The sequence below is a fragment of the Notolepis coatsorum genome (assembly GCF_963971535.1).
Source record: "Notolepis coatsorum genome assembly, contig: SCAFFOLD_315, whole genome shotgun sequence".
Classification (NCBI taxonomy): domain Eukaryota; kingdom Metazoa; phylum Chordata; class Actinopteri; order Aulopiformes; family Paralepididae; genus Notolepis; species Notolepis coatsorum.
This window is the reverse complement of record NW_028173412.1, coordinates 115093-187181: the sequence shown is the minus strand read 5'-3', so window position 1 is coordinate 187181 and position 72089 is coordinate 115093. Positions and strand designations below refer to the sequence as shown.

The window sequence follows — 72089 nt, the reverse complement described above, 5'->3', positions numbered from 1 at the left end:
GGCTCAAACAAGGGACTAAACACGTTTCGCAATTATGCCACAACAATGTGGAACGCCCTACCCAAAGCTGTAAAGGAATGTGAATCACAACCCACATTCAAAACCGCTCTTAAAAGAGCACCTACGGGAGGCTGCAATTCGAAACTGGCCACCGTAAATGCCCAAAACCCCCACCACCTCCTAATAGACAGTCTCCTCCCCACCGCATGTATATATTCCCTCCCCGCCGTATGTATATTTCTCTCCCACCCACCCACCCCCTCCTAATGTACAGTCCCCTCCCCATCATATATACTCTGTCAGGATCTAGGGGTAACAGTACTGTATATTTGAATACCGTTTATGTCACAAATGTATCAGTACTAAATACCTATATGTCCCTATGCCATAAATGTCATGTATGTTGTGTATGTCATAAATGTCTATATGAATTGAAAATGGGGGACCCTGATGGAAACAAGACAAGCGTCTTTCTCAGGTCTGCATCCCCTTAACAATTGTATGTATTGAGCCGTACTGTATTGTACCCATTCTGCAATCTGTTAAATAAAGTTTTCATTCATTCATTCATTCATTCATATATGTCCTGATGAATAGAAAATGGGGGACCCTGATGTAAACAAGACGAAAGTCTTTCTGAATGAATGAATGAATGAAAACTTTATTTAACAGATTGCAGAATGGGTACAATACAGTACGGCTCAATACATACAATTGTTAAGGGGATGCAGACCTGAGAAAGACGTTTGTCTTGTTTCCATCAGGGTCCCCCATTTTCAATTCATATAGAAGTTCTCTGGTCTGCATCCCCTTAACAATTGTGTGTATTGAGCTGTACTGTATTGTACCCATTCTGCAATCTGTTAAATAAAGTTTTCATTCATTCATTCATTCAAACTTTATCCGACTTGCTTTCACGCAAACCAGTGTAGCACGTCACTATTCTGCTGACGTCATTCATTCATCTAAGCCAATGGGAGGTCACATTGTTATACCAGGAGTCATACCAGGCACACAGACCAATGAGAGACGTCGATATTCCCCACTGAACTAAACCAGGAAGTAGAAAACGTTCATTCTTATCGGCAAACTTCGTCATTATATGCCAAACCAGTTCGATTTTTTAAAATCTGCTTTCACAGTTACATTCACACCTCTCACCCAACCTTAGGTCATGTCATTAATCCTTACGTAAACCACTTCCCCGCACGTAAATTGAATCTAACGTCACACGTTAAGCCCAAACTGAAGATTTTGGCCATCCCGTTTTAAACAGCGTAAATATGACATTTCTCTTCGTTTTTAAAGCAATCAATTCATTTTCGCCAACTCCTACACATCATAGCTAGTATCGCTCCGTTTTTAATAACAATCCGACCGTCGCAACATATACTAAACACATAATATTCGCTGACGTCCACGGTTTTCCACGTGTGAGCTCGCATACTTTTACACTGCCAGTGCAGTAGGTGGCGGTATGTGTATTTTCGAGCTCAGCAGAAGAATAGACGGCTTCCCGTAGTCACACACTTCAAAGCCCCAGTGAGTGACGTACATCAAACGTCTCGACCCCGGCCCGGCCAGCCAGTCTTTCTCTGCTCTTCGAACAGAAAAGACCGGTACTTCATACCTAAAGTGATTCTATACTATTCCTACAACGGATTACGCATTTTCGTTATTTTTCATTCGAAAACTATATACACAGACCGCAGATTTCAGTTCCAGCTGACTCCGAAACAGGTTTGTGATGCAGAATACACGATGGAATTACAATTACAGTCACTGTGTGTTTGCATTGTGGCTAAGCTCGCTAGTAGCTACTACCGCATTAGTTTAACGTTAGTTAATACATTGACATGCTTAGTCTAGTGGTGAGAGCTATGTTTGTATCACAACTACAACGGACTACTAATTTAGTGTACAAGCATGCCTTAGTGTACAAGCCAAGACTTTCGATGTATTAGCGAACGTTAGAATCATGCTATGCTACGCTACACACTGCATGCTAACGTCAATGGAACTTGCCATTATAACAGTATAGCAGTTAGCTCACGCTACTTAGCCAGCACATATCGGGAGCTATCAGTGGTTAGATAACATTAGAGACAACGCTGTGTGTATTAAACAAAGGTGAATAGATGACTGGGCCATTTTGTTTAATGCTTAAGTTGAAAGAGGAGCTTTGAGCTAACGGGGTTTGATAGCTAACACTAGCTCATGTTATCCAGTGGCATGTGGCAGTGCCAATCAGTAATGCTAGCAGAATGAATGGATGTAAACCGGTTGTAATTTCATTAGACAGACCAGTGCGGGCATTTAATAACATGCAATGGGCTAACGTTACGTCTGCATCCCCTTAACAATTGTCTGTATTGAGCTGTACTGTATTGTACCCATTCTGCAATCTGTTAAATATTGATTGGTTGTTATTAACAGATTGCAGAATGGGTACAATACAGTACAGCTCAATACACACAATTGTTAAGGGGATGCAGACCAGAGAGAGACTTTCGTCTTGTTTACATCAGGGTCCCCCATTTTCAATTCATCATAACATATATGACACACATGACATACAGATAGACAATACTGCTACATCTATACATTTATGACATACCAGATTTACAAATACAGTAGCCTATTGAAGACCAGACACTCTGTATCAGTGATGGCTGTCATAATGTAGAGCTATTTAACACTTATTTTAACAAAGAAATATCACGTACAGCACCTTTAACATGCCTCCCGTTGAAACGTATAGGCTACTTGTACATAGTGTATGGTGAAAGATATAATTTGCATGGTTTAAAATGTTTGACTGCTGCATCTGACTTCACATGGAATCTTGCCCTCAGTGTTGTTTTCTTTTCGCTGAAACAATAGTGTATAATGTGATACTAATTCTGGTTGCTGGTGCAATATCTGGGCCTCTGAGCCATATTGACACCATGTAACTAGGGGGAAATGTGGGGTTAAACACAATGGTTTTTAGATGGAGGCGTAGATATGTGTGTGTGTGTGTATGTATGCATATATATATGCATATGCATATGTGTATGTATGTGTATATATATATATATATATATATATTATATAATAGAAATACAGGACCCACTCGAGGCTTCTCAACTGACCACTGGCTAATCTCAACAGAACAAATACACCGACGAAGACTACGCCAGAGGACCAATCCAGGAGCTCCGGTCCATCTTCATAGAACGTAATAGCACTAGCGATTTACTAAATAGAATTTAACTTAATAGGTTCAAAACAAATATGGCGTCTCCCCCTCCCCCCCCTCCCCCCCCGAAAGTACCTGCCCACCCAAAATGGAGTGAGGAGGAGTTTAACTTGATTAAAACGATACAGTTGCTCCTAATAGCGGACTACCAGAGTCTCCAATTTGAAAAGCCCATCACTAGGGCCCTCGCGTCTCGCTTAGTGCATATTAGAAAATTGGCTAAAAAGGAGAAGAAACAGACCGAACTCACAAGGAGACTGTCCGATGACAGGAACTCCAACTGGCAGAGAGATACCCTGGACCACTTGAAAAGGGAGTATCGGTTCCGCCGCGCTAGAACCGTCACGGCCCTTAAGGCCTTTACCACGCTTAGCGTAGCCTTTTGGAAGGTGGCCCTGGGCAAAGCCATAAGCTGGTCCACTCACCGCACCAAACATATGACTCCAGAGGCCTTTAGGGTCTTTGAACAACAGGTTCTACAAATTAGATTAGACCACGAGCCGGAACAGACGCAGGCAGCAACATCGTCCTCAGGTGACGAACCCAGACCTGCCCCTGAGACGGAAATGACGTGTACACCCCAACCATCTGCAGAGACAATTGGGTGCGGTAACACGCTTAAACGTAGACGCTCACCTACCACAAATCAGAACCAAAACCGGGGGAACCAACCCCAGAATGTTGACAGTGACCCTAATACGGCCAGAACGGAGAGAGTTTTGCCTATTAATCAGGCCTCACTCGTTGGCCACGTAGACCTCGATATGAGCACTCGTAGGGGCGCCGTCTACGCTCACGCAGCCCATGGGGGAACCGTGGCCACAACCACGACATCCTCGGCACACATAGATGCCGGTGACGAGGGGACATCAGGAACCACGGGCCACGCCATGGTACCGTACGAGCCTGACCCCACCTCGATATTCGACCTTACTCTACACGAGACATCCGACTTTAATTTTATATTCGAGGCGCCTCGTATGGACGCACCCCTTTCCCCAGAGCTCTCGCTGGGCCTTAGACGGACCCGTGAAACCCCAGGACGCAACCCGTCCCCGGGACCCGGACCCACCCATAACCTAGGACCTACCGCGCACTCAACCCCTATAGAATCCGAAACCGAAACACCGCCACCCGAAACCACGCCACAGTTACCCTGGTACGAACGACATGAATGCCATGGGGTTAAAGAGAACTGGAGACTAAACATACATAGGAATATAGTCATCATGGGGGACTCTAACTTAAGGTTGTTACCCCCCATCCATAATAACTTAATACAGGTAGATAGCTACCCGGGTGCCAGAATCCATCACGCGATTCAAATACTTGAGCACCTTGAGACGTCTCCTAGTGTTAAGGCAGTACTTCTGTCGTTCGGTATCAACGATAAGCAAACCTGCAACGGGCATTTGGCAGCCAGGAACGTAAAAAGACTGAATGCAGTGGCCAAAAGGGCATTCCCGGAGGCACTCGTATACATGGCGTGCATAAACGCCTCCTACCGCCTAAGAGACTCTATGCTAGTCAACATTAATAGCTTAAATGAAGCCATACGCGAAAACATACTTCACATCCCGTTACTGGGACTGAGGTTATTCCAAACACAGCGTGACCACATCCACTGGACCCTGCAAACAGGGATCCACATGTGGGCACTGTGGGAAAGTATACTAGAGCGACACATGTAAAAATTTCCCCCGAAAAAAACACACCGCGCAGGGACCGGACTACTCGGGGGCCCCCCCCCCCCCCCCAAAAGACCCTGTTCGTCACGTTTAAATAAATAGATTTATCAATAGAGCTGTAAAACAAACAAAATATGTTCCAGAGTCAAAATTAGTACGATTATAACCTCCCTTCTTTCTCTTATAAAAGTACAGGTTATCATCAGCATTAATAGGACAGGGACTATTTTAATCGCAAAATAGTGCGGGTAAGTATTTTGGGTAAGTATCTACAGAGCACCCTTCAGGTAGGTTATGTAGCCTAGGACTTAAGAAGTGGCGAACCACTACCGGACACACCGCAGAACTTAGGGACCCTGAAAAGGTGCTCAAAAAAGAAAAAAATATAAAAAAAAGAATATATATATATAGAAAAAGGAGGAGGAAGGATGTATATATATATACATATATATGTGTGTGTATATACATAATTTTTTCTCTATTAAAAAAATGTTTTAAAAAAACTCTTCTAAAAAATAAAAACAAAAACAGAGACCCCTACCCTTTTAACGGTACCGGTCAAGATAGGGTGTAACCCCTCCTACCCCCTGAAGGGACGGGCAATCACCAATAATATTAATTTTTAAAAATAAAACATAGACTAAGTTCCAGAGGACCATGAAACCTTCTTACAAGGCATGATCTTATGGAACATATTCAGGGGGGGCAAGGTTAAACGATTAAAGGTAGTGGATATGATGTTACTCCATTTTAGGACGGAAATGAACCAAATACTTTGGGGAAATCCCTCTTGGAGATACTGACCACACCCGTTTCCTTTTCCCTTGCCTCCCTGGAACTCTATTTGACCCCTGACACTTCGCTTACCCCGGGTTACATTGGGGAACTCTTTTGTTTACCTCATAACCTGGACCCTAACATAGACGCTGACCATAATTAGCCACTGATGAACTCCGAAGCCTAGTCTAGAGACCCCAAATAATTCATAAAACCCTTATACTTACCGTTGACCAGGGCCTTAACCTAGGCACCAACCTGATCCGACTACTAGGGACGGACAATTTTGAACCCTTAGACCCCCAAAAAAGGCTCTTGAGACCCTGACTGGGCCTCAATACCTTGATCCTGACTTAAGCTCTAACCCTAGCTAACTAATAAATCAATCAATTAATCAATCAATCAATGGTTCATTTAACCTATCAATCAATCTGTTAATCAATCAACCACACCCAAACAACGAATCAATCAATCAATCGACGACTAAACTACTCATTCAATCAACCAATTAATTGTCATATCAAAATTAATCTAGGAACCTTCTGGAGTAACCCTGTTCCACTACCACATAACAGTTGATCAGCCCTCTCAAGTACCAGACAATGGGGGGTTGACCTTTCACTGTCGTGAGACGATGGTTGATCTCTAGCTGCCCTGCTACAGGTGTCGAACCTTCCGTTACCACACTCCAAGTGATTGATATGCGACTGGGGGGTGGGGTACAACATGACTGTTTGAAAGCCATGGTGTAACTCATTTCCATACATTAGGGAGGGAGACTTTCCACTACCACACTGTTGACAGACAACATGTAGTTGGTTTACTGGGAAATAGCAGGGTCCACTTAACTGTAATAGGTATGATGAGTGGACCTTTGAATTATACTGTTACCAAAGGGCCCAATGCGATATAGTGTGTCTTGAAACAACACAAGGTGACCTGGTAGGATTTGAGGTCATACCCACACCACCGCTCTGCAAAGGGGCAACCCCCTCACTGCTACTGACAGTGGTTGGAATTTTGTTTTATGACCAAACTACAGGATCAATAAGATCCATAATGGTAAATATTCATAATGATAAAGGAGAGTGAGTATGGCTACAATGGTTCTAATGACAGTGTGATGTAGTATCAGACTGACTGCAGTGTTAGTAGTGAAAAATAAATAAAAAAATTATTAATGAGAACAATGTTTTAACATTGTTTATACAGATGGTACTGGAGCGATAACCCCTCTCTCTTCTGGTACCCACCGTCATCCGACATCCAGAACCAATACGTCAAGCACACAAGCACATGCCATGGGAGAGGACTCTCTCCAAAGTAACATCAATGTAACATCAATGTACACAAGCATATGCCATGGGAGAAGACCTTCTCCAAAGTAACATCAATGTACACAAGCATATGCCATGGGTTAAGACCTCCTCCAAAGTAATAGTGGTATGAGGCCTCCTGGGCCATCAATAAACTGGTCTGACCTTTCTTTAACCTCTCTACAGAGGATATACCCTTTACTAGCACATAACGTAGTGAGAAGGCCCCTGCACGACCACAGGGAGGGAGGGGAGGATTTACACAGTGTATTAGGGGACATCATATTGGGATAAACTAATTTAATACAAATGAGCTGGGGCTACCTCACTGTGGAGGTCAGACCTCTGATACCATGGGTCAGGGGATTTTACCTCTTAAAAGGGAAAAACCTTGTTAGACATGACCTGACAACAAATAACCTAAACACTAGGACCTGGCCAACGAGGATGATGTAGGAACGTTATACTTTTTCATTCATAGATTCTTCCAAAAATACCTTCTAGAAATTAAGTGTGTTTTTGATTGTTTTCTGTTTTATTCCCGGTAAAGGCTGTAATCTTCACTCGCACACCGTGCGAGTAATTGATTTTTTCCGGTTCGCACACACATATTTCTAGGGGCATATGCGAGCAATATGGTCGCACTGTAGAGCCCTGTTAATACTTGAATACGTTTTGAAATAAAAACCGCTACTTTTATACAACAGTCAACAAAATATTGATTTATGACCAGATGTCATTTCGGGACCGGTCCCGTCGGGTGCAAGAGGTTAATTGACCTGTAGTTCACACAGCACAAAGATTATATAATCCTGTGACATGATTGGAGGACATATACAAGCTTATATTATAGTCTACATAACTAAAATAATGTGTGCTAAACTATTTACAGTTTTGGTCTACGTGAGATTATGTGCAAAATAAATCTGGATTGTTTTTCAGTAAAGCGCTCCTTTAACTTTCTGGTCTGTGTGAATATTTGAAACCCCATCTGATTTGTTCATTATCTATCGCAAAATTTAGTGAGAAGAACAGCATGCCACGCAAGGGGAAGAGGTCTCAGGCTGCAAAACGACACTGCACTAAGGTCGTGGAGGTAAGTGACAGCAAGGTATGTAGTCCACCTTTCCCATGCACAGCTCAGCAGGAAGTTCCGGCTGCAAAACGACGCTGCACTAACGTCGTGGAGGTAAGTGACAGCAAGCTATGTAGTCTACCTGTGGTTTGCACAGCTCAGCAGGAAGTACAGTGTGAGGTTCAACAGGTCTTAGAGGTTTTGGAAAAGGACACTGTGCAGCAGGAAGCACGCATCCCACCACCGCCTGTGATCTCCGTGCAGGCGTCCTATAGTCAAGCTGATGACCGATATGACGGTGAGTTCCGGAATCAACAGTGTGCCTGTATGGCACTGACTTTTCTAGCATACGTGAATGAACACCAGAATGAGGGCTGTGACTTGAAGGAGGCTGATCTTAATAAAATACTAGATAAGGGACACAGTGTGTACAAAAAAACCCTCAAAGCGCTGAGGGATCAAGGTCGTGCCCGTGGCCTCTACCATTTACACATGGAAGAAACGCCACTCGCCATCGAGACTGAGCACCATGCGTACAGTGTGCATAGATCCACTGTGCAAATGGGATATATGAAAGACCAGGGAAGGTCTGGCATAGAGGACTGGTTTTTGAATCTTCACACAAGACTTCAGTGTCTGTCTGCAGATGTGAGCCATGCTCTGCTCACTATATCACCATACACCATTGCCGTGTTTAGAGACCAGTCTGGGAGGTATGGATTGTTTGACTCTCATAGCAGAAATGCTGACGGGCTATCTGAGCCTAATGGAAAGGCTGTAATGATGACATTCACACAGTTGGATGATCTGTTCGACAAGATTTACACGCTGAATTTCTCGCTGCACAACTATACTGACATGTTTGACAGTATGCAGTTTGACTTCATGCAAGTGACATTTGTACCTACAAAGACTCCGTCAGACCATTTGCCTCAAGTGCCACAAGTGCAACCGGATCTGCATGACAAAAGGCCTGTGACGGTGACTGTCGGAGCCAAAACTGAATTTGGACTCCCAATCAGCACAGTCAATGCACCATCCACAAATGTAACGGAAGAGGCTCCACAGATGTCTAGTAAATTAAACAAAAGACAGCGACAAAGAGCAATTAGGAATCAAAGAAAAAGCTCACAACTGTCTGAAGCGGATCTGCATGACAAAAGGCCTGTGACGGTGACTGTTGGAGCCAAAACTGAATTTGGACTCCCAATCAGCACACGGTGTGTGCTGTCAGTCAATGCACCATCCACAAATGTAACGGAAGAGGCTCCACAGATGTCTAATAAATTAAGCAAAAGACAGCGACAAAGAGCAATTAGGAATCAAAAAAAAAGCTCACAACTGTCTGAAGCTCCCAAAAAGAAAATATCTCGGAGGCAGAGATATGAAACAGATAAAGAGTTCAGGAAGAGGAAGCAGCAAACCATAATCGAGAAGTACCGAAATAATGAAAAATATAGGCAGAAGCAGAAGCAGACAATGAAGCAGGTGCAGGAGCAGAATTACAAGACTGATCAACAATTTCGGCAGAAGAAGAAGCAGGTGCAGGAGCAGAAGTACAAGCATGATCAACAATTTCGGCAGAAGCAGAAGCAGGTGATGAAGCAGGTGCAGGAGCAGAAGTACAAGCATGATCAACAATTTCGGCAGAAGCAGAAGCAGGTGATGGTGCAAAGGTACAAGCATGATCAACAATTTCGGCAGAAGCAGAAGCAGGTGATGGTGCAAAGGTACAAGCATGATCAACAATTTCGGCAGAAGCAGAAGCAGGTGATGGTGCAAAGGTACCAGTTTGATGCCATTTACAGGGCCAATAGGAAGCGATATTTTCGCATGAGATACAGAACAGATTTGCATTTCAGAATGGCCCATAATCTGCGCTGTTCATTGAAAATAAGAGGCAAATACAAAAAAGTCCAAAGATTCCAGCTTTTAAACAAAATCGATGAAGGAAATTGGCTACTTCAGATGGCAATGGCCACTTTCCAGGAGCACATTAAAGCGGGGCCAACTTTTATATGTACAGTGTGTCACCGTGCTCTTTTCCCCAATCAGGTGAAGGTTTGCCGGCGAACTAATTACAAGAACAATCCACATGTGGTTACTGCCTGTTTGACAGGAAAATTTGTTCATGTGTGTGGTGGTCAGTGTGGAGGCCCTGAGCAATGCACTGTGCCTGAGGAAAGGAGAGTTGAGTGGATTTGTCCGACGTGTGATTTGCATTTAAAGAGAGGAAGACCTTCGTCCATAGCTGTGGCAAACAAAATGGAGTTGGCACCCATTCCCCCAGAGCTCTGCAATTTGAATGTGCTGGAAAGACAACTTTTGGCCAAAGTTCTGCCCTTTGCCAAGATTGTCACACTTCCAAAAGGTCAACAGAAAGCTGTACATGGAGCTGTAGTGTGCGTGCCATCTGAGGTGGAAACCACAGTCAACACCCTACCGAGACTGCCCAGCTCATCCCACTTGTATAGAGTGAAGCTGAAGCGACGTCTTATTTACAAAGGCTATCAGAACTTTCACACGGTCAATATGAGACATGTAGTTGCAGGCCTGTCCAAATTGATTGAGGCACACCCAGACTATAGAGAGGTGTCGATCAGAGATGATGCTGACATGTTTACAGAAATTATTGAAGACCTGCTACAAGACCCACCCACTGATGCACCAATAAATCGACCAGACACGGAGTTTGACAGCTGTGATGACTCGGAAATGCTTGAGATGCAAGCAGACACAGAGTTTGACAGCTGTGATCTGCCAGAAATGCAGTGTGAGGTTCAACAGGTCTTAGAGGTTTTGGAAAAGGACACTGTGCAGCAGGAAGCACGCATCCCACCACCGCCTGTGATCTCCGTGCAGGCGTCCTATAGCCAAGCTGATGACCGATATGACGGTGAGTTCCGGAATAAACAGTGTGCCTGTATGGCACTGAGTTTTCTAGCATACGCGAATGAACACCAGAATGAGGGCTGTGACTTGAAGGAGGCTGATCTTAATAAAATACTAGATAAGGGACACAGTGTGTACAAAAAAACCCTCAAAGCGCTGAGGGATCAAGGTCGTGCCCGTGGCCTCTACCATTTACACATGGAAGAAACGCCACTCGCCATCGAGACTGAGCACCATGCGTACAGTGTGCATAGATCCACTGTGCAAATGGGATATATGAAAGACCAGGGAAGGTCTGGCATAGAGGACTGGTTTTTGAATCTTCACACAAGACTTCAGTGTCTGTCTGCAGATGTGAGCCATGCTCTGCTCACTATATCACCATACACCATTGCCGTGTTTAGAGACCAGTCTGGGAGGTATGGATTGTTTGACTCTCATAGCAGAAATGCTGACGGGCTATCTGAGCCTAATGGAAAGGCTGTAATGATGACATTCACACAGTTGGATGATCTGTTCGACAAGATTTACACGCTGAATTTCTCGCTGCACAACTATACTGACACGTTTGACAGTATGCAGTTTGACTTCATGCAAGTGACATTTGAATCAGACATGGAGTTTGACAGCTGTGATGACTCGGAAATGCTTGAGATGCAAGCAGACACGGAGTTTGACAGCTGTGATGAGCCAGAAATGATGGAGATACAAGACTGTGTTGAAAAGCAGCAACCACCCAATGCAGAGAATGAGAAAGAGGCACTCAGACCTGGACTAGGCCTAGATAGTTGCTTGCAACCTCTAGACATGGGACAAGAGACGCTGACGTATGGTGATGGCATATTTAGCATTGCCCCCGCACAAGGAAACAAGCCCGTCGGCTTCTTCAAGGTCCCCAGACTTGAAGCAATGGCTTTCCCTGTCCAGTTTCCTACCGGAGAAAATACATTGGATGCTGAAAGAGCAGTGCGGCTGTCTCCAAGCATGTATTTCAACGCAAGGCTTTTCTGTGTCGATAATCGTTTTGCGAGAGACCAGAGCTACCTATTCTTTGCCCAGTTTGTCACCGAGACACAGTTGGCCACAAACAGCATGTCCATCCAGTTGAGGAAAGGCAAACCCTTTAGCCGAGATGGACGCAAAATATGCAACAAGATGTTACAGGACAAGGTGGAGGTCGAGAGGCTGGTGAAAAACAGAGATGCAACCCGATTCATGCAACCGCTGAGAGGGACTCCAGCTTACTGGTCGAAAACGATGAAGGATCTGTTTGCCATGGTCAGACAACTGGGGACGCCTACCTTTTTTCTGACCTTCTCGGCCGCAGAATTCCGTTGGCCAGAAGTTGTCAATGCGATAAAATCCCAAGAAGGTCAACGGGTTAATTTCGATGAGCTGGACTGGGCCCAAAAATGTGACATTCTCAGAAGCAACCCGGTGACGACCATGCGCATGTTTGACAAGCGGGTGGATGCTCTGATGAGAGAGCTGCTGCTGTCTCCGGCTCATCCAATTGGTGTGGTTGTGGATTACTTTTACCGGGTAGAATTCCAGGCCAGAGGGAGCCCTCACATACACATGCTCTGTTGGGTAGAAAATGCCCCAGAGTTTGGCGTCACCGATGACGCCAAACTATGCGAGTTTGTGGACCGCTACATCTCATGCCAGTTGCCTGACAAGGACAAGGAACCGTTGCTTCACAAGAGTGTCACAGAGCTTCAAATGCACAGCAGAAACCATTCCAAGAGCTGCAAGAAAGGTAAGAAAGCATGCAGATTTGGATTTCCAAAACCACCAATGCCAATGTCGTTCATAACCTATCCGTCGGCATCATATGGCGTCGATGAGGGTGAAGGTACGAGCAACGCGGGTGAAGGTACGAGCAACGCGGGTGAAGGTACGAGCAACGCGGGTGAAGGTACGAGCAACGCGGGTGAAGGTACGAGCAAAAAACGTAAGCGTGCAAAGGTCAGCAGCAAACTACAGACAATGGATGCGCAAGCAGCCAAACGTAAACTCCAACCAGTGTGGGCTTTACTGAACGACTCCAGCGCGCAAGTGGACAACCTGACACAGCTACTGACGCAGTGCAAGTTGACTTATGCGGAGTACACCAAATGTGTCCAGGAAATGACAAATGCCAGTGTCATGGTAATGAAGCGTGATGTCAAGGACTGCTGGGTGAATAACTATAATCCATATTTGTTGACGGCCTGGAACGCCAACATGGACATCCAGTACGTTCTCGACGAGTTTGCGCTCATTCAGTACATGCTCAGCTACATCACCAAACCGGAGCACGAGATGAGCGAATACCTGGCGAAAATCATCCGTGAGCTCAGCCCAGAGAGTGTGCCTGAACGAGAGGAAATGAAGCAAATCCTTCAAGCCTACTCAAAACACAGAGAGGTCAGCGCTCAGGAGGCTGTGGCCCGTACGTGCAGTTTGAAAATGAGAAAATGCTCACGTCAGGTTTTGTTCCTACAAACTGATGAGAATGGACTGAAAATGAGTCTCCCGCTCAGCCAGCTTCAGTACAGACCAGAGGATGACGAGAACGTATGGATGACGGGTATTCCCGACAGATACAGAGCCAGACCACGAACACTGGAGTTTGAACCCATGTGCCTTGCCATTTTCACATCCCACTACAGAGTGCTCTACCGTGAGCAGGGGACCAGCGGAAATTGCCATAGGCTGTTAAACGACATGGGCATCATTCAGAAACGCACAAGGGGGAAACCTGCAATTATCAGATACGGTCACTTTTCTCAGAAGAAGGAGCCAGAGAAATTCTACGGCAATTGGCTTAAACTGTACCTCCCCCATCGTGACGTGTCCAAACTGAAAACCGACCTTTTACCCACACACAAAGCGTTTCACGACCAGGCCTGGGTGACGATACCCGGGATCCACGACATGGTCAAAGTCTCAGAATTTGTTAAACTCAACAGAGAGAAGTTTGAGAAACACAGTAAAGTGATGGAGAAAGCTATGGACAAGTTCATCAAGGATGGTCCTATCGAGGATGCATGGGGCAGATTTGACCCCGAGAGTGAGGTGGTCCAGTTGGAATGCATGGCTGAGCGAAGTGACGCTCAGCTGCATGAGGAGGAACAAGATGATGTACCGGCGTACATTGGTGGAGTTATTCCAGTCATGGACGCTCCCCAGATGAGCCCCGATTTTCTGCGCACAATGTGTCAGAACCTCAACCGGGCACAAGCATCCATCTTTTACTCTGTTCGCGATTGGTGTATTGACCGCGTGCAACAACATGAGCAAACCCCCCAACAGTTCTTCTACTTTGTCACCGGTGGTGCTGGCACTGGGAAATCCCACCTCATAAAGTGCATCCACGGTGAGGCAACAAGGATACTCCGGCAACTCCCCAGACTGTATGATGATGACATATCCATGCCAACCGTTATACTGGCTGCATTTACAGGCACGGCAGCTTTCAACATCTCTGGTAACACTTTGCATTCGCTCTTGAAGTTGCCAAGAAGCCTACAGCCACCCTACCAAGGACTAGGAAATACCTTGGATGTGCTGCGGGGAAAGCTGTCGGATGCAGAGATCATCATCATCGATGAGGTTTCAATGATTTCCAAGCAACTGTTTGCCTACGTCGACTGGAGACTGCAACAAATCAAAGGCAATAAGAAACCGTTCGGTGGCATGTGTGTAATAGCGCTGGGCGATTTCTATCAGCTCCCCCCATTGGGGAAAAACAAACCGCTCTGCGTACTTGAGGAGGCCACGATCGACCTCTGGCAATGCCACTTTGAGATGATCACGTTGACCGAGATCATGCGACAGAGAGACGACCTTCCATTTGCGGAGCTTCTGAACAGAATCAGAGTCAGGGAAAAGACGCATCCGATAAGCCACATGGACAAAGCTCTGCTTGTTCGGGCTGTGCGTAACCCCGCCCATTGCCCTAAGGATGTCATGCACATCTTTGCAACCAACAAAGAGGTTGCCAAGCACAATGCCGCTACTTTGTCTGCTCTCCATTCCCACATCACCCAGATAGATGCACAGGATTACACGAGAGATCCAATGACGGGTGAGATGGACAGACTAGAAAGGCCGCGTAAGGGAGATAAAAGCGATCTGCTAGACATACTTCAAGTTGCCGAGGGTGCCTGTGTCATGATCATGCGGAACGTCGACGTTGAAGATGGGCTAGTCAATGGAACATTTGGCACGATTGGTCGAATAGTCACCCAGACGGCCAACGGTGCTACTGAGGTGACCATGCTTGGGCTTGTGCTGGACAATGCAGATACAGGACAGAGATGCCGCCAAAGGACATCTGGTCGTGGTGACAACTTGGTCTACATCGAGAGGGCAGAGGAAAGGCTGAAATTCAAGAAAGTGACTCGCAGGCAGTTCCCCATCAAGCTGGCTTACGCATGCACCGTTCATAAAGTCCAAGGCATGACGACACAATCTGCCGTGGTTTCATTGAAACGTATCTTTGCACCAGGCATGGCCTACGTTGCTCTGAGTAGAACGACTTCACTGCAAGGACTTCACATCATCGACTTCAATGAGAGACAGATATTTGCTGATCCTGCAATCACCGCTTCATTGGAGTCGATGAGGAAAGCCTCGTTTGACACGGTTATGCCACTATTAAATTATGTACAGCCAAAAGAAAATGGCCAAATATTAACAATTGTCCACCACAACACGGAAGGATTACCGGCTCATATCCAGGATACCAAACGGCATCACGAGTTGCCACTTGCCGATGTTCTGTGCCTCACCGAAACTCACCTCTCTGGCTCTTTTGTTGCCGACAGTCTGCAGTTGGAAGGGTACACCATGTTCAAACGCAACAGACATGAGTCGTACACAAACCTTCCTCGGTTGGCAAAAAGAGCGGGCGGTGGTGTCGCCGTCTACGTGAGGGACCATTGCCAGGCATTTGAAAGGCATTTCCTGCAAAATGTGACTGACCTGGAGTGTGTCGTTGTGAAGGTTGAGGCCCCTGTCAAAGCTTTAATCGCTGCCGTGTACAGACCACCAGATTACAGTCCTTGCCAATTCATACCAAAACTGCAGGCGCTTTTGGACACTTTGGAAATTATGAATCATCAGCCAGTCGTAGTCTGTGGAGATTTTAATGAGGATCTACTTTCCGGATCAAGGAAGCCCATATCTGAACTGTTTAACAGCAGAGGATATACCCAACTGGTCCGAGAAGCCACCACTGACAAGACCACATTGTTGGATCACATTTACACTTCAAGACCGCAGCAATGTCTACAGTCTGGAGTATTACGCACATATTGGAGTTACCACAATCCTGTATACTGTATTTTGAGCTCTACTTAGAACTTTGCGTCATTCCATGTAGCCATTGTGGTTGTGGTTGGTGTCGGGAGTGATTGTAGTCTGTGAACTTGTGGTGGGTGCAGTGGTTTTGGCTGAAACCACTGTGGTTGTTGAAAAAAGTACACGAAGAAAAAAGTACACCGCGCAGGGACCGGACGGCCCCCCCGAAATACCCCGTTCGTCACGTTTAAATAGATGGATCTATTAATAGATCTACAAAACGAACAAAATGTGTTCCGTAGTCAAAATTATTACGATTATAACCTCCCTTCTTTCTCTTATAAAAGTACAGGTTATCATCAATCAGATGGATCTATTAATAGATCTACAAAACGAACAAAATGTGTTCCGTAGTCAAAATTATTACGATTATAACCTCCCTTCTTTCTCTTATAAAAGTACAGGTTATCATCAATCAGATGGATCTATTAATAGATCTACAAAACGAACAAAATGTGTTCCGTAGTCAAAATTATTACGATTATAACCTCCCTTCTTTCTCTTATAAAAGTACAGGTTATCATCAATCAGATGGATCTATTAATAGATCTACAAAACGAACAAACTGTGTTCCGTAGTCAAAATTATTACGATTATAACCTCCCTTCTTTCTCTTATAAAAGTACAGGTTATCATCAATCAGATGGATCTATTAATAGATCTACAAAACGAACAAAATGTGTTCCGTAGTCAAAATTATTACGATTATAACCTCCCTTCTTTCTCTTATAAAAGTACAGGTTATCATCAACTTCTCTCTCGCTCTCATTCTGTTGTGTTCATATAAAGCTGCCGTGGTCTCTCTCTCTCTCTCTCATTCTGTTCTGTTGTGTTAATATAAACTTTGGATAAGCCTAGCCAAACAAAGAATGTACCTGAGTGGACTGTTAGTTCTTTCCCTTTTGCTGTGACCTTGGCGTGGTGGGAAAGCTTGTGTGCTTGTGTGCCCCAATGCTTGTATATCTTATCATGTGTTGTCATGCTTGTTTATATGTTTGTAAAAAAAAAAAAAAAAAAAAAAAACATGTTTGTTTATGTTTGTTAAATATATATATATAATAATAAATAAAAAAAAAATATGAGATGGAAGGCGGCTACATGGCGTAGTGGGCAAGGCGCTTGCCACGGAATCTGGAGACGCTGGGCTTGCCTGTTCGAGCCCAGCGCTCCACATTTGCTTTCAGTTTAGCTGGTCGTTCGTACTAATACACATTGGCCGTATTAGGGGGTGGGAAACTGATGGGTGGGGATTGGGCGTTGTGGACAGCGACTCCTACAGGTCGGTTGGTGCGCCTGCGCAGTAGAATCAGGAAGTGTCGGGGCAGCGTGAGCCTCCCACGCGTTACTCCTCGCCACCGAGAGATCGAGCTTTGCATGACCTCTAATAAAAATGTAACTAAATATCCGTTTGGCGTAAAAAATTAAAGACGTCATGGTTTGATTAAGCCTAGTCGAACACTCATCTCTGCCACTCGTATAAACTGCCTCGAGTGGAATGTACCTGAGTGGACTGTTTGAGTTAGTTCTTTCTACGGATGCACCGAATGGGAAATTCTTGGCCGAAACCGATACCGAAAATAGGAAACAGTTGGCCGAAAACCGAATGCCGAAAGGCCGAAAATGATTAATATAAATATATATATATATATATATATATATATATATATATATATTTTTTTTTTAGCTACCTGATTATGGCAAAATACATGATTATGGCTAAACTTAACTTAAATAATATTAATAATCACTATGGGCCCATAAAACATTTATTCAGCACTTTTGAATGCATACATTAATTCCAGACTGTTAAGACTAAAAGACTACAACGATTGATGACGACTTCCTGTCCTCGCATTTCCATTTCCGGTTTAACGATAATACATTTTCAACAACAGATTGCTGCTAATTAAACACTTCATTTAAACGGAGTAACGTTAACGTTATGTCGAGTTCATACGTGTAGTGTAGTATGAGCCGAAAGAGCCTTTTTAACCATTGTCGGCCGATAATTTTCGGTAGCCGAATTTTCGGTGCATCTCTAGTTCTTTCCCTTTTGCTGTGACCTTGGCGTGGTGGGAAAGCTTGTGTGCCCCAATGATCCTGAGTACTATGCCAGCATGAGCAGATCCTCAAAGGTTCTACCTTGCTGTACTAGTCCCAGGTGAGAGGTCAGACTAACAACAGCAACAAAACTCTTTAATTACAAATATGTTTATGTGAATTTAGGGCACGGTGCCAAGTTCAGTAGCTATGTGATGACAGACGTCAACATCAAAACAAGTCTGCATATCCAACTGGTTTAGGTAAGGAGAATTGAAATCTTATCCTTTGGCTACATCCGCATTGTATAAAAGCTACTTGTGATAATGTAATTGTGGTAATGCAATCGTGATGCACCTTGAATTGACTATGCAGCACTGATCAGAGATGTTTTGCGTTGCTTTTGCAGATGATGGAAACAGCCGGTGTATGGTGACTGACGCATCCTGGGGTTCAGTAATTGTTGAGTGAGAAGAGACCTTTGATCTGCCACTTCTTGGACACATGGTGCCATGAGAAAGGGTGAGTATTAAATAATACAACACGAAAGGGAGTTTGTGTTATAGTTAATAAAATCACATCTGTAGTCATATAGATCTTGACGGCCATGAAATTAGAAAGAGAATCATTGCAGAGAGAGTGTCATTGCACTACACAGTAGGGATATCCTCTTTGATTGGTCTATGTTGACCACTCCCCCGATCCTTAGGCCGCGCCCCCTTTTTGTATCCTTTGAACCGTTTGTCATAGAGACTCGCGAGAGACCCTCTCCCCCGTTGGCCGGCGGTGCACAGGCGTCACCCACACTTTCACAATTTCCCCCGCGCGGATTCTTATTATATATTACTATTGTATTGTGCACATCGTTGCGGGCGGGACCCCCCGCATTTCACTGTATACCTGTATGCCGTGACAAATAAAACTCTTGTATCTTGTATCTTGTATCTTGTTCTATAGAGACATAATTCCCCATGGTATTGTTTTGATGTGTTGATGGGGCACTGTCACTTTAAGGAGGTTGGTTTTGGGTTGGGCTGAGAGGAAACGCCCTGTGTGGGGTTCATTGATGAATGTTTGATTACTACGAGCTGTCAGAAGTTAGCCCGGCATAGTTCTGACAGCTGTCACTTGTGCTACTGCAAAATAAATGACAGGGCTTTGTGTTGTCAACTGATAGAAATTGTGCGTTACATATGCACTCAGGGTGTAACACTCAAGTTCAACACTATTTGACGAACAATGCCACTGACCATAAGCTGCCAGAGATGCACATCTCCTGCTGACCAGAAAACCACACACTTTTCTGATAGTGGGGTGCCTGGACACTCAGTCATTTAAAATGTATATGCGAAAGTTTCGTTTTCACTTCTAATTTGAAGATAAGGATCTATAGAACATTTTGGCTTGAGTATCAAGGAACCAGTTGAATTTAATAAAAATGTATCCAAAATGGCCACAATCGAAATCATGAATTCTTTAAAAACTTCTTAATGTTCACACAATTGCTGTGTAATATAATGTTGTATTGCTATTTTAAGTTAATACTGTGTGAGGAATCAACTGGAGTTCAAATATTGATGTTTTGAATATTCTGGTATGGCAAAAATCAAAGATGGCTGCAATTTCTGTATTTATTTCGAATTACGCTTCATAACTTTTATTTTATTAAACCTAGAATGGTGATGTTGGTGCCTGTACCTAGGTTTTCATGAATGAGTAATTGAATAAAAATAAAATAAACATGATTGGAGCATATCTTATATGATATTTCACACAATGAGACAATAAATATGTGGAGAACTAGAGTTAGATATGAGAACTGTAAACAACAGTTGATTGTGAAGAACAAACGATGATTGTGAAGAACGTCCTCATCACAAGAAAGGATCTGCATCTCAGCACCAATGTCAACGCCATGCCAAAGACCTGATGGAGGTGTTGCTGAGCAATGGGAATCCCTTTGAGGAGGACAATAAAGACCTGGTTACATTAGACAATAAGGTCTGTGAGTCTGCGGCTGCTGCCGTATCTGTCCATCAACTCGAGTCTACGGGACAAGAGCAGTACAACAATTTCAGGAAGAGTGCTTGAATCAAATGACAGACTTCTGACAGCACCGATCAAGCGAAATAACTGTTGTTCCATGAGAAGAAAACACAGAAGAAGACAGCAAATAAGCTGAGAATGCAGCACTTCAAACATCATGCAGAGCTCTATGGGAAAGCTTTTATTGTGCTAGACACAATACACGTCAAGTAGAGATATTTCTGTTGACGAGGAGTTAGTTGCGCCAGGTGTAACAAGATATTTTCTCATTCCTGTCAAATAAGTTGTTAACAGATGGACAGTTCCCAGATGACAAGGATGTCTACATCACTGCAGGTGATCAAGTCCACCATGTTGGAAACAGTCCACCAATGGACCAATGCAACCATGAGGAAGCTGACACTCGTGTCCTATAATACATCTCCTCCATGCCCTCCAAACATCATCACTTGGGAGGGTGCATACTGCCGGAAATACAGATGTTTGTCGTAATCCTTCTGACTAATTTCCATCACATCAAGCCACTAACAGATACACACCCACTCAGGGACGTGCACAGGACTTTAGAGGGGCAGGTGCTCAAAGGCTGAAAAGGGCACTTTACCTGTGTGTGTTTTTACCGAGCGCGCGTAGCGCACAAGCCCGATTTTTAAGGGCCCTTTTCGGGCGGGGGGGGCCCCCTTTTTATGCTTTTTGGGGGGTTTTGGTGATCAAATATTGAATATTGAACTATAATAATCAGTGCAGGAGCTCACTTATCCTTGAAAGACACTTTTATCACTGACTTAAAAGGCCCATACATCTCCATAAATGTTCAGGGGGGAGGGAATAAGTGCTTACCCTACAGACCCCAAAAAGTGCTGTATATTCTGTATTGTTTAATATAAATGCATTTTTTATTCCATTTGAGATTCCCAAATCCCATCGGACTTGACTTCTTCGTGTCCCTCAGTGAGTGTAATACCAGCATTCAACTGTATGCGCCACAGCGGTTTCTATCATCATCATCATCATCACCACCCACGCTATGCATAAAATATATAGGTCCGCGCAGAGGCACGCTGAGGAGGCCGTGCAAACTGCAATGGAATATGGGGCATCTCTCTCTCTTTACCTGATATTTTGATTCTATCCTGAAATTTTTCAGTTGGAAGGGCAGTCTATATGCGTAACGACTTTTTTATTTTTATTTATTTTTCAAAAATGGCACTTTTTTTTACGAGGCTCAAAAAGGCAGGTGCTCAAGCACCCCTTGGGCTCTATGTGTGCACGTGCCTGGTGGTGGGCCATCCTGCTGGGGCAGCGGTGGCCTAATGGTTAGAGAAGCGGGTTTGTGACCGGAAGGTCGCCGGTTCGATGCCCGGGACCGGCAGGAAAAATCTGCCGCTGAAGTGCCCTTGAGCAAGGCACTTAACCCCCAACTGCTCCAGTGGAGTTGCTCAGTGGCCAATGGTGTCAGACTGTGGTTGTACTGGGCAGCTTCCAGGTGTGAATGGAACTGTGTGAATGTGAAGCAGGGCGTAGCTGAAAGAGAGCATCTGTGCTCAGCGAACCTACCCTGGGTAAATAAAGGTTAAACAGATATATACATAAAATGAGTAATTATCACTTTTTAAGCATTCCATAATATTATGTAAAACAAACATAATTTATTCAAAAAGGTTATTTGGTGTCAGTATTTTCAGGGTGGAGCCTCTGAAAACGAACTAACTACAGATGTTAGAACTATGAACTGAATTGCGTGTATTTGACAATATAATGAATTGGGCAAAAAAACATTTGCTTGGTTCTGTATATTAAATTATATTGATTTATATTGATTAATTAGTTCATGTATGTGCACTTACCAAAGTTATTTCAGTTAAATGAATGCTGTGACTCCTAGTTTGGTACCATATACAAAACTACGTAATAGATTTGGTTTACATCTATGGTTCCAGGGGATATTTTTTATTAAAAATAATTTATTTAACCAGGTTTGTCCCAATTGAGATCCAGGATCTCTTCTAGGATAAAAGTAACATTACAAAATGGTAAAATAAAACATTTGCACACATAAAACGTGGTCACAATAGGCTTCACCATAGCCTTAAATACATTCTTTGTTACCAAGCTTTGAATCTTCAGATCGGACTGGAGATTGTTCCATGCATGCAGTAGGTGCGGAAAATGGAGGAGAACCAAGCTCACGGTCCACTGCGATATATATAAGGAAGCCATGACAAGGAAATACGAGTGGCAAGAGAGGACTATTTTTCTAAGATTGTCACAGAGAATGCTGGAAACTCTAGAATATTATTCTCAGCCATCGACCAGCTATACTCAACACTGCCCCCACCCCTCCACAGTCATCTGCATCAAAATGTGAAGAACTAGCATTATTCTTCAATAACAAAATAACTTCAATTAGAGCCAGCATTAATCCTGATACAAACATGGACACCATCAGCAAACCCTGCGAAAAAGTAACCATAGGAAGATTTGCTTGCATCACATCAACTCAGCTTTACAAAGCTGTCATTGAATGTAACTCCTCACTTTTGATGCTCCAAGGTGTTTTAATTGACAAATAATAGCAGCAGATACAACGTTTCGACCCTTCCGGTCTTTTTCAACACAAAATTACATCTTTTTATACAGGAAATTAAATAGATTAGATATCAGCCCCACCTGGTGATCAGGGGCGGTCCCAAGACTTGCATGATTTTTTATACATGATTTAGTAAGAATTTATCTTTTACATTTGACATTTTTTAGAAGGAGATTCTTTAGAGAAATATATATATATTACATATATTAAACACAGTATTAGACACCATTTAAAGATAGGCAGCAGTGTGTAAGGTACTTTCTTTTGGACCCGGTCCAGGTCCATAGCCACTGAAAACACAAACAAAAGCGAAAAGGAAAAAACAAAGTCTCTATCTATTGACTCTTATTAGTTAAATTTACAAATAAGGTATAATGTCAAAGTCCTCATTGAGTCCTGTTGGTGCCATAGTTTTAAGATAATGGATCCACCATACTTCTCTCCTCAGTATAGGAGATTATCTATATCTCCCCCTCGTCTTGGAAGATGCACTCTCTCTATTCCAAGGTATCTTAGTGATGAGACATTGTGGTGTGCCTTTTTTTAAATGTAAAGCTACTGGGCTATTTTCATCCCCATTCCGTATCGTACTCCTGTGTTCAGCAATACGTGTTTTTAAAGCACGTGTTGTCTTACCAACATATGCCTTACCACATGGGCACTTAAGCATATAGATTACATTGGTACATGTTATTTTGCCTCTTATTTTTATCTCTTTCCCAGTTGATGGGTGATAGAAAAGAGTGCATTTTTCTGTAAAGTGACACTGAGCACACGAACCACAACGTCAGTTTCCATCTGGCAGGTCATCTAAAAAAGTGTGTGTTTTCTTAGGAGGCAGGTCTGATTTGACCACAATGTCTCTGATGTTATGTGCTCTCCTGTAGACTAGTCTAGGGAGGATCTGAAAAGATTTATCCAATGTTGGATCAGAACTGAGAAGATGCCAATGTTTTTTAATAGTATGTTTAAAAAGGTTGCCTAGAGGCTAGTATTGTGTAACACACTGTAGCAGTGGAGGCTGCTGACCAAATTTTTAGGTGAAGCACAAATTATTATATTATATTATATATTAAATTATATTTTTAAACATCCCCAACGCTGCAACACCCCCATTCCTCCCAGGTGTCAGGCTCCTCATTCGCTTCCATTCATTTTGGGGACCATGTTTAAATATCATACTTCTGAAGTATAAACAAACTATACTGCTGTGATGATTTCAATAAAACAGACCATTCTGAGTCAATGGTATGCAAAACTGTACATTGGAATATCTAACATGTATTTACCCCCTTCCTCTGCACGAGGCCACAGATGGGTTTTATGTAACACAAGGACAATGAATGAATGAATGAATGAATGAATGAATGAATGAATGAATGAATGAATGAATGAATGAATGAATGAATGAATGAATGAATGAAAACTTTATTTAACAGATTGCAGAATGGGTACAATACAGTATGGCTCAATACACACAATTGTTAAGGGGATGCAGACCAGAGAAAGACTTTCGTCTTGTTTACATCAATTCAGTGCCACATACACACAGTCCTCATATCCCTCCTAGTTACATGCAGTCATCATATCCCTCCCATACAATACACACAACACAACAGACTAACTCGTCTTGCTCAATACTTGTTTATGAGTTTTAAGAGACAGCACTGTAATCTCTCTCAACCAAAGCTCTACTAGTTAACAAAGATCTCCACCTTGCTATCTGAAACACTGACACCATTATCAACCTAATAATATCAACCTGATAATATTGAAACATTATAACGTTAGCTACCAACTTTAGCTAACGTTAATGTAGCAGGGCTCCTAATAACACAAGATACATTTCACTATGAATTGAAAATGGGGGACCCTGATGTAAACAAGACGAAAGTCTTTCTCTGGTCTGCATCTCCTTAATAATTATGTGTATTGAGCCGTACTGTATATTGTACCCATTCTGCAATCTGTTAAATAAAGTTTTCATTCATTTCTTTTGAAAAGTGACATGGTCGGTGTAGGAGTTATGATGCGGTTTCAATTCGGTTACAGTAACGTTACACAAACTGACATTCTAAAGCCAAGAAGACACTTACCCATAAAGACGGTATCTCGATCGATCTCATCTTTCGTTGAATAGTGCAGCTTCTCCATGTGACGAGTCCGACTCGAGCCGTGTGCATTAATCCCATGGAAAACGAGCCAGCTTGTTGCATCAAATTGATGTTTGGCTTTTGTCTCCCGAGTGAAGTTAGAACTACTACACTTCGGCTGGCTAACGTTAGCTAACGTTAGCGTTAGCGTCCAGGCTAAGCACTGCAGGCTTTAATTTAACAACAACTGAGATAAAAAAATATATATATATCATCAAACGATGCACAATAAGTTCATGAACAATAACAAAACACTCCACCCTGGGCCTGGTAGCTGCGGTGGTAGCCCTTTAGCTACGTTAGCTCCAACAAGTTAGCTTCTTAAACTGAGATAAAATGATTTTGTAAACACAGCTGCAGAGCCGCAGAGCCGCTGAGTAGAAACCATTCTCTGATTGGATCTCAAGGCTGTCAATCATTCAACCTCCGTGTTACGTATTACTTTCACATGGTGGAGGGATACTTACTGTCTGTGGTGCATATTCACATTGTGGTTAAGTGTGCTGTCACTAATTGGTGGTTTAATTGACACACTGTTTCTTCCTGTTTTTGTTATTAAAATGGCCGCCCTTCTAATTCATCACAGGTGTGGTGATGAGGCACCACGCCCTACAAATGCAGTGCAGGGAGCAGTTGTCAAGTCTCCCCCACATCACAGGAGATGTCACAGCTCTCCAGCGTCTCACCTGCTCTCTCATTGTTTTGTTGTACATTCGGCTTGTTCTTCTTTTTGCCTATAGTTTTGTTATTTAACTTTGGAGTCTGGAACAGCAGCTCCCACTATTTATGTCCATTTAGTTAGTTGTAAATAAATAGTTATTTTTGATAAACTTTTGTCCAGTGTCCTGTGTCCACCACGTCGCATTCAAGGCCTTGACGAGCCATATTGTAGGCTTGAATGTAACATGGGGGCTCTAGCCGGTCTTCAAACAGGTAAGTATGCTCTTAATTTATAATTTGATTTGACTACTGGTATGCTTTAAAATATTTAGTTTAGTGGACACCACAGGTAGGTAATTTCATTTTTTTCTGGCTGTTGTTAGCCTCCTGTGTACCACGTACTCCTGGGGCAGTCAAAGAAGTGATTGGTATATGATCTTTGGCTGGTAGCAGGTGTGGTTGAAGAAAGCTAGGTCTACAGTGCATTAGCTTTCAGTATAGGTAGGTTAGGGGGCCGGGAAATGTAATTAGTGTGTTAGGACCTGATGTAAGTGTTTTTTGTTGGATTAGACATGTGGTGGGCCTAGCAGTCCTTCTTTTGACTGCAGTATAGGTTTTAGGAGCTATTTGTGAGTCAAATCAGATTGTATGGAGCACCTGTTTGGATTATTAGAATTTGTTTGTTGAATTTGTTTGTTGCATTTGTTTGAGTGTAACACAAGGGGTTTTGCCTCACTTGGTTTGTTACTGAAGAGCGTTTGTTCCAGTATTTTGGGATAAATGTCTACCACAGGGTTAGTCTTGTGGGTGGTTCATCTCAGCAGAGGCCTGTAGCTAGTGTCCAGTAGCAGTGTCTGCTGTGATTCTCTAGTATAGGATCTGTGTGCATTATTGAGCTTGACCTTTTTGGTCCAGTATGTGTTATGCCGTGTGTCTTAAATACAGTGTGATTTGTTTTGCGTGCTAACATAAAATGCCGTGTTTTGAACTACTGCTTGTGAGTTTGATTGCGTGCTGTGTTATGCCGTGTATCTTCAATCACTGTCATTTAATTACGTGCTACACCTTTTTGTGGATACAGGGAAATTGGAGTTTGAACCCCAGGTCGTAGGAACGGTGGGTGAGTTGCTTGTGTTTTGGATACTGAACTATATCCCTTGTTGTGGATTAATTGTAGTATTGCCTTGTATTGGTAATTAATTAATTGGTTGATTAATTAATTAATTAGTAATTAATATTGTTTTTCATTTGTTGTCATTTACTGGTTTTACTCATAGTAAAGATGACGTTGGACATGGAGGATTTTGTTGCGAGGCCAACAGTGGCAAAGGTAAAAGAATGTTCTGACGATGAGTTGGTGCAATTAGCTGCTCATTATTCTATGTTAACGTTTGATGCAAGCCTGGAGAAGGAGTACTTGCAATATCAGTTGCTTGGATGTTTGCATGTTGTCATGTATCTTGACATATCCTTGTTGCCTATAGAGGAACAGAAGCAGATATTGCTGCAAGCAATGGGTGAGTGTTTTGATAGATGGCACGCTGAGAGGAAACGAGGGGGCGAGGCCCAGGTTCTCAGCGCTCGCTTTCGCTCTATTAAAATGGCTATAGGAGCTGTTAAAGTGCTAGCTGCAAAGGCAAAGGCTGCAAAGGCAAAGGCAGAGCGAGCTGAGAGACAACGGGAGCGTGAGGCCCAGGAGGCTATCGAAGTGGCTCAGTATGCTGCTGCCCGGGCCCAGGAAGCTATTGAGTTGGCATGTGCCCAGGCTGCGTTTGACCGTGCACAGGAGGTACGTGCCCAGGCTGCGTTTGACCGTGTGATGGCACGGCGTAGTTTAGTTATTGCAGGTGCAGGTGTTGTTGTTGAGGATTTTGGAATGCACACAATGAATGTGCCGCTGCATAATGTCTTTCTTGATTGTGCCCTTGTATCAGGACCAGTGGTGATCGGAGTGACGGCTGGCGAACTCCCTATGCAGGGGGTAACGTTGCTCTTGGGCAATGACTTGGCTGGTGGTAAAGTACTGGTGAAACCGGAGGTGACATGCGTGCCAGATACTCGAGTGGCGGAGCAGTATCTCGTGGGCTTCCCAGCCTTTACAGTGGCTGAGGCCACAGACGAATTGGAGGAGCAGCCGAGTTGCCACATTCTCTGATTGGATTTCAAGGCTGTCAATCATTCAATCCCCCATTCAATGGCAAGAGTTTAAATGCACGGACCGTGCTTAGATGACGTTAATAGCCTATTTTGATTGGCTATTATTTATTATTTATTTAATCCCGGGTCAACCCGTGCAGAATTCTGCAACAGGTTTCACTGCAGCCATTACTGCAGTAGTGCAGTGCAGGCCTGAGCTCAGAGCTGTCAATTCTGGCAATTTTTTAAGAAGAAAAAAATTCACTGGCATTTCTTTTTACAGAGGAAAACATTTTCTTTTTCTTTTTTGTTGATCTTTTTCCCCCTCCATTTTCCTCCGATTTTCTCCCATCCCAATGTTAGTCGTTATGCCAATTCCCAATCCCCTTCCTGGTCGCTGCGCACTTACCCCCCACAGTCTGTCTGGGAGAGTGGAGGCTATCACGTGCTTCCTCCGACACACGTCCAGCCAATCAACCGCTTCTTTTCACCTGGCAGCGCGGATTCTAATTGAGAGGGCGTAGCGTGTGGAAGGATCACACTATCCCACTCAAGTCCTATCCGCGCTTAGCAGGCGCCCCGACCGAACTATAGGAGTCGCTGTTTACAACGACCCGGACCCACCCCGCCAGCTTCTCCCACCCTCTAATACTGCCAATTGTATTAGTGTGAACGGCCAGCCAAGCTGGTGACAACCCCGGAGCTGTGAGCTGGATTCGAACAGGCGAATCTAGCCGCTCCGGGGTTTGGTGACGAATGCAATCTCCGTTACGCCACCTGACCACCCCTAGAGGAAAACATTTATAATAAAAAAATAATAATAATAATAATAAAAAAATATATATATATATATAAATATGTAAATTAATAATAATTATGAATTATGAGTGAATTTGTGTTTCACGTGTTGTCATAGAGAAACCTCCACTGCACTGTAGGTTGTGCAGAGGTCGTTTTGTTTCTTGTAGATTGTAAGCAATCTTCTTGGGTTTTATGACCTACTTTCAAAGCTGCTTTTTCTACAATGTCCTGTGTGTATCCTCTGGTTTTAAACATCGTTTTTAAAGTATCTGTCTGTTCCTGAAAACACTCATCTGTACAGATTCTACGGATCCTGTAGAACTGGCCGATAGGTAAACAGTTTTTTAGGGGAGTAGGATGAAATTAATCACTTCTCAATAGAGAATTTCTGCGACAAGGTTTTCTGTATACATCCGTTTGGAATGTTCCATTGTCTTTTTTGATTATAATATCTAAGAAATTCACTTGGTGTTGGTCATACTACATAGTAAACTTTAGATGTTCATTTTTGGCATTGAGGAAATTAAAGAATTGTATCGGTGTCATTTCATCCCCTGTCCACAGTATGCAAATATCATCTATATATATCTTTTCCACATCGTAATGTATGGTAAAAAACACATTTTCTGTAGAGTTGAATACATAATTATGTTAAAAAAAAAAGACCCATATAAATATTGGCTATGGACGCGGGCTGGCTTTGCTTCCCATACTCACGCCTTTGGTTTGTAGATAGTTCTCATCTTGGAACATGAAGTAGTTATGCGTGAGTAGAGCCCCTGTATGGGGTACTGAGGCGTACAGGGGCTGATTCAGGAACAGTGTCAGCGCTTCTAGACTAGAGCCCCTGTAACCTGTATGGGGTACTGAGGTGTACAAGGGGCTGATTCAGGAACAGTGTCAGAGCTATAGAGCCCCTGTATGGGGTACTGAGGTGTACAGGGGCTGATTCAGGAACAGTGTCAGCGCTATAGAGCCCCTGTATGGGGTACTGAGGTGTACAGGGGCTGATTCAGGAACAGTGTCAGCGCTTCTAGACTAGAGCCCCTGTATGGGGTACTGAGGCGTACAGGGGCTGATTCAGGAACAGTGTCAGAGCATCTGGAGCCCCTGTATGGGGTACTGAGGCGTACAGGGGCTGATTCAGGAACAGTGTCAGAGCATCTGGAGCCCCTGTATGGGGTACTGAGGCGTACAGGGGCTGATTCAGGAACAGTGTCAGAGCATCTGGAGCCCCTGTATGGGGTACTGAGGCGTACAGGGGCTGATTCAGGAACAGTGTCAGAGCATCTGGAGCCCCTGTATGGGGTACTGAGGCGTACAGGGGCTGATTCAGGAACAGTGTCAGAGCATCTGGAGCCCCTGTATGGGGTACTGAGGCGTACAGGGGCTGATTCAGGAACAGTACAAGGATTCGATGTCCAAGCAGGCCATGTAGGTCACAGTGGTCAGATCCTGGACGGACTTCAAAGTCTTACGTAGGTCTGTTGAATCCTGTGTGAAGGATGGGAGAGATTTCACAATTGTGGTTGTAGGAAGAAGTCCACATAGGAAGTAGGGCTGCACGATTAATCGATTTAAAATCGAAATCGCGATTTTGGAACGATGCAATTATCAAATCGCCAAAAAAGAAAAAATTTAAATTAAAAAAAAACATTTTTGGATTTATTTAACCAGGAAGTCCCATTGAGATACAAGATCGGTTTGTGAGAGGGAGGTGAGGGGTTTTAGATTGTGTGTGTTGTGAAGTTTAGACTTCAGAGAGGGAGAGTAAAGTACAGGAAAAAAAGGTACCGTTGGGGACCGGTATCGATTCCGAGGTAAAAAGAAAAATGTTCAGGCTCGGTGTCCCGAACAGACCCACCACGTAGGCCAGATGTAAGCCGCATTTTACAATAAACCTCTGTGGGGCTGTTAAAAATAATAATATTATAACCGCAAATTTAATCGCAATCGCAATATCTGTCTGAAAAATCGCAATTAGATTATTTCCCAAAATCGTGCAGCCCTAATAGGAAGAGATGTTTTCAGTGAGAGATCCTATTGGTGCCACTATTGGTCTACCTTTAGGTTGAACAGGATCTTTATAAACTTTTGGCAGGCAATAGAACACTGGAGTCATTGGATGATCTATCTTCAGAAAGTCATATTCTTTTTTTGGTCAAGAGGCCATTGTCCAACCAATTCTTTAATTGATGAATATCTAAAATTAAACATATCTGTTGGATTTCCAGAACGTTTTCTGTAATTCTTAGCATCTCCTCCTAACTGACGGTGCACTTCCTTCTCATAATCGCTCCTATTTTGTACAACAATAGCCCCTCCTTTGTCTGCATTTTTCACAATCAAAGTGGTATCTTTAGACAGATTGTTTAATGCTTCCCTTTCTTCCTTCAATAGGTTGTTGTACACCTTATATTATTTTCTGTTCTTAAGAGTATTTCCGACACCTTGTTCTACCAATCTGCAATATGTGTCAAGGGATGCATTTCTATGTTTCGGTGGAATAAAAGTGGATTTTTTCCACGAAATTTACTAGAGTTCTCTGGTGTTTTATTTTCACTAATTGTTGAATCCATTGCAGTTTTGGTCTATCATCCGTTATTACTCTTAAAGAATTCTCTTAGTCTTATAGATCGAAAGGATTTGTGAAAGTCAATGATTGTGTTGAATTCATTACAGTCAGTCGTTGGCACAAAGGATCACAGGCCTTTTTTCAGGGCTGACTCACAGGCAGTAGAGAGGGGGTTTGTCGCTCAGGTTCATGATGTTGATTATCTCGTGGAGCTCCGGGTGTTGTAGTACATCCTCTGGCCTCAGGTTCTTCCTCTGCCCCCTGCGGCATTTCTTCCTCGTCCTCGTCGTGTGTGTCTAAGGCCCCGTTTAGACGAGCGTTTTGTGAACAGAAACCGCAAAAGTCATCTTGCGGTTTCACTTTTAATTTTACGTTTAGACGAGCGTTTTGGAGTGGAATTCTCCGTGCAGACGACGCTGTAACGACGGAGACCCGCTGTCACACGATTGGCGCATATGTCACATGACGTGCTGTGAAGACCCGCCCTACTCTGCCTCTGATTCGCAGACTGTGGATGGGGAATGTGATTGCACCAAAGCAGAGTCACTCACAGACAGTGGCTCCACTCACGCCGCGGGACAGATTCTTGTGTATTTAACCCTTTCACTGCCACACGACAGCCGGTTGTGTGATAGTAAAGGGGTAACCTTCTGTCGTGTGACTCGTGTGGCAGTGAAAGGGTTAAAAGTACTGCCAATGTAGCCTTCAGGTGATCTCCGTTGATATAAGTCAGACATACTTGCTTTGTTTACGTCTCGGCTACTGGCGCCTACCTGCTACCTGTGACGTAAGCAGTACGCGCGACCAGAGCCGTGACAACCCTTTCGTCATCGTTTTAACAGATTTATACGTTTTGATAGTTTAGACGAGATCGCAAAGCTTTTGCGTTTCTTTGTTTTTTCCTTTTTGTTTGTGTTTTTGTTTGTGTTTTTTCAGTGGCTATAGGACCTGGACCGGGTCCAAAATAAAGTACCTTACACACTGCTGCCTATCTTTAAATGATGTCTAATACTGTGTTTAATATAATTATGTAATATCTGTATATTTCTCAAAAAAATCTCCTTCTAAAAAATGTCAAATGTAAAAGATAAATTGTTACTAAATCATGTATAAGATTTATTAAAAAATCATGCAAGTCTTGGGACCGCCCCTGATCACCATGGTGGGGCTGATAGCTAATCTATTTCATTTCCTGTATAAAAAGATGTAATTTTGTGTTGTGTTAACATACATAACATTCGAAGGGTCGAAACGTTGTATCTGCTGCTATTATTTGTCACAATTAAAACACCTTGGAGCATCAAAAGTGAGTTGCGTTGGGGCGCCCCAGTGGCGAACCACACGGCCGACCCGGGTTCGACTCCCGAACCCGTCGTTATTTGCCGAATGTCTTCCCCCCACTCTGTCTCCCATTCCTCCTCTGTCTCTCTCTGCTGGACTGCCCAGTAGCAATAAAGCGATAAAACGCAAAAAAATAAATCGTAAAAAAAAGAAAATGAGTTGCGAGCCCCGCTTTGTTTTATGTACTACTGTTTCTACAGTTTGGCTCAGCACCAAGGAACGGAGGAGGTGTGTTATTTTTTTTTTTTCGAATGGAATGTAACTCCTCCACTTCCTGTATTGGCCCTATACCCACAGCATTTTTTAAGCGAATATTCAAGAGTATTGCAAGTCATGTCCTAAATATTGTAGCGACCCTGGGATTGGGGCGATTGGTCAGCTGAGCTGTCACTCTGCCAACCTGGGGCTGGCGGCGGCGACGCTATTGGTCGCGCGAGCCGGGGGTTGGCAGAGGGGAGGGGGCAAGGGCTGACCTGGGAAGTTCATGTTCAGGCTACTAATTATGAGCAGAGGTGATGCACCACGTCTTTTGCACAAAGAACCATATCCATGAGTTGAATAAACCAAAGTGAGAAACATCAACAGCCTCTGTGAGTCATTCATTAGCAAGGACGCTACAATATTATAAATACATCGCTGCTGACAGGCATTTTCCCAGACGCATTCAAATCAGCCGTCGTAAGACCCTTACTAAAGAAACCCAAACTAGACAGTAATGTACTAACCAACTATAGGCCGATATCCAACCTCCCATTCATCAGCAAGATACTTGAAAAAATAGTCTCAATACAAATAAACTCCTTTCTCAAAGAAAACAACATCATGGAGGAATTTCAATCAGGCTTACTAAAATAATTAGTGACCTCAGAATAAACTCGGATGCAAACAAAGTCTCAATTATCGTCCTATTAGATCTAAGCGCAGCGTTTGACACGATCAACCATGATATCCTAATAAATCGTCTAGAAAAGTTAGTTGGTCTTTCTGACTATGTATTAAACTGGTTCAGGGAGAAAATATTACGTCAGGCTTGGAGATCATTCTTCTGAGAAACATGACACCTACTTCGGAGTTCCACAGGGGAGCTGCCTTGGTCCATTATTATTCTCCCTATACATGCTGCCACTCGGAGACATCATTAGAAAACACAATGTATGTTTCCATAGTTACGCAGATGACACACAATTGTACATCTCAGCTGAATCAAATGATCACACAGCTATTAACTCAATTTCCGCCTGTCTCTTAGCAATAAACAAATGGATGACGAACAACTTCCTAAAATTAAATGAGGACAAAACTGAAATCCTAGTAGTTGTCGGTCCTATAACAAAAAGAGAAATGTTACAGAACAATATGGGGCAACTTACTCCTTGGATCAAACCCGAAGTTACAAGTTTTGGTGTTATAATAGACTCAGACCTAAGCTTTAAATCACACATCAACAAGGTGACAAAAACATAATTTTCCCACCTTAGAATTAGAAACATAGCTAAGTTACGACCATATAAATCAAAAAGATGCTGAAAAACTGATCCATGCCTTTATCTCAAGCCGACTTGACTACTGTAATGTACTCCTCACCGGCCTCCCAAAAGAAACACATACAACGACTCCAACTCATTCAAAACTCGGCAGCTAAGCTATTAACTAGAACCAAGAGGAGAGACCACATCAGTCCAGTATTAGCTAACCTACACTGGCTTCCGGTAACATTTAGAATATATTTCAAGGTCCTCCTCCTTATATACAAAGCACTAAATGGAACAGGACCAAGCTACATTGCAAATTCTCTTGTCAACTATGTGCCTCCTAGAACATTGCGATCATCTACTACTGATCTATTGAAGGTTCCAAGCCACAGTCTAAGGAAAATCGGGGATGCAGCCTTTGCAAACTATGCACCAAAGTTATGGAACACACTACCTATGGACATTAGGGAAGCTGGATCTCTTAATATTTTCTAAAACAAGCTAAAAACGTACCTCTTCACCATAGCCTTTTAATACACTCCGCTGTTGATTGTACTGTAGCACCATTTACTCTCCATTCTATTTTATTGCACTGCACTTTGCATCATTTACTCTGTCCATTCTATTTTATTGCACTGCACTTTGCATCATTTACTCTGTCCATTCCATGTTACTTTTTATTTCACTGCATCATTTTACTGTCTATTCTATTCTACTATTTTATTGCACTGCACTATTTTACTCTGTCTATTACTTTTTATTACAGGTTCAAAACTGTCAGGTATTAAACTGTGTGGGTATCAAACAAGAAAGACTGTCAGGCTTTAAAACTGTGTAGGACCCAGGCCTAGAACTGCGCCCTGAGAGGGAGGTTTGCCCTGAGTGGGAGGTTCAAAGGGTCAAAGTGGGTATAAAACAGGAGGGAAGACTGTCAAGTTTTAAACTGTGGATACCAAACAGAGAAGGTAAAGACGACTTTAAACTGTTAACAGTAATCCAGAGCTATTTTATTGTACTGTAAAAAACTGTGATGTTATATGTCTGCACTTTTTGTGCTCATTTTATGTCTATTCTATTCTACTACTTATTGCACTGCACTATTGCACTATTTTACTCTGTCTATTTTATCTTACTCTTTTTATTATTGTCTATTTTTTAAACTGAATCAAACCATAAACAAGGTGGCAGGTTGGGATGTTAGATCCTAATGTGAAAAACTGTGATTTTATATGTCTGCACTTGACATGCTCATTTTATGATAAATTTTTCTGCTGTGAAACACTTTGACCTGCAGTTTTTGTATGAAAGGTGCTATACAAATAAAGTTTATTATTATTATTATTATTATTATTATTATTATTATTATTATTATTATTATTATTATTATTATTATTATTATTATTATTATTATTATTATTATTATTATTATTATTATTATTATTATTATTATTATATTATTATTATATTATTATTATATTATTATTATTATTATTATTATTATTATTATTATTATTATTATTATTATTATTATTATTATTATTATTATTATTATTATTATTATTATTATTATTATTATTATTATTATTATTATTAATGTTTTCCAATAGCCTACTCTGTCCACCTCTGAAATTCTGGCATGGTAAAAGAAGTTCAGAGGGAAACTATCTGAAAATATGTTGTTATAATATGATTTTATATGGGATTGCATTACTGGGTGGTTGAAATAGGGTGAGAAAGTGGTCAGAATGATAGGCCTATAAATTACAATCTCCCGTTAGAAGTGACACTGTGACAGAAGTGACACAGACCTATCCTATCCAAGCTCCGGGAGGGTCATCAAAGAGAAATTGCCTATTCTCAGTCCTTGCCCCACAATGGTGGAATTAACTACCCACCCCAGTTAGGACAGCCGAAACCCGTCCAATATTCCGCCGTCGACTAAAGACGCACTTCTTCAACCATTATCTGAAATTAAAAAATTTAAAAAAAAAAAATTTAAATAATAAAAAAATTATAAAAGAAAATGATCTAACCCTAACTAACTTTAGTGTCATGCACTTGTTCTAATAAACTAACCTACACTGTAGCACTCAACACTTTGATGAACATTGTTACTCAGCTGATAGAGTTGTACCCTTCCTGATGACTTGTCGTACAGAACTTGTAAGTCGCTTTGGATAAAAGAGTCAGCTAAATGACTAAATGTAAATGTAAACACTGTTAAACACCCCATAGCTGCTGGACCCGCTTTGGGAAGCACTCCTTCAAAATAAAGTATCCCGTTCATGTGCATGGATAATACTATTTACCTTTTTGTTTTTTAAACTTGTTTTATGTTTCTATGTTCGAGACAAATAAAAATCAAATCAACTAAAAATACTAAATGCTCCCCAAGTAGCTGCGGTCATATAGATTTTGCACCGGGATAATGGACACTAACAACATCAAGTTCATCACACATTACCTTATAAAAGGCTAATTTTGATAAAAATAATGCTTCAAGACGGAGCATGTCATCGGAATGCAGGTCCTACAGCACAGAACCCCCCCCCCCCCACACTGACACACTGTGCACGTACACACACACACACACACACACACACACACACACACACACACACACACACACACACACACACACACACACACACACACACACACACACACACACACACACTGTGCACACACACACACACACACACACACACTGTGTGCACACACACACACACACACACACACACACACACACACACACACACACACACACACACACACCATCCCACAGACACACACTGCCACTTTTTACTTTACTCAGTGCTATACTGCTGCTAGAAAAATATTTGCACTAAGCAAATTTTTATTTATCATTCGTATTGTACATAATCTTGAAGTCCCTGTCTATTGTGTGTTTGTATACTTACATTTTTACTTTTGTTGTTTACATTGTCTATGTCAGTGGTTCCCAAACTGTGGTGCGCGCACCCCTTGTGGTGCGCGAGAGCCCTCTTGGGGGTGCGTGACATGAAAAGGCTAATGGCTGTGCTATGGTGTTATTTATTTACTAATAAATATAACTAATACATTATTTCAAATGGGGATTTTCACTGTGTAAATCATGAAATTGACTAAACTTTTAAATAAAAAACTTACGTTTTAATAATAATAATAATAATAATAATAATAATAATAATAATAATAATAATAATAATAATAATAATAATAATAATAATAATAATAATAATAATAATAATAATAATAATAATAATAATAATAATAAAAAAGATGTATCCAAAATGCACTTTACTTCCTGCCAAAATGCCATAGGCGCGCTATTATTGTGGCAGCGTATTATGCTCATGTGTTTCCCTACACTTCATGCGTTCTTGGAGGGAAACAAAGTTGTCGTGGGTGAACCTGTAAACAGCCTAATAACAGAACACCTCAACCAACTCGCTGAGCAGCTACGGACATATTTCCCACCTATGGATGCATCTCAGTCAGACGTGGATTCAACCAATTTTTTTAGTTTTTTGGCCAATCTGTTTCTGAGTCTATGCATGTAATTCTCATTTTGTTCTTTTGTGTGGTGAAGTATTTTATTTTGTTTGTCATACTTTGGTATGTGTTCTTATTGGATTAAACCTGATGCCTTTAGTGCGCCTATGAATAGACTGTGTTGTCTTTTTTCATGTTGGGCATTGGGGGGTGCGTCAGCTAGGTCAGGAGGTGACGGGGGGTGCATGGCCAAAAAAGTTTGGGAACCGCTGGATCTATGTCTATGTATTTCTATGTAGGGAAATGTAATTTCAACTTTCTGTATGTCTCAACACTAGAACATGTACAATAAAGGTGACTTTGACTTTTGACTTTGATTAGCATACTGTCTGTCAATCACACCAGTAAATGTCCTAACCCAATAATACACGAGACCCACTTCTTGGGTAAGGTTTTGTCGATATCCCAATGTACAGTTTTGCTTGTACAGTTGTACAGTTTCCCCCACCCCACCTACCCAACCCCACCCCGCCTACCCAACCCCCCCCCCCCCCCATCCAACCACCTCCAATGTACAGTTCCCCCCCCCCCCACCCCACCTACCCAAAGCTGCCCTACCCAAAGCTGTAAAGGAATGTGAATGCCTATACCCACATTCAAAACCACTCTTAAAGAGCACCTACGGGAGGTTGCAATTCGAAACTGGCCACCGTAAATGTCCAAACCCCCCCACCCCCACCCCCTCCTAATAGACAGTCTCCTCCCCACCGCATGAATATATTCTCTCCCCACCGTATGTATATTTCTCTCCCACCCACCCACCCACCCACCCACCCCCTCCTAATGTACAGTCTCCACTCTCCTCCCCACCGTATGTATATTTCTCACCCACCCACCCCCTCCTAATGTACAGTCCCCTCCCCATCATGTATATACTCTCTGTCAGGATCTATGAGTAACGGTACTGTATATTTGCATATCATATATGTCACAAATGTAACAATACTATATACCTGTATGTCATGTATGTCCCTATGCCATAAATGTCATGATGTCATGTATGTTGTGTATGTCATAAATGTCACTATGAATTGAAAATGGGGGACCCTGATGTAAACAAGACAAAAGTCTTTCTCTGGTCTGCATCCCCTTAACAATTGTGTGTATTGAGCCGTACTGTATTGTACCCATTCTGCAATCTGTTAAATAAAGTTTTCATTCATTCATTCACCCAACCTCCTCCCATGTACATACAGTTTCTACGTCAAATGTATATACTCTCTTTTTTAGACTCTTTTTGTATCACAAACAGTACTGTATTTGTAAATCTGGTATCGTCATTAATGTATAGATGTAGCAGTACTGTCTATCTGTATGTCATATGCCATATGTTATGGTTAATTGAAAATGGGGGACCCTGATGTAAACAAGACGAAAGTCTTTCTCTGGTCTGCATGAATAAAGTTTTCAATCAATCAATCAATCAATCAATCAATCAATCAAACCAGTGTCAATCGGAAGTCATCAACCAGTCCCATAACTCCCAGGTGATAATAATCAGCCTAGCAGCCAGTCTCTGGTCTCAGCAGGCTGGGGGTGGCCTGTTTCCTCAGCCACTATACTTTCTTTCTTTCCTGGGCGATCTTGTCCTTCTTGCTCTATTAATAAAAGCTTTAGTGGGTTGACTGGCTGCTCGAAACTCACCTTTGATTGCACGTCGGATGACAAAAGCAGCGTCGCGTCGGTCTGAGCGGTGGTGGTAAGTAAGTTCATAACTTCACTGTTGTTAGTATTCATACTTTCTGCACATTACTTGCTCAACTGCAGCACAGCCCTGCTAAAATATTCCAATTCCATCCCACTGTATTGCTATTTGTATTGACCACACATTGTGCACAGTTGTACAGCCCTGGCCTATTTATTTTTTATTTTATTCATTATTATATTATTATTATATTGTGCTTCTGTTTAAATTGTTTTATGATCTGTCCCGTTATTATCTCTGTCCGTTAATAATGTCTCGCACCAAAAACGACCAAATCAAATTCCTTTGTATGTGTAAACTACTTGGCATTAATAATTATTATTAATAAAAACCTTTCTGACTCAGAAGTGGCGTCGCTGCGGGGGGTGCCATGTTGGAGCAGTGAATATGAATATGAATATGGCGGATAATAATAATCTGCAGCCTCTCTGTTACCTGGAGGGCGAGCTGGAGCCCAGCGGGGGGGAGCAGTTCACCGAGGACCCGGTGAGTGAGCATCATCATCATCATCATCATCATCATCATCATCATCATCATCATCATCGTTATGTTTGCATTATTACTACATTTCGACCATGTCGCTGTGGTCTGCGCGCATCCGCATGTGACGTCACGGTCGCCTTATTCATTTTGGTTTCAGTATAGTAGTCTTTGATTTATTATAACGACGTTGCTTAAAATAAAAAATACAAACGCAAATAAAAAAACAAAACAAACTACGTTTTGACTTTTGAAATAGGATCAGTGTAAATGTATGCAACATTGAGATCGTTGGTCGCAATGTTGCATACATTTTTATACACTGATCCTGTTCAAAAAGCTTTGTTTAATTTCTTTTTCTTGTTTCCTATTCATATCGTTTTTTATTATTGTTTCATGTTTTTTATTTGTTTCATTCGAGCAAAAGGCTGACGGGTTTTCGGGCGCATCTGGCCGGCGCGCATGCGCAGAGTGACGGGGTCCACACACAGAGCTATAGTGTAGCTCCGGTATTCTCCTCCCGGTTCCCCGGCAGCTGCTGCAAATATTATTATATAGGGCAGCGTTTTGACACAGAATCGTCGCTGTTTTATTACAGGCGGTGTGGGGGAAAAACGGATATTTCTCTTCCAACTGTGTTATTAATCCGGGAGCCTCAGTGCAGCAGACAGCAGTGGGACTTGCACCTTCACCCCCAGTAGCTCACTGTAGCCTATGTCTCCTCCTCGGTCTCCATCCCTCTGCATGATCCCAGGAGCTGGCAGCCATCAAGGCCCGGGTGCTGGAGCTGGAAGAGGAGGAGGAGAGGGAGGAGAGGCTGGAGCAGCAGCAGCAGCACTGTGAGGCAGCCGACATGCAGATCCTGTCCAGCAGCCCCCAGCCGGGTAAGAGACCACCAGCCCATAATACTGCTGCTGGGTTCATATTGAGCAGTATTACTGTTCTGCATTGATGCACTGTACAGGAGGAGCTAAGTAGTAACCCCCTCTATCCTCCCCAGGCCAGCGGCATGCTCGAGGACTCTATGAATCACTAACCCAGCCATCTACAGCCATTGCACACGCACACACGCACGCACACACACACACACACACACACACACACACACACACACACACACACACACACACACACACACACACACACACACACACACACACACAAATACAAGGGGGGAAAAGGATACAGCAAGATAGCATAAGGAACTGTAGACTGTATTGTATAGTAATAGTAGTGTACATAAGACCCAGTGCCTCATCCGTAGCTAACACTGTATTGCACTATCACAGGACCTTTGTCTTACAATGCTCTTTGTAAACTTTATGTACATGTATACCTGTTATGTCTTATTCTTATTACTTGTATTATTGCACAATCGCCGCGGGCATGACCCCCCCCTGCATTTCACTGTATGCTTGTGTGCCGTGACAAATAAAACTCTCGACTTGACTTGACACACTGACTTTAAACACCCAGCTTTATTAACATTCACTTTAATAGTAATAATAATAATACATTTTTATTTATAAAGCGCTTCTCAGGAACGCCAAAGACGCTGGCGCACTTTAGACACGTTTAACACGACTATACACCTTAATTTATCTTATTTATTACTAAATATTTGCTCTGACATTGCTACCTCATGTTTGCATTGCTAATATTTTATATAGTGTTTGGTCTTTATTTCTTTTTTACTGTACAGTATGAAGCACAATCTCAGGAGGTTCTTGCGGAACCAAGCGTGTCACTGTAATGTACATGTACCTTACTTATCCTGTACTGTACTATACTTATCCTGTACTGTACCTTACTTATCCTGTACATGTACCTTACTTATCCTGTACTGTACTATACTTATCCTGTACTGTACTATACTTATCATGTACTGTACCTTACTTATCCTGTACTGTACCTTACTTATCCTGTACTGTACCTTACTTATCCTTTACTGTACCTTACTTATCCTGTACTGTACCTTACTTATCCTGTACTGTACCTTACTTATCCTGTACTGTACCTTATACTTATCCTGTACTGTACCTTACTTATCCTGTACTGTACCTTATACTTATCCTGTACTGTACCTTACTTATCCTGTACTGTACCTTATACTTATCCTGTACTGTACCTTACTTATCCTGTACTGTACCTTACTTATCCTGTACTGTACCTTACTTATCCTGTACTGTACCTTACTTATCCTGTACTGTACCTTACTTATCCTGTACTGTACCTTATACTTATCCTGTACTGTACCTTATACTTATCCTGTACTGTACCTTACTTATCATGTACTGTACCTTACTTATCCTGTACTGTACCTTACTTATCCTGTACTGTACGTGACGAATGCAACAGAACCTGGAACTGGAAGGCGTTCTAAAAGCCTCTCTCGTGCTCCAGGTGTGTCTCTCTCTGCAGCTGCCCCCCCCCCCCCCCCCCCCCAACCATCTGGCCAACACCTGGATCACGTCACCAATAGCGAATAGCCATAACGCTCACATGTGCCTCATCACTGCCCAATGAGACGAGCCCTGAGCTCACATGTGCCTCATCACTGCCCAATGAGATGAGCCCTGGGCTCACATGTGCCTCATCACTGCCCAATGAGACGAGCCCTGGGCTCACATGTGCCTCATCACTGCCCAATGAGACGAGCCCTGGGCTCACATGTGCCTCATCACTGCCCAATGAGACGAGCCCTGAGCTCACATGTGCCTCATCACTGCCCAATGAGACGAGCCCTGAGCTCACATGTGCCTCATCACTGCCCAATGAGACGAGCCCTGAGCTCACATGTGCCTCATCACTGCCCTCTCTCTCTCTCTCTGCAGGACATCGCTCAGTATTTTTGTGATTGGAGTTGTGATTGATTGATTGATTGAACATTGTATTAACAGATTGCAGAATGGGTACAATACAGTACGGCTCAATACACACTTATTGTTAAGGGGATGCAGACCAGAGAAAGACTTTCGTCTTGTTTACATCAGGGTCCCCCATTTTCAATTCATCATAACATAATATATGACACACACGACATACAGATAGACAGTACTGCTACATCTATACATTTGACATACCAGATTTACAAATATACAGTACTGTTTGTGATACAAAGAGAGTATATAACATTTGACGAAGAAACCGTACATTGGAGGAGGTTGGGTAGGTGGTTGTGTGGGGGTCGGCCACAGTGCCTCCCTGCAACACGTCTATTCTGTGGATGTTATTGTGTGTACAGTACTACTATACCCTAGGATTAGAGGATGGATGGTTGGTGTCGCCACAGAAACGTTTGAAAGTGACCCCCCCCCCCCCTTTGTGTGAGACTATTGGGGCTTTTGATCCATCCTCTTCTAATTCTAGCTGCTGTCTACCTCCCTCCTTCTGTTTTTCATACCGCAGGCCTGTTCTATACCATGACCCACGAAGAGAGGATAGACGCAGACAACAGATCAGTCTATGTAGGCAATGTAAGGCTTGTATATTCTTTTGTATTCTATTCTCGGAGAACGCATGAACGATATTGAGTGAACTATCTTTTTTTTTTTCAAACCCAGTCCTGATTTGATTTGACATAAAAAAAAAAAAAAACAAGATTCCACAGAAAACATCAAGGATGCTACACTAAAAAAAGTCAAGACTTATTTCCATCGTGGTCCTTGGTCTCAGACAGACGAGCGATACAAAACATGTATACACAAATAACAATTTGACAAACTACATAGACATGAACATTTTAAATGCAGTACAAACGTAGCCACAGACAACAATGTATCGGACAACATTTTCATGCATTTTTAAATCTAGTTTTTAACATGGTCGAGGGAGCCATGATTTGACCTTTTTCTTAAAATTGTGTCGGCTACTAATGCATTCGAGCTGTGAAGGAGGTGGCAAATTCCAATTTGTGGCTCCCCAGAATGCTGGCTCTGGTGTTATGGGTATATGCATGTCCCTATTCCACTGAAAATAATTTGTAAGATAAGTGGGGGCCCTATTATTATAAATGTTGTGAACTAATATTGAGCTGAAGTTGGAACGGACCTGGCTTCCAGAGGGAGCCAGCCCAACGACTGGAAGTGTTGTTTGCCCACATGTGCTCCTCTATTCGAACCCCCAGGTAGACTATGGCGCCACGGCCGACGAGTTGGAGATCCACTTCAACGGCTGCGGACCCGTCAACAGAGTGACCATCTTGTGCGACCGCTTCTCGGGACACCCCAAGGGGTGGGTTGAACCTCTGCACCTGTGCAGCCAGTGTACCGTACCTCTGACCAACGGGGGGCCTAGTGGTTAGGACTACCAGTAGAGCTGATGGGCCAGATGGTCAATACATTATCTCATGTTATTTTGTAAAAATTTGAGGGTATAATAGTATTTTTTATATATATATATATATTCTTTCTGTTATGAATTGCACTGTAATGTGACATCGTTTTGATCGTCGTCATGGTGGCGCTCTCGCTCGAAATGGTCTTATTTCCATCGTAAATAACTTCAATGTGCATTTTTTCTTTTTGATATATATATTATTGGGTTGAGGAAAAACAATATTATTGACTGTAGTGTAGAAATGTACTGTATATACCTCCTATGTGGTCCCATACCAGTGTAGCATGAAATGTATCATTTTTACTGCTGCTGTGGAGTGCAGTTAACCAGTGGTAGTAGTACAGTACACTGCCACATTGGAAGAATCTTTATTTTATTTATCCTTTATTTATCCAGGAATGTGCCATTGAGATACAAGATCTCTTCTTCCAGGGAGTCCTGACCAACACGGCACACAACAAGTTTCAACATAAAAACAGGGCATATAGAATATACAGTACATTAAACAAAAAACATACAAATCAAATACAAACACAGAAGGCCATTTGTGCAGTGGCAAGAAGCATAATCAGATCAGCAATAGCATCAGGTAAAACAGTTGCATGTTTCATGAAGGGCTAGTCGTAACATACCTTTAAAAGCATTCGCAGTAGGAAGTGCCTCTAGACAAAGTGTTCAAGAATGACGATGCCCCAACAAAAAGGCAGATGTTTGTGCTGTGGTAGTGATCAAATCTTTTTTAGGGTCATGATTACTCCTCCACTCGGGCGTGTTAATATGATATGGTAATCTCATTTATTACATTATTTCTTGTGGAAAAGTCGACATTCCTGACATGTGACAAAGCCAGTCCGTTAAATCATCTTCGTACCAGTTGTGTGTTTTTTTGGGCCCTTTTTATGATGGTGTGCTCTCGGAGAGTACAATTATGAACACGTTTCATCAGTTGAGAGAAATGATATTTATTTATAAATGTTTCTTATCGTCTGTAGTGATTGTTTCATGTCCTCTTGGCTTCTTGTTCCTCAGCTTTGCCTACATCGAGTTCACGGACAGCGACTCTGTGCCGAGCGCCGTTGGTCTGGACGAGACGCTGTTCAGGGGCCGAGTACTCAAGGTGAGCGCCGTGGGTCTGGTCTACGTTTGGTCTACGTTTGGTTAGGGCTGGGCGATATGGCCAAACATTTTATCACGATATATCACGATAACAACAACAAATGTATGTTTATTTTGCAGCAATTATTTGTCGTTGCCGCCATCTTTAGTGTTACATCCCCTCACACTCCAGTTCTCAGGCTGCAGCTGGTTTGAAAGAGAAAGTAAACCGGCTTCTCTGCTGGCTGTGGCTCCAGGGGAGTTGGAACAGTTCTGGCTCTGCTAGTTTCTGTGTACAGACGGTTTCAAACTGTATTTTAAATTTAGAAACTAAACAAAATAAATGGACAAGAGAAAAATAAATCAGTATTGTCATTTGGACAAGCAAAGCCATTACTTTAAGTTGCAGGCAAGAAAGACAAGTCTGTCCACTGTCTCCGGTTTTAAAGCTGCCCTGTTGCAGGTCACAATACAAATTACATTTTATTTTTATTATCTATTATTTTGATCGATTCTTAAAATATATCGTTATCATTATCGCTCTATCGCCCAGCCCTACGTTTGGTCTACGCCAGGTGTTATTGAAAATGACACGTTACAGAAGCCTCGATATTCACCTCAAACATGACACTTAATTGTATTCACACTACTCAACGAAATTGTAAAGCCGTTGGATAAAAGCCGTTATATAAATGCACCAATGATTGCAATAGGCTCAGCGAGACTGAACTGTTTGAGATTCAATTACACACGTCATCACTTCAAACTGAACATCCTTTTGTTTTTATAAACCCTTTCACTGCCACACTACAGACTGTTAACCCTTTACTATCACACTACCGACGGTTATGGCGGAAGGGGTAACCGGCTGTTGTGTGGCAGTGAAAGGGTTAACCTTCTGTGTATAGGGAGGTGTAGTCTGACGTCACTGGTTGTTCCACCCCTATAGGGATTTATCATTGGGAAAATGGATTATCGGCTATTGTAACAATTCTGCCGCATGGAAATTGAAAAGCATTCCATTTTTGCACAAAACGAGTTCCCTTCTATCACTAACAATTATTGTTTAAGCATTTTTGGTTGAAATAAAATTTGGCGATTTTTTTTAATGATTAATTGCAAATATTTTCATGTTGAGCTATAGATTGTGGATGAATAAGCACAGAAAGGTACACCATGCAAATGTTAACGCTTTGTTTTAAACAAGACGATTTAGAAATGGTCAATGGGGAAATGCATTGCGTTGGACAGAGGGTGGAACACGAAAAACGGCAATGATGTAACCACTACACCTCCCTATTGTCACAGTGAAGGGGTTAACCGTTTGGTAGTGCAGCAGTGAAAGGGTTAACTGTGACTATAGTGTTCAGTCTGGGGTACTGACCTTTGACCTTTATGAACTGACTATAGAGTTCAGTCTGGGGTCGTGTCAAAATTGGCCAAAAATTACTGTAATTATTAGAATATTCCTTCTAAAAAAAGGATGATATTCAATATCTATTGTTGCACATATTAAAATGTTTTATTGTTTGTTATTTTCGTTATTGTTGTTACTATTACCCAGGAAGAATAGCCCCAGCACTGCTGTGGCTAATGGGGATCCAAATAAACTTAAACTATGTCCTGTGAAGTTGTTTGTTACTGTATTGTTTAAAAAAAAGAAAACGCACTTCACACACACTTCTAATTAGGGATGTCCGATATTGGCATTCAAATTAACATTTCTATGAACTTTATTTACCCAGGCAAGCAAGAACAAATTCTGATTTTATTTATTGTCAAGTATGCATAATGTTGTTAATTGCACAACAAGAGATATGTAATGTTAATTACCTGAAATTATTCAGTTTTTTATATATATATATATCGGTATCGTTTGATATCGGAAATTAAGAGTTGGACAATATCGGTATAGGTAAAAAAGCCAATATCGAGCATCCCTACTTCTAATATAAATTTTTTACAATCTAATGTATTTTAATATTTTTTTAACAATTAGAATATTGGTTGACGGCCCTACTGCCCTTTGACCCCCCCCCAGGTGATGCCGAAGCGGACCAACATGCCTGGCATCAGCACCACGGACAGGGGCGGGCCCCGGGGAGGGGGCCGCGCCAGGGGAGGGGGGGGCCGGGGCTTCCGTCCGTCCCGCTACCACAACAACTTTCAGGGCCGCTTCCGGTACCAGTCGGCCCGGCCGCTCCACCAAGTGCCCCACCCGTACTACGGAAGCCCCGCGGTGGGCAAGAGACAGTGGGGCCACCTGGACTACCGCGAGCAGACGCCCAAGCGCTACCCGTGCCTTCTCCTCATCACCCCCCCTGCGGAGGAGCCGGGGCCCAGCGGACAGCACCACTACGCCCAGCAGCGCTAGCGGCACGGCCTGGCGCTACTATTACCACCGACGTGGAGCCCGGACACTGAGCGGCCATCTTTAGAGGACATTCTGATTCCAACCATCGCTGGGTTTAAAAGTATTCTAAAAAAAAAAAAAAAAAGCACCAGGATGGCTGACAAACGAGAGAAGTTGGGCTTTTTCCTCACACGTCAACTTGTCTCCCGAGAGGAAAACTTAAAGAAAAGCTGCCACTGGTTCTACCCCCTCGTGACCCGTAGTAGCAGCCCCAACCGGAGAGACCCCCCCCCCCGCGGGTTCCTTCCCCGCCGTGTGTGTGTGTGTCGTGTGAGAAACGTGTTGGATATCATGGGACTTTAAAAACACCAAACAAGCTAGTCTTGATGTTCTCGTTTTGTCAAAAAGGAAAATGGATGACGCCAAGCGGGGGACGTCCATACCGCTCCATACTAGGTAGGTAATAAGATTGTGTGCCTCTGCTGTTTTTTTTGTTAAGATGTTTAGTTCTTGAAGTTCAGCCCATGCATTGCGTTTAAAGTGCCCAGCTCTTCCTCGTGTCAGCAAAGATCCTTTTTTGTAAAGGCGTTGAGTTGCAAGCATGTCAGTGTATGAATGCATGTGACAATCTTTACATGATAGATATGCTCTTTTTTTCCTTCATTCTCAAAAAAAACGTACGTGGGAATGTAATACTTCCGTTGCTTGTACTGTAACACTTATGATGTTTGTGTAGAATTTTGCAAATATTGTTATATAATTTACTAAATTTCGTTGCTGTGGAATAAATAAATAAACTGATTATCTCTGGGGTCCAGGTCTTCTTTTGCTTACAGGCACTGGTGATGAGTTATCGGCTAAAATGATCCACACCCATGCACTGATGTATAACGGCATCTTTTATTACACTTGTACAGTTTCTGCAGGTGACATGTAGAGGAGGAGGACAGGGGGAGGACAGGGCTGTTATGTACAGTAGGGGTTGAGGAGCAGGGCAATCAGCTGGCTGGAACCATCATCGCAGACACCATGCCGTCGAAGGCCCTGCGGAAAGACTGGTCGGTTAAACAACGTTCCATAAAGCGGGACAAACATTTTAATTGTACAAATGGTAACTTTTATTTGAACTTTAAAGACTCAATCGGTGATCCAAAGGGGCTGAAAACCATAGAAGTCGGGACGGCCCCAAGTACTTTCAGTTGTGAAGTTAATCACAGAGTGTCACAAGAAGCTACTCTACCTCCACTGTCTTTTATCTAAACAGGTGGTCAGTTCATAGTTAAAGTACTCAACCTTGATTGTAGGGCTGGGCGATTAATCGATATTATCGATTAATTCGAATTAATGATTTAGGACGATTTTGGAAAAAAGTTTTCAAAATGATTTAAGTCACCTTTTATTTTACAAAAGTGATGTTTGGTGAAAGTTAGAAAGTTAGATTTGCACTTTATTAATCCCAATAGGGAAATGTATTCTTGTTTGATGATCAATAGGCACCTTTATTTGTTTTTAAGTGAAGTTTGTTGCACTATTAATCCCAATAGGGACATTCATCTTTGTTTGATTAAGAGTAACCTTTTATATTATATTATATTATTATATATATATTTTTTTTAAGTGAAGATTGGTGAAAGTTAGGTTTGCACTTCAATCCCAATAGGGACATTCATCTTGGTTTGATAATTTTTTTGTGTCAAATAAAAACAAAGGTTATTTGAATGATTTCCTTGGCGTTTCTAGTTTAAGAGAAAATCGATTAAAAAAATCGTAAATCGGATTTAAAAAAATAAATAATCAGGGATTTTACTTTTAGGCCATAGCGCCCAGCCCTACTTGATTGTAACTATGAACTTACCATCTGTAGATGATAAAAGTACTCAACCATGACTGTCTTGAGTGAACACAACACAAACGTACCATCTTTAGATAATAAAGTACTACTGTAACTCTGAACTCACCATCTTTTCTATAACGTTTGAAAACGTTGTTTCTTTAACCCTTTCACTGACAATACACAGAAGGTTAACCCTTTCACTGCCACACGACAGCCGGTTAACACTTTCACTGCCACACTACAGAAGGTTAACCCTTTACTATCACACTACCGACAGGGTTAAACACTTCTATGGTTCTTGGCCCGAGGTCCTCCATTGACTCTGTTTCTGTCTCCAGACTACGCACATGTTTCACACGGACACTCCGAGACACTGTGAAGTGTTTGCACAGACTTGTTGCTGGACGTCTTCTCACGCACACTCCTACACAGAGCCGTCTACTACGCCTGTAGACTACATCAGACTCCCAGACACCCAAACGGCAAAGATTTGCGCCAAATCGGTACATCTGCGACCAAATTAGTTATAAAGAAAATGTGACCACGGCGTTAAATTGGGTGTAAACAGTATCGCTAACGTCCTGAACACCCGAATTATGCGGAGATGTAGTTATCAGACAGGTAAACTGACTGTAGTTCTGTTTTTTCTGCGTGAGGAAACCACACCTTTATGGCTGCGTCGTTTCCATGGACACAGTGAATAAATGAGGCCGCACAGACGCTGTGAAATTAGATTATTGAACCTTTTTCAACTAATTCGGTTCTTATTTATATAACAAATGAGGGGGGGGCAATAATATACTATGTATTCAATATGTTAAAGGGAAATAATACAAGTGACTGTAGCACTGGTTTATTTACTTCCTGTTTGCCTTCGTTCGTTACGTTGGCATTCGAATTCTAAATCAACATTCAAATGTTTTATTTAAAAAAAAAAAAATTTAATTCTGTTTAAACCAATGGGGTTTTTCTTCACAGTTGCAGATAAAGATTAGGCTACACTAATATTATAGTATTAAAAGAAACTGATGAGTTATATTCATTAAAGAAAGTTGATTTAATTGATTTAGTTGGGCTGGGGCTTCTCCCTGGGCTGGGTCTGGGGCTGGAAAGTTGATTTAATAAAAAAAATTACTCATTTAATCAGATGAATCACTTTATTCAAATTGAGGATTTAGTTTTATAGTAATTTTTTTTTTTTACATTTAAAAAAAGTTATATTAAAAACTAAGGTTCGAACGTTCGTTCGAAAAACCCTGACGAAGTTCGAATCCCAAATCCAAAAAACAGGGTTTGGGGACAGCCTTACACCCCCCCTCCTGAACCAGTGCCCGGGAGTCCTAACCTTCTGTAGTGTGGTAGTGAAAGGGTTAAGAAAGTTCCAAAAAGCATATTTCCTTCTGCAGTTCAGAAGAATCTTCAGGAATACGTGAATATAGCCCATATTCATATGATCGAAATCATGGATTGTGATTTTAATTGACCAGATCACACAAATGAATACTCACTTGGACTGGATGCGGTCCCCGGGGTTGTAGAATGGATTGCACATCACATCAGTGAATGAGTTGTGCAATTTTCTGAACATCTGTAAGAGAACGATAAATGTTGTTAACTTACTGGGAATAAGCTGAAAAACACAATAATAATAATAATAATAAATCTATTTTATATAGCGCTTTTCCAGGTGCTCATAGCAGAGCTATATTCAACAACCAAGTCCACCCAGAGAAGTAGGCCCATGGACAACCATGTTAACCCTTTCACTACCACACTACACGACTGTTGACCCTCTAGTGTGGTAGTGAAAGGGTTAAATGTTTGATTGGGACTCAAACCTAGACCTTAGCAGCAGTTGATCAGTGTGAACATGAATGAATGACGCTACATTTAATTGATGACAACTGTTCTCCAGAAGAGGTCTGTTCCACTACTTCAGTTAAAAAAAACACTGCTTTGTCTGAACTCATGAATAATCTTAACCCATGTGTGGTGTCTGGGTCTGTTTACGAAATGAGAAATGAGACTATGAATAATAATTGCTTTAACCTTTAGACTGGCTCATTTTCTGTGTAGAACAAACAATGACACGTTCTCACTGAGTGCACACTGTGTAACCCCCCCCCCCCCCCCCCCCCCCCACGGGAAGGTGTGGAAATTGTAGGTGAAAACAAGTAAATATGTAAAAAATTAAACAAAGGTTCAATGTACTTTCACTGTCTGCCTCCACCTTGTTTCATTTATATTGATTATAGTGGATTTTTCTTTTTACCACGTTATCAAAAAAAAGAAAAACGCACTTGTATCGATAAATGTGATCTAGCAGAGGTAAATGGCAAATATTAACCATATATGCCGTCTAGATTGCTTGTAATTGAGACAAAATTAACATCTGTTAAGTACTTTTACACTAATTGTTATGGCGTTATTGTTTTAAAATCCAAATAATGTTGTGAGTGCACCGGAACCTGGAGCATTGGTAGGGCTGGGCGATATGGCCTAAATATGATATCACGATATTTTCTGACCTTTCGGCGATACACGATACGCATCACGATGTTTTTCTTTTTTACCCCAAACAATTCATTATGAGGCTTACCAAGACAGTATTTGAGTTTGCAAGCTAACATTAAAGACAAAATAAAATACCCATGCATTTAGCATTTTTATATTATATATTAGATTTAGATTATTGGATTATTAGATTATATATTGCATATATTTAGCAATGAGATATTATATGATTTAGATATTGAAAATGGGGGACCCTGATGTAAACAAGACGAAAGTCTTTCTCTGGTCTGCATCCTCCAGTCCACTGTTGACTGTTGTTGTATTGAGCTGTACTGTATTGTACCCATGCTGCAAAATTAATAACGTTTTCATTCAGACGGCAAACAGAATCATTTTGATTGACAGTCGCGTCTGCCAATTACGTCACACCGCTTGCACCCGCCCTGCTGTTCTTAGCACCAATCGGCAAGCGCGTATTCATTTTTTACTTCCGCCATTGGAGAGCTCAATGACAACAACAATGGCAGCAGTAGCTCGCCGCGGCCGACGTTTAGCTTTTAGCTCCGCAGAATGACTAAACGACTGGAGGCACAATGATTTTACTGCAACGGATGTTATAATAAAAGCCTTTCCATACATCTGTCTGATTGAAAACTTTATTAACAGACCGCAGAATGGGCACAACTGAGTCAGCACGGGCTGAGATATGAACGACTAATGCTTGCTATATCTAGGTCGACCTCGAACGTTGCTATGTAAATACGCTGATGTTATTGAAAGTGTAACTATATAACGTTAATGCCACAAAACGAATGCATTTGTTATCATAAGTAGTAACTTTTGATGCAGTAGTGTGTGTGTGGGGCGGCGCTGTTCAAAAGTGTCAACGTGTGGACCAGATTGACGCGACACAAGCCTCTTGGGCAAAACATCACGATATCCACGATACGTTTAAAAAGTGTATCGTTAATGAACTGTACCCGATATTTATATAATATCGTCATATCGCCCAGCCCTAAGCATTGGGTATTAGTTTTGTGGCTAACTAGCCATAGCTGCGGGTAACCAAAGTGAAGAAGAGCGTGGATTAAGTTGAGGAGGATTCTACAGAGCAACACAATCATAGTAATCATATCATCATAAGTAGGAAATGGGGCTAGTAGGGGTCCAAAATTCTGAACGTACCCTTTAATTGTGACATATCATCACAGTTAATATCCGTCTATTGGCCGTAGGGTCTGATGCATGTGAGGAAGGAGCAGGAAGATGTGCTTGATGTGTTCAGTCAAGTTTGTGACGATTGTCACTACGATACGATACACTTATTATTATGTTTCCATGGATATTACATAGACATCAAAGACAAATACTCTCCCCTCCTCCCTCCCCTCCCCTCCTCCCCTCCTCCCCTCCTGTGTGGTTTGGGCCGGGCTATCCTATCAGTGGGTTATGTGCCGTCAGATTGGCCACAGAATCCACTACAGATGACAGTGTGATAACGCTCCACTTACACTTCTGATCTCGTTGTCCCGTAACGACGTGTTTGAAGAGTCCACGACGATGACGAACTTCACCTTTGAATTGGTCACATAGCCGTACCTGGATCACACGTCAAGGATTATATTATAATTTTTTTTTATTATATTAAAAATATATTGTTTCAGTTCAATTCAGTTATTCTTTTTAATAGAATGAATCATTAAAATCAAAGGGTATTGCACATAAATAGGCACTTCAGAATCTGTAATAATAATAATAATAACACCAGCTGGGTGTCAGGCTCTAGTTAAAACACCCGCCAAGGATTTCACACCAGAGTCCACGTGCGAGAACAACACACATGGTTCCACTTCGGTCACTTCTTTTACCGTCGTTCAGCGTCACATGCTCTGCTTCTTCAACATGTAGCTTTCAATTCTGAGGGTTTGATTGATTGCAGACATCTTGCTTGGTGAGCAAACATTGGTGATTTTATTCAAATAATCGGTGATTATCATTAAATGACAGCTGTGGCCTTATTGGTTGGCGTGGTAACGATAAGGTAATACTATGAATAAAGGGGCGGAGCCTAACCCCCCTACTAGACCAGTGGTTCTCAAACTACGGGGTCGCGACCCAAATTGGGGTCACGGGTAGGTGGCAGTGGGGTCGCGCATTGGCAAGTAAAATAAATAATAATAAAAAATAAAAAAAAATTCCTTTTATGTTCCGGCAACATATTCTGGCTAAATATGCCTTGTTTTTATAAATGTGTATTGATAACATAGTGCTGTAATGACATTTTCTAATAAATATGCATGATGATCAAGTTCAACAACGTGTGCTTTTATTTTGATATTCCTTTATTCCACGTTGAAATTACGCGATACATTAAGTGTGGGGGGGTCCCCAAAAAAAGTCCTAAATAAAATGGGGTCGCGGTATGAACAACTTTGAGAACCCCTGGTGTACTAGAGGTACTTCACTGTGTGAGTCTGGGAGAGGCAGAACCCCTGGTGTACTAGAGGTACTTCACTGTGTGAGTCTGGGAGAGGCAGAACCCCTGGTGTACTAGAGGTACTTCACTGTGTGAGTCTGGGAGACGCAGGAGCCCTGGTGTACTAGAGGTACTTCACTGTTCACTGTGTGAGTCTGGGAGAGGCAGAACCCCTGGTTGTACTAGAGGTACTTCACTGTGTGAGTCTGGGAGACGCAGGAGCCCTGGTTGTACTAGAGGTACTTCACTGTGTGAGTCTGGGAGACGCAGGAGCCCTGGTTGTACTAGAGGTACTTCACTGTGTGAGTCTGGGAGAGGCAGGAGCCCTGGTGTACTAGAGGTACTTCACTGTGTGAGTCTGGGAGAGGCAGGAGCCCTGGTGTACTAGAGGTACTTCACTGTGTGAGTCTGGGAGAGGCAGGAGCCCTGGTTGTACTAGAGGTACTTCACTGTGTGAGTCTGGGAGAGGCAGAACCCCTGGTTGTACTAGAGGTACTTCACTGTGTGAGTCTGGGAGAGGCAGAACCCCTGGTGTACTAGAGGTACTTCACTGTGTGAGTCTGGGAGAGGCAGAACCCCTGGTTGTACTAGAGGTACTTCACTGTGTGAGTCTGGGAGAGGCAGGAGCCCTGGTTGTACTAGAGGTACTTCACTGTGTGAGTCTGGGAGAGGCAGGAGCCCTGGTTGTACTAGAGGTACTTCACTGTGTGAGTCTGGGAGACGCAGGAGCCCTGGTGTACTAGAGGTACTTCACTGTGTGAGTCTGGGAGAGGCAGGTCTCGGGTATTAATCTTGATTTAAAAAAATATATATATTTATATTTAACAAGTAGAACCTCATTTAACAACAATACGTTCAGTAACAGAATGAATCATTCAAAAATAATAATTAAAAAGCTGATGATTTGCCCCTCTCTCCTCCGGGATGGATCTAGGCTTCCATTATAGGGATGGAACGGGTTGTGTAAAAAAAAATCCAAACCGTTCAGTTGGACCACCACGGTTAGGGGCACCTAGAAACCGTTCAGTTGGACCACCACGGTTAGGGGCACTAGGAAACCGTTCAGTTGGACCACCACGGTTAGGGGCACCTAGAAACCGTTCAGTTGGACCACCACGGTTAGGGGCACCTAGAAACCGTTCAGTTGGACCACCACGGTTAGGGGCACCTAGAAACCGTTCAGTTGGACCGCCACTGTTAGGGGCACCTAGAAACCGTTCAGTTGGACCACCACGGTTAGGGGCACCTAGAAACCGTTCAGTTGGACCACCACCACGGTTAGGGGCACCTAGAAACCGTTCAGTTGGACCACCACGGTTAGGGGCACCTAGAAACCGTTCAGTTGGACCACCACGGTTAGGGGCACCTAGAAACCGTTCAGTTGGACCGCCACGGTTAGGGGCACCTAGAAACCGCTCAGTTGGACCACCACGGTTAGGGGCACCTAGAAACCGTTCAGTTGGACCACCACGGTTAGGGGCACCTAGAAACCGTTCAGTTGGACCACCACGGTTAGGGGCACCTAGAAACCGTTCAGTTGGACCACCACGGTTAGGGGCACCTAGAAACCGTTCAGTTGGACCACCACGGTCCACCGCGGTCCGTCTGGGTGACTTTGAGGTATTTTTTTAAGGATACACTTTGTAATCTTCGGTGGGATACAGGAGTCCCAGGTACAGTTCCCTCTGGTCTGCCATGGCTTTGCCCACTGCGGAGATCTTCTCCTCCACCACGTCGAGAGAGGTGTGGACCGTGTAGTGGAACTTCAGCTCGCTCTGCGTGGGGACGCTGCGGATATACAGCGGGTAATTCTGCGACAGGGAAAGAGAAATAGCAACAACAACAACAAAAATGCGTCAAAACGTCACTATACAAGACAAGAGAATATATCAACAAGCTATCAACAAGCCGGAAATGGGGGACCCTGATGTAAACAAGACGAAAGTCTTTCTTGATTGAATTGAAAACTTTATTAACGGATTGCAGAATGGGTACAATACAGTACGGCTCAATACACACAATTGTTAAGGGGATGTAGACCAGAGAAAGACTTTCGTCTTGTTTACATCAGGGTCCCCCGTTTTCAATTCATCATATCATACATGACATACAGATAGACAGTACTGCTACATCTATACATTTATGACATACCAGATCTACAAATACAGTACTGTTTGTGTACTTTAAGTTAAGGTAGGTTAAGTTCACATACGGTTATCGTGTCATAAATGTCATTATGAATTGAAAATGGGGGACCCTGATGTAAACAAGACGAAAGTCTTTCTCTGGTCTGCATCCCCTTAACAATTGTGTGTATTGAGCCGTACTGTATTGTACCCATTCTGCAATCTGTTAATAACATGTTCACTCAATCAATCAATCTACCAACGTAAACAAACTGAAAGTTAGCTACAACACAGCCAAGCTAACGTTAGATACGGGGATTTAATAATAACCCCCACTGGAGCTGATATAGCAAACAATGGACAACGACAGCTGTCGGAGGATAATTAAACGAACAGATTGTAAAATATATAGCTATAGACATGGCAACAGATCCAAAACATGTCGCTTTAATAACTACCTCCTTTGCGATCACTGCTATGCACACCGCCATGTTGGATTCCTCTGAGCTGTCAGAGCACGGTCACGTGACGGAATAGGAGTCACGTGATGGAACAGGAAAGGGAAAAAACAGACGCTTCCGCTTTTAAAACTAGAACATCACATTTGTAACATACATATTTTAATTTTAATAAGTATAAAATTAAGCAAAAATATCAATCAATTTAAAGGTAGCTATAAACAAGCACTTATGGACATATAAGAGAGAGGAGCTTGAGCAGTAATGTGATTTTTTATTTTTTCTCATTTGGATATTTGGATATATAAAAAACTGTACTTTTATTTAATTTTTTATTATTTGTTATATTATTTGTATTTTTTATTAAATTATAATGTCAAATATTGTAAGGAAGGGGCAGGGCTTGATACGTTGTTTTACTTCCCCCTGTTCCTTCTCGAACACTTATTGTATGGAAATAGTCTTTGACTATTTACCTTTTTGTTTTTTAAACTTGTTTTATGTTTCTATGTTCGAGACAAATACAAATAAAATAAAAAATAAAAACAAACATTGTAAACTTAAGGGGAGACACTGCAGGTGAATAGGGTAAAAAAGTTAACTAATAGATATCACAATGAAACTTCCCCAGTTGATTACTTATATTAAGACAAGACTTTTTTGTATTACAAGTTTTCTGAAATTGTATGTTTAAATATGCAAATGAAGCATAATCTACTTAAATATGCACTAATTTGCATATAATTCCAGGACAGAAATCTGAACATTGGATAAAGCCATTTTCAAAATGATAGTTTCATTTTGTTGACATATTAGAGCCAAAGGTTATTACAGAGGGGATTTTGGATATCTCTTTTTATCACTCCATAAATCAGAAAATACTCCATTCAGTCCATTTTTATGGTAAAATTCCATATTTCGCCATGTTTTTAGGAATAAAATGTGATATAAATCAGGGTATGAATGCGATATCAACAAACCCTTCTGTAAATACCTTCAGAACATAGATATGAATAGAACTGGAAGTTTTGGTGTATGTGAGTGCTACTGAAGTGGAGATTTCTGGCTCAGAGTATGAGGAAAAACTCTTAAAACTCATTTTTGGGAAAACGCATTCAAAGTTCTGTATTGTAAAATGCCATACTTTTTTTTTTAAACAGATATTTACAAACACAATACCTAATCAAACCATTAGTAATAGACAACCTAAACACATGTCTGATAACTGAATAATAATAATAATAATGATGTTATTGAACTGAACAGAACTACACACAGGCTACAAACAGTGTAGTACAGTGTAGTACCCCCTAATAGGCAAAACATATTTGAATAGATATCACTATGAAACTTTCCCAATTTGTTATGTACATATAAACTAAGAACAAATATATTGCAAGTTTTCTGAAATTTATGTTTATATATGAAAATGAGGCACTTCCCCATTAAATATATGCACATTTATGGATGCAATAAGGCAAAATGATGTAAAATAAACAACTAAATGTGTGTTATTGACGTTTTATTGTCACTAGTTTCATAGAAGACATGTTTAGGAAGCAAAATATAACAAAATCTCAAAATCAACAAAAAAAGTATATTTGACTATTCACCTGCAGTGTCTCGCCTTAATACGTTTCGTCCTGTAATATGCGCACGTGGTGCGCATGCGCTGCTGAAGTCAGGATGAAACAGAACCACTTCCTTGTTGTGATGCTGGTCACATGACTTCGTTGTTGCATCGCAATGCTGTCTCTTCATCAGAGTTGGACTCTTCTCTCTGCTTTAATATGTTGCTGTTGGACAAAAGACATGTCAAACGGCTCGATCCCAAATATTATCATCATGCTGATGGATGACGTGAGTTACATGTGGAGAGAAAGAGATGATGGAGACTTGTTCCTGGATTGAAAAAAAAATCAACATTATCCATTCATCATGACAGAACGTTCAGTGTATAGATGGATACTTGCATTCAGTGTATTATATATCTGAGTACACGTTTTTGTCTAAAACATGTATAACGTCACCCCCTGTGAACAAAGGTTGCCTTTCATTCAAATGTATTTTATGATGTTTTTTTAGCTGCACTGTACAACACTTACTGCAGTGTCTAATGTGGCTTGTACTGAGTTGATGGCAGATGTACATATCTCTCTCTCTCTGTCTCTATGCTCTCTCTCTGTCTCTATGCTCTCTCTCTGTCCCTCTGCTCTCTCTCTCTCTGCCTCTCTCTCATTTCTCTCTCTCTCTGTCTCTATGCTCTCTCTCTGTCTCTGCTCTCTCTCTGTCCCTCTGCTCTCTCTCTCTCTCTGCCTCTCTCTCATTTCTCTCTCTCTGTCTCTCTGTCTCTATGCTCTCTCTCTCTGTCTCTATGCTCTCTCTCTCTGCTCTCTCGCTGTCCCTCTGCTCTCTCTCTCTCTCTGCCTCTTTCTCTCTCCTTTCTCTTTCTCTCTCTCTCTCTTTCTCTCTCTCTCTCTCTCTCTCTCTCTCTCTCTCTCTCTCTCTCTCTCTCTCTCTCTCTCTCTCTCTCTGTCAGTCTGTCTCTATCCTTACATTATTATTTTATTTGGGACAGTGGTTGGGATCTCATAAATGTAGCCTGTCACCATAAAAACAACTGAAATAGCTTGTCATGGTGTTGTTGACACATTGCCTTAGCTAATAATGACAACTGTACAAATGGTACAAATGTATTTAGTTTGAGTCATCACATAAGCAGAAGTGTGTCTTGTTGTTGTTGCCCTCCAGATGGGTTGGGGGGACTTGGGGGTGTTTGGCCAGCCCGCTAAAGAGACCCCCAACCTGGACGCCATGGCTGCTCAGGGGATGCTGTTCCCCAACTTCTACACCGCCAGCCCGCTCTGTTCTCCATGTGAGTCCAGTTGATTTAGTCACGTCCCTATTCTCTTCAGATTCAGATTCCTTTATTAAGCCTATGTGTGTAACCACATTGGTAATTGTCTCAGCGTTAACTTACAGAGTATGCATTTTCCCATACATTTTCTTTTCACATAACAACAGCAACAACAACAGACACAGGACAAAGACAGTGCAGTGCAGGATTAATCATTTGAATACATATATTATAAAGTGTAAAGTCCTTGCCCTTAGCAGCAGCAGCACAAGTAGTGCACAAATGAATCACTTTCATTTTAAAATGAGCAACATATAAAAAATGAACAACATTTGCATTATAATAACAAAAGAAAGATGGCAAAAATGTACATTACAAGTGTATTATGGGCAAATCTGTCCAAAATTGCTGTTGTGAACATAAAAGCTGCAAGATTTTAAAACCGCTTTTTCTGGTTCCACAGACTCCACTCCTTGTTTCCTAGCATTGCATTGCACACATTTCAACTCTGTTTGTGTTCTAGTACGTCATCATCTAGGTCTGTCGACCGTTAAATCAAAAAACATTTTAGGAACTCTGGTTTGATGAATGGAACATATAATTTTATTGTAACCAACTGGTAACCCACTTATACATTTTTATGACATTTTCAAAATCCTTCACTGTCGTGAATGTAATTTACACAAATCAATCAATCAATTCAATCAATCAATCAATAAATGGTGCAGGTCCCATGGAGTTTCTATGGAAGTCATAGACGGTCAGTTAATTTCAATGTTGAAGACAAAAACATAGATAGAACAATTAGTTAATTAATCATTAATACTTATGTTAATTAGCTCTATTGACAAGCTTTGTTATTATGTACAAAGCTCTATAACAAACCGTTGCAGATTCTGAGGGTTAAAGTCAAAACTTGTCCTAACTAATTATTGCAAGTCCACATTGTATTTTCGAAAGGATCAACAGAAAGATCAAAGAGTCTCGACAAAGGCTGGTTGGGTGAAAACGCAAGCTGCTGCTGAAATACAGTATATATCAAAATCCTCCAATCGACGAACGCTCCGCGCTGCCACCAATCATCACCAATAAGATCTGACAGCACCTTGACCTGACAGGTTAACAGTGATAGTAATGTGTTTTATTGGCGACCAGTGGTGGCAGCACCAATTGTTCATCAAGCTTTCCCAGAAAACCACAGAAGAAGGTGCCATTACCGATTTGATAGGAGACTTCAGAGAGAAAAGGATAGTTTTATACTGTATTTCAGCAGCATCTTGTGTTTTCACCCCTCCAGCCTTTGTGGAGACTATTTGATCTTTCTGTACATCCCTTCGAAAGCACAATGTGAACTTGCAATAATTAGTTAGGACGAGTTTTGATTTAACCCTCAGAATCTGCAACTGTTTGTTATAGAGCTGTATATAATGCATGCAGTACAAAGCTCATCAATAGAGCTGTATATAATGCATGCAGTACAAAGCTCATCAATAGAGCTGTATATAATGCATACGGAGCTCATCAATAGAGCTGTATATAATGCACACAGAGCTCATCAATAGAGTTGTATATAATGCACACAGAGTTCATCAATAGAGCTGTATATAATGCATACAGAGCTCATCAATAGAGCTGTATATAATGCAGACAGAGCTCATCAATAGAGCTGTATATAATGCACACAGAGCTCATCAATAGAGTTGTATATAATGCACACAGAGCTCATCAATAGAGCTGTATATAATGCACACAGAGCTCATCAATAGAGCTGTATATAATGCACACAGAGCTCATCAATAGAGCTGTATATAATGCACACAGAGCTCATCAATAGAGCTGTATATAATGCAGACAGAGCTAATCAATAGAGCTGTATATAATGCACACAGAGCTCACCAATAGAGCTGTATATAATGCAGACAGAGCTCATCAATAGAGCTGTATATAATGCAGACAGAGCTCACCAATAGAGCTGTATATAATGCAGACAGAGCTCATCAATAGAGCTGTATATAATGCACACAGAGCTCATCAATAGAGCTGTATATAATGCACACAGAGCTCATCAATAGAGCAATATGGTAATGCTCCAGAAACATTAAACATTAATTTCCATTTAGGCCAGACTTCTTATGAATTGTATTGAAAGTGATTTAAAACCAATCCAAGGGAGCACTTACATAATGTTTATTTATTATGTATATTTATTTATGTATGTATTATTATGTTTATCTATTTATTAATTATTGTATTTATTCGTATGTTTATCTATTATTGTGTTTATGTATTATTCATTTATGAATGAATGAATGAATGCATTTTGTATTTATTTGTATTTATTATGTGTATTTATTTATTATTATGTGTATTCGTTGTTTACCCCCCTCAGCTAGAGCGGCTCTTCTCACAGGGCGACTGCCCGTCAGAAACGGCTTCTTCACCACCAACGCCCACGCCAGGAACGGTACAGTACACGCTCTCTCTGACCTCCTGACCTCACAGACCCCTCCCTCCCTCACTCTGCAGCCCTTTCATCTCGCGGCTCACATTGTGCACAATGTGTGGCGGTGTCATGGAAGGTTTTGTTCAGTAACCTTTGACCTTTGCAGCCTACACACCTCAGGAGATAGTGGGAGGGATCTCCGAGGATGAAATCCTTTTACCGCAGATGCTGAAGAAAAAGGGTTATGTCAGCAAAATTGTTGGCAAATGGTGGGTAGTGATCTTTTTATTTCTCTAGCATAGGCTGTATTGTCTTTATTTCTCTAGCATAGGCTGTATTGTCTTTATTTCTCTAGCATAGGCTGTATTGTCTTTATTTCTCTAGCATAGGCTGTATTGTCTTTATTTCTCTAGCATAGGCTGTATTGTCTTTATTTCTCTAGCAGAGGCTATATTTTCGAGGTGATACTGAGGATTATAAAGAATTTATATGACAAAAGGTCTCTAGAAATATAATGAATGACATGTGTCTGGATATGAACTTGCATAATTATCCAGTTACTGTAGTTTACTGTAGGTTAATGGGTCAGTGAATTGCTGGAAGAATTCAAACTATATTTTGTAGCTTTTATCCCCCCTCCTTGAGATCTTAGTGCATGACTTAACAACGTTGTTTTTTAACCCTTTCACTACACGACAGAAGGTTAGCCCTTTACTATCACACAACCGACGGGATGCGGAGCTAATGATGCTAATAATGGAGCATCGCCGTCGGTTGTGTGATAGTAAAGGGGCTAACCTTCTGTATTGTCACAGTGAAAGGGTTAACCGGCTGTCGTGTGGCAGTGAAAGGGTTAATTGACCTCCTAAGTGTACTTGTTGTTGTTGTTGTTGTTGTTGTTGTTGTTGTTGTTGTTGTTGTTGTTGTTGTTGTTGTTGTTGTTGTTGTTGTTGTTGTTTTTGTTGCTGTTGCTGTTGTTGTTGTTCATTGCACACACATCCACATGCACACACTCACTTTACACACTTTTTTATAACACTACACCAATATTTTATCTATTTATCATTAAAATATTTGCACTACATCCCTACCTCATTTTAGCATTTTGTACTTTAGTTTGTATATTGTGTATAGTGTTTGGTCTTTATTCTTTTTACTTCTCTTTTTACTGTATGAAGCACATTCTCAGGGGCTCATAATAATAATAATAATAATAATAATAATAATAATAATAATAATAATAATAATAATAATAATAATAATAATAATAATAATAATTAATTGTATTTGTATTGCACTTTTCGTTCACTAGGAACCTAAAGTGCTACAGGGTTAAAAACATAGTTAAAAAATAAAATAATTATTAATAAAAAATAAAATAAAAATAGAACATAGTTAAAAACATAGTATAAACAGAAAATTAAAGACAACAGCACAAACAAATTAAATCATACAGAACCAAGCATTTCACTGTAATGTACCTTTTATATGTGACAAATTAAACAAAAGTTAAACCTGAACCTCCGTGTGACCCCCCCAGGCACCTCGGCCACCGAGCCCAGCACCTCCCCCTGAAGCACGGGTTCGACGAGTGGTTCGGCGCGCCCAACTGCCACTTCGGCCCGTTCCAGGGCACCGACAGGCCCAACGTGCCCGTCTACAACAACTCCCTGATGGTCGGCAGGTAGTGTACTGTGCGCCCCGCGGCGGGGCTGGGCGATATGGCCAAAAATGTTATTGCGAAATATCACGATAACATTTTTCATATTGTTTGATATAGATAATTATCGATATTTTTATTAGTATTAAATTTGTTTTTTATTATTATTATTTAAACAACAGATGCATGTTTATTTTGCAGCAATTCTTTGTCGTTGCCGCCATCTTTAGTGTTACATCCCCTCACACTCCAGTTCTCAGGCTGCAGCTGGTTTGAAAGCGAAAGTAAACCGGCTTCTCTGCCGGCTGTGGCTCCAGGGGAGTTGAACAGTTCTGGCTCTGCTCGTTTCTTTTCTATCTTTTGGAGCTTTTTTGGTGGACAAACCACCGTGACTCATGACTGGAGACTAGCTCTGCTAGCCCACATAGCCTACTGTGTATAGACGGTTTCAAACTGTATTTTACATTAGAAAGCAAAAAAAATAAATCTCAATTTGGTCAGTATTGTCATTTGGACAAGCAAAGCCATTACTTTAAGTTGCAGGCAAGAAAGACAAGTCTGTCCACCGTCTCTGGTTTTAAAGCTGCCCTGTTGCAGGTCACAATACAAATGTAATCAAATAAATAATAGTAAAAAAAATTATTATCGATATTATTTTTATTATCGATTATTATTACATGGCGTTTTCACATTCGCCGAAATGCTTGCTTGTGATTGGTCAATAGCGCGCGTCAGAGGTCAGTTATCAGACAATAATGACCGCTGTGGGACAATAATGACCGCTGTGCGCAGCTGTTCGCAATCAAGCCCAGTGACACACACTGTTTCAGTGCAATCAGACACTGCCGGTGTTCTGCTGCCGGGGAAGCTGCCGGCGATGACAGGGGGCGGAGCGACGAGCGGAGCCAGAACCAGTGTTGCGAGTCGATGTAAAATGAATTAGGTATATTGTTAGTAAGTTAGCCATGTAATAAGCGGGATAATGTATAGCTATACTCGATCATTGTCGCAAAATAATTGACCTTCACTGACGTTTAAAACACCTCGCCGAGGCGGCTCGGTATTTTAAACTCTGTGTCGGTCAATTATTTTGCGACAATGACCTCGTAGCTATACATTATCCCTTACTTAAAATATATCGCGATCGTTATCGTTTTTATCGCCCAGCCCTACCCCGTGGCCATAAGCGCCAAACGCGCACTCAGACATCCCTATGCGCGGCTACAAACGCACTAGACACGACAGACGCGTACATATAGTCATATAAAAACATCCTCGCTCCTGTAGTCGAAGGGGTTGGTTGGTTGGTTGGTTGGCTGGCTGAGCTGCTTGAGTGTGTTTCTCTCCTCTCTGTACCAGCTGCGTGTGTGTATCATTCCATTTCCCCGCTCATTTGTTTTCCCCAAAACAGCCATACTGTGTATTCAGGGTCATTGCCGCTGGCAGCCGGTCGTGTTTTTTTCCACTTAGCCGTGGGTTTAATCAGTGCTGCGTACCTGGGTCCTGGACACACACACACACACACGCACACACGCACACGCACACGGCCACACGCACACACACACACACGTGCGCAGCCCCGGGAGACAGCAGGTAGTATTGGCGGGTGTGCGACACCTGGAACAAGCGGAGCATGAGAGAGAGAGAGAGAGAGAGAGAGACGCCTGTCACAGGCTTGGTGAGTCACGCTTCACTGCCGCCTCATAACAGTTCCCTCTGCTCTGCTCACTTCTGCCAAGACTTCCCAGATCTGTCTCTCTCTCTCTCCAAACTCTCCAATCACAGTCAAATCAAATCAAATCAAATGTATTTGTAAGTGCCCGACAACACACGTTAATGTCCCCATGGGGCCCCGGACATGTCTCGTTTTAAAAAGTCATGAAGAAACATCACAATGAATCAAGAACAAAACAAAAACACCATGAAGTCCAAAAAATGACAAATAAATAAATGCAACACTCCCAGACATACATCCCAGCAACTGCACATTTAGAATTTTGAGGGGGAGGACGCCCATCCCCCCCCCCCCCCCCCCCCCCCGTCCATCTCCCGATCTGCATTGGTCAATTAGACCGGACCTGATCAGACTTGAAGAGATATTGAATTGTATTGAATTCACACAGCACAAGGCACAAGGCACACAGATTGTTTGCGGGCCTCAGAATGTGTTGAGAAGAGTTGAAATGTAACAAATATGTGAGGTGTGTTGATAAGTCAAGCGTGTTCTTTTTTTTCCCCAGATACTACGAGGAGTTTGAGATCAATAAAAAGACTGGCGAGTCGAACCTCACTCAGATGTACTTACAGGTGAGACCACCAAGGGCCATCTGTCCTCTCTAGAGTCCACTGTGACTAAAGGAATCCTCAAGGAAGCGTAGCAGATCAGTACAGGTAGGTAGTACGGCTGTACAATCAATCAAAACCTTGTAAAAATCGCACTATGGTCAAGTGAAATGACCAAATCGGAGGAAGATGTAATATAAAGGCGAAATGTGTCTAGATACCGTTCTGAAGGCAGTGTTGTGGCCCTGCAGAGAAGCCCTGGCCTACAGATTGTACTCCAGACGTAAGGAAACTGTTTTGTTTGGTACAGACACCCACGGAAATCACATCATTATGATCATTATAATACGTTTTTCAATAAAAAAGGAAAACGATGAAGCAAATATTAATAATAATAATAATAATAATAATAATAATAATAATAATAATAATAATAATAATAATAATAATAATAATAATAATAATAATAATAATAATAATAATAATAATAATAATAATAATAATAATAATAATAACTTCATTTTATATAGCGACTTTCAAAAGACCCAAGGTCGCTTAACCATTCACTCTAATAATAATAAATTACACCACAATTGCAACATCTGTCAGAAGAATCTCAATAGAATAGGTTTCCTTACATGGTTAAGCTCTAGTAGGTATAGCGGTTTGAGCAGCTGTAGTGGTTAAGTGATTAGCGCGTTTATGATCGGCTCAGTTCGGCTTGCTTCAACCAGTATTCGCCTCTCCGCACTGACGGATAACTACCGTAATTTTCGCACTATAAGGTGCACCTGAATATAAGCCGCAGCAGCTAAATTGAATGATGTGTACATATAATCCGCACTGGACTATAAACCGCAGGTGTTTTAATGTTTAATTACCATATGTAAGGGTTCGTGCACAGAGGGGATTGTCGGGAAAGAGATGGCTGTTTGAGGAAGCTCCCATTTATTAATTTGCAGCAGCTGTGTGCCTGTGAGAGAAGAGCGAGTGAGAGTTAAAGGTGGTGGACTGTAACCTGTAAAATCCATAGATTTAGGAGGTCCCCTAGTGGCTGTTAGCCGCACCGTTATATAAGCCGCAGGGTCGAAAAATGGGGGGGAAAGGCGCGGCTTATAGTCTGAAAATTACGGTACCTGTCGGATTGGTTGTGTTGTAACTGTAACGTCAGCCCACATCACCCCACTTCTCAGAGAGCTGCACTGGCTTCCCATCGCCGCACTAATCCGCTTCAAGGTTCTTGACCTGGCGTACCATGCAGCGAAGGGAACGGCTCTGCCTCCCACCTCCTGTCAATGGTCTCTAACTACACCCCCTTGAGACCCCTATGCTCTACATCTTCTAACTACACACCTTCAAGACCCCTACGCTCTGCATCTTCTAACTACACACCCTCAAGACCCCTACGCTCTGCATCTTCTAACTACACACCCTCAAGACCCCTCCGCTCTGCATCTTCTAACTACACACCCTCAAGACCCCTACGCTCTGCATCTTCTAACTACACACCCTCAAGACCCATACGCTCTGCATCTTCTAACTACACACCCTCAAGACCCCTACACTCTGCATCTTCTAACTACACACCCTCAAGACCCCTCCGCTCTGCATCTTCTAACTACACACCCTCAAGACCCCTCCGCTCTGCATCTTCTAACTACACACCATCAAGACCCCTACGCTCTACATCTTCTAACTAAACACCCTCAAGACCGCTACGCTCTGCATCTTCTAACTACACACCCTCAAGACCCATACGCTCTGCATCTTCTAACTACACACCCTCAAGACCCCTACACTCTGCATCTTCTAACTACACACCCTCATGACCCCTCCGCTCTGCATCTTCTAACTACACACCCTCAAGACCCCTACGCTCTGCATCTTCTAACTACACACCCTCAAGACCCCTACGCTCTGCATCTTCTAACTACACACCCTCAAGACCCCTACGCTCTGCATCTTCTAACTACACACCCTCAAGACCCCTACGCTCTGTATCTTCTAACTACACACCCTCAAGACCCCTACGCTCTGCATCTTCTAACTACACAAGCTGATCGAGCTGGGTCTGAGCTCCGCCCCGAGCGCCTGGGTACTGGACTTTCTGAGTGAAAGACCCCAGGCGGTCAGGGTGGGGGGTCAGACCTCCAACACCATCACCCTGAGCATCGGGTCCCCCCAGGGCTGTGTTCTAAGCCCCCTGCTGTACTCACTCTACACACACGATTGTGTGGCCAAGTTCAGCTCCAACTCCATAGTGAAGTTCGCAGACGACACAGTGGTGGTGGGGCTGATCTCGGACAACGACGAGAAGGCCTACCGGGAGGAGGTTGAGGTACTGGAACGCTGGTGCCAGGACAACAGCCTGCTCCTGAACATTGGTAAAACCAAGGAGCTGATCGTGGATTATAGGAGAGGACAGCAGGAGACACACACACCACTGATGATTAACGGGGCTACTGTGGACAGGGTGAGCAGCTTTAAGTACCTGGGGGTCCACATCTCAGAGGATCTGACATGGTCAACACACATAGACAGACACAGTAGTAAAGAAAGCGAAGCAGCGCCTCTACCACCTGAGACAGTTAAGGAAGTTCAGAGTATCGGGGAAGATACTCCAGTCCTTCTACTCAGGAGCTGTAGAGAGCATCTTGACCGGAAACATCACTGCCTGGTATGGAAACAGCACGGCACAGGACAAGAAGGTCCTACAGAGAGTGGTGCGCTCAGCCGAGCGTACCACGGGTATTGCGCTACCTCCCCTGCAGGTTCTATACAACAAGAGGTGCAAATCCAGAGCCTGCAGAATAATGAAAGACCCCCACCACCCCAATAACAGCCTGTTTCAGCTGCTGAGGTCAGGCAGACGCCTGCGAACCCCAGCTACTAGGACGGAGAGGCTTAGGCTCAGCTTCTTCCCCCAGGCCATCAGAGCCTTGAACAATGAACATTGAGTGCCACAGAACACTGAACTATCCACACACAAGCACACACGAGCACACACACGACACGCACGCTGTGCACGCTCACACACTAGCAGCCACTTTAACACTCACGCCGCACACACGCACACTTATGGCCAAGAGGAAAGGCCACTTTAAATTAGTATAACAACAGGAACAGTGTATTGCACTACTAAAGCTACCTAGCATGTCCTATATGCTCTGTAAATACTATGTACAGATACCGAGATGTCACACCATGTTACCTGTTACCTGTTTATTGCACAATGTTTTTTTTTTATTGGATTCTATTATATGTTGTACCACTGTATTGCACATCGTCGCGGGCAAGACCACCCGCATTTCATTGTATACTTGTATGCCGTGACAATTAAAACTCTTGACTTGACTTGACTTGACACACCATCAAGACCCCGGCCCTACGCTCTGCATCTTCTAACTACACACCCTCAAGACCCCTACGCTCTGCATCTTCTAACTACACACCACTCAAGACCCCTACGCTCTGCATCTTCTAACTACACACCCTCAAGACCCCTACGCTCTGCATCTTCTAACTACACACACTCAAGACCCCTACGCTCTGCATCTTCTAACTACACACCCTCAAGACCCCTACGCTCTGCATCTTCTAACTACACACCCTCAAGACCCCTATGCTCTGCATCTTCTAACTACACACCCTCAAGACCCCTACGCTCTGCATCTTCTAACTACACACCCTCAAGACCCCTACGCTCTGCATCTTCTAACTACACACCCTCAAGACCCCTACGCTCTGCATCTTCTAACTACACACCCTCAAGACCCCTACGCTCTGCATCTTCTAACTACACACCCTCAAGACCCCTACGCTCTGCATCTTCTGACTACACACCCTCAAGACCCCTACGCTCTGCATCTTCTAACTACACACCCTCAAGACCCCTACGCTCTGCATCTTCTAACTACACACCCTCAAGACCCCTACGCTCTGCATCTTCTAACTACACACCCTCAAGACCCCCACGCTCTGTATCTTCTAACTACACACCCTCAAGACCCCTACGCTCTGTATCTTCTAACTACACACCCTCAAGACCCCTACGCTCTGCATCTTCTAACTACACACCCTCAAGACCCCTACGCTCTGCATCTTCTAACTACACACCCTCAAGACCCCCACGCTCTGCATCTTCTAACTACACACCCTCAAGACCCCTACGCTCTGCATCTTCTAACTACACACCCTCAAGACCCCTACGCTCTGTATCTTCTAACTACACACCCTCAAGACCCCTACGCTCTGCATCTTCTAACTACACACCCTCAAGACCCCTACGCTCTGCATCTTCTAACTACACACCCTCAAGACCCCTACACTCTGCATCTTCTAACTACACACCCTCAAGACCCCTCCGCTCTGCATCTTCTAACTACACACCCTCAAGACCCCTACGCTCTGCATCTTCTAACTACACACCCTCAAGACCCCTACGCTCTGCATCTTCTGGCCGCCTCAGACCCACTCCTATTCGGGCTTCTGGGGGGGGGTCATCAAAGCGAAGCAGGCTATTCTCTGTCCTCGCTCCACGATGGTGGAACGAACTTCCCACCACAGTCGGGGCAGCCGAAACCTGCACAATGTTCTGTTGTCGACTACACACAAGCACACATGAACACACACATACACACACAACACACATTCTGCACTCGCTCACACACAAACGCACCATAGGTCACTTTAAACACACAAGAAAAGGACACTTTAAAGGAAGGGAAAAAAGGAGACTTTAAGAAAAGAATCTCAACCCCGAAGCTTCGGATTTCAAAAAGAAATTCGAAGGTCAGCCCTATGGCCAACCGCATTTCACTGTATGCCCTGGTATGTATGTGATAAATAAACCTCTTGAATCTTGAAATATTGAGTCTTCTTCAATCAATATCTGAAAAAACTAACCTTACTGTCTTTTACTATTGTGTTCTCTGCTACTATGTCTACACTACTACCTACTATGCTAATATGTCTATACTACTATGAACTCAGAGTGTAGCAAGTTCAAGTTCGACACTGTTCGACGAACAATATGACTTGTACCCTTCCTGCTGACCTGTTGTACGGAACTTAAAGGAAAACTCCAACATTTTGGGAAATTAGCTTATTTGGCATCTACCCTGGAGATAGACAAGAAGATACATACCTTTTTCTTATCTGTGCATGCAGTAGGAGTAGGAAGACGCGCACCGTTAGCCTAGCTTAGCGTCAGTCACTGGAAGTAGGTTCCTCCATTAGCCTAGTTCCCAACGTCTTCCTACTCCTACTGCATGCACAGAGAAGAAAAAGGGTATGCATCTTCTTGTCTAACTCCAGGGTAGATCGCAAATAAGCTAATTTCCCAAAATGTTGGAGTGTTCCTTTAAGTCGCTTTGGATAAAAGCGTTCAGCTAAATGACATAATGTAAAACGTAAACGGAACTGTTCGTCATCGTTCCTCTGCTTCTACAGGAGGGTCTGGACTTCATCGTGCGGCAGACGCGGGCCGGCCGGCCCTTCTTCCTGTACTGGGCCCCGGACGCCACGCACGCCCCCGTCTACGCCTCCAAGCGCTTCCTGGGGAGGAGTCAGCGAGGCCGGTAGGCTCCTCCTACACTCTGCCTCATCATCGTATAGATTTTAAAAAAAAATAAAAAAAATGTATCCTCTTTTTCTCCGCCTGATTTTTAAATTTTTCTCCCCGTCCCAATTTAGTCGTTATGCCAATTCCCCCCTCCCCTACCTGGTTTTTGTGCGCATGTTCCCCCTACTGGTCGGTAC

General features: G+C 42.4%; 2 protein-coding genes across 2 annotated transcripts; one reads left to right on the top strand and one right to left on the bottom strand.

The window, feature by feature from the left end:
• Window positions 1–39254: 39254 nt before the first annotated feature.
• LOC311247795 (embryonic polyadenylate-binding protein 2-B-like) lies at window positions 39255–48435 on the top strand. Its single transcript, XM_084338793.1, has 7 exons — window positions 39255–39406; window positions 39758–39898; window positions 40647–40776; window positions 43301–43368; window positions 44019–44125; window positions 45260–45347; window positions 47367–48435. The coding sequence occupies exons 2-7, from the start codon at window positions 39800–39802 to the stop codon at window positions 47697–47699; spliced, it is 825 nt and encodes a 274-aa protein (XP_084194919.1). The 5' UTR covers window positions 39255–39406; window positions 39758–39799; the 3' UTR covers window positions 47700–48435.
• A 140-nt stretch (window positions 48436–48575) lies between these two features.
• trappc2l (trafficking protein particle complex subunit 2L) lies at window positions 48576–57148 on the bottom strand. Its single transcript, XM_084338794.1, has 5 exons — window positions 57087–57148; window positions 56141–56313; window positions 53538–53625; window positions 51021–51100; window positions 48576–48722 (listed from the first exon to the last, which is right to left on the bottom strand). Exons 1-5 carry the CDS (start codon window positions 57117–57119, stop codon window positions 48677–48679), a joined length of 420 nt encoding a protein of 139 aa, XP_084194920.1. The 5' UTR covers window positions 57120–57148; the 3' UTR covers window positions 48576–48676.
• Window positions 57149–72089: the final 14941 nt, after the last annotated feature.

Excerpts from the sequence above, each read along its gene's own strand:
- trappc2l (XM_084338794.1), bottom strand. The coding sequence starts at position 57,119 with ATGGCGGTGTGCATAGCAGTGATCGCAAAGGAG. Across the intron at positions 56,314-57,086 it reads TAGCAGTGATCGCAAAGGAG|AATTACCCGCTGTATATCCG; the intron begins GTAGTTATTAAA and ends TCCCTGTCGCAG. Across the intron at positions 53,626-56,140 it reads CCCACCGAAGATTACAAAGT|GTACGGCTATGTGACCAATT; the intron begins GTATCCTTAAAA and ends CGTGTGATCCAG.
- LOC311247795 (XM_084338793.1), top strand. The coding sequence starts at position 39,800 with ATGAATATGAATATGGCGGATAATAATAATCTGCAGCCTCTCTGTTAC. Across the intron at positions 40,777-43,300 it reads GTCCAGCAGCCCCCAGCCGG|GCCTGTTCTATACCATGACC; the intron begins GTAAGAGACCAC and ends TTCATACCGCAG. Across the intron at positions 44,126-45,259 it reads TTCTCGGGACACCCCAAGGG|CTTTGCCTACATCGAGTTCA; the intron begins GTGGGTTGAACC and ends CTTGTTCCTCAG.